This window comes from Ochotona princeps, chromosome 4, assembly GCF_030435755.1.
Source record: "Ochotona princeps isolate mOchPri1 chromosome 4, mOchPri1.hap1, whole genome shotgun sequence".
NCBI lineage: Eukaryota > Metazoa > Chordata > Mammalia > Lagomorpha > Ochotonidae > Ochotona > Ochotona princeps.
Genome location: NC_080835.1, coordinates 10,668,382 through 10,739,133, shown reverse-complemented (window position 1 = coordinate 10,739,133; position 70,752 = coordinate 10,668,382). Strand labels below are relative to the sequence as shown.

The window sequence follows — 70,752 nt, the reverse complement described above, 5'->3', positions numbered from 1 at the left end:
GCCTATGAAACTGTCACATAATGCTAAATAATTAATAATATATATATATATATATAAAATCTAATAAAAATAAAAAAAACAATAAATGTGATACATCACATCAACAAGTTGACTCATAAAAACCATATGATCCTCTCAATAGATGCAGAGAAGGCATTTGATAAAATCCAACACCACTTCATGTTAAAAACCCTAAACAAGACAGGCATAGAAGGAACATTCTACAACATAATCAAAGCAATTTACGATAAACCCAATGCCAGTATCATACTAAATGGGGAAAGACTGGAAGCCTTCCCGCTAAAATCTGGAACTAGACAGGGGTGTCCACTCTCACCGCTACTCTTCAATATAGTTTTGGACGTCCTTGCCAGAGCTATTAGACAAGAAAAAGCAATTAAAGGAATACAAATTGGAAATGAGGAGTTGAAATTATCGCTATTCGCAGATGACATGATTCTCTACATAGGAGAACCAAAAGACTCAGTGAAACGACTATTGGAACTCATAAGAGACTTTGGCAAAGTAGCAGGATACAAAATTAATGAACACAAATCAATGGCACTAATGTATACAAATAATTCCACCGCTGAGAAAGAAATTGTAAATACAGTTCCCTTTAAAATAGAGGAAAGGAATCTTAAATACCTAGGAATTAAGCTAACTAAAGATGTGAAAGACCTCTATGATGAAAACTATAAATCATTTAAAAAAGAAATAGAAGAAGACCTTAAAAAATGGAGAACCTTACCATGTTCTTGGATTGGCAGGACCAACATTATCAAAATGGCCATATTACCGAAAGCAATATATAGATTCAATGCAATCCCAATCAAAATCCCAGCAACATTCTTCTCAGAAATAGAAAAGATGATACAGAAGTTCATCTGGAATCACAAAAGACCACGAATAGCTAAAGCTGTCTTGAAAAATAGAAATCAAACCGGAAGAATCACAATTCCAGACCTCAAGACATACTATAGAGCAGTGGTTATCAAAACAGTCTGGTACTGGTACAGAAACAGAGAAGAAGATCAGTGGAACAGAATACAAATACCAGAAGGGAATCCACACATGTATAGTCAACTAATCTTTGACAAGAAAACAGAAATTAATCCAGGTAAAAAACCTGGTCTATTCAATAAAAGCTGTTGGGACAACTGGATAGCAGCTTGCAGAATAAAGAAGCAGGACCCGCACCTGTCGCACTATACAAAAATCAGCTCTAATTGGCTCAAGAACTTAAACCTACACCCATTAAACTACTAAAGGAAAACATAGGAAGCACACTCCAAGATATAGGAACAGGGAAAGACTTTTTAGAAAAGACGCCTAAAGCAACGGCGATCAAATCCAAAATGAACAAATGGGACTATATCAAACTAAAAAGTTTCTGTACAGCAAAGAAAACAATTAAAAAAGTGAAGAAGCAACCAACAGAATGGGAGAAAATTTTTGCATTCTACACAAGTGACAGGGGACTAATATCTAGGATCTACAAAGAGCTTCAGAAACCCAGGGATAGTGAAAAAACAAACCCTGTAGCAAAATGGGCAAGAGAAATGAACAGACATTTCTCAAAAGAACAGATTCAAATGGCTAACAAACATATGAAAAGATGCTCAGGCTCTCTAGCCATCAGAGAGATACAAATGAAAACCACCTTGAGGTACCACCTAACTCCTGTGAGACTGGCCTACATTCAGAATTCAAAAAACAACACATGCTGGCATGGATGTGGGGAGAAAGTTACCCTCCTTCACTGCTGGTGGGAGTGTAGGCTAGTACAATCATTGTGGAAATCCATATGGAGAGTGCTTGGAAAATTGCAAATAAACCTGCCATATGACCCAGCAATCCCGCTCTTAGGAATATACCCAACAGAAGTAAAATCTGCATATGAGAAGGGAATCTATAATCCTATATTTACAGCAGCACAATCTACAATAGCAATGACATGGAAACAAACCAGATGTGCGTCTAAGGAAGGACGGTTAAAAAAACTGTGGTACATCTATTCAATGGAATATTATTCAGCTGTCAAGAAGAAAGATATTATTCTATTTAAAACCAGGTGGTCCCAACTAGAAACCATTATGCTCAGCGAAATGAGTCAATCACAAAAGAATAAATACCATATATTCTCTCTCATATAAGGAAGCCAACATGGAAAGGGGCCCGAGAGTCAGTATACTAAGATTGCTCAGGAACTTGTGAACATTTGTTACCAGACATTGACTGAGTATGATGAGCACTTGACTCAACTTGAGAAGGATATTTGTATTGCTAAAGAAGCAGCTTTGGAGGAAGCAGAATTAGAAAGCCTGGACCCTATGACTCCTGGGCCCTACACACCTCAGCCTCCTGATTTGTATGATACCAGCACATCCCTCAGTATGTCTCGAGATGCCTCTGTATATCAAGATGAGAGCAATATTTCTGTCCTGGATATTCCCACTGCCACTGCAGAAAAGCCAGTAATTTAGGAATCTGAAAATGGAGATGGCGATCTTGCAGAGGAGAGAACTGTGCAACACTCTCAAGCCAGTGTCCTATGTGAGGATTTGCTTATGTCTGAAGGAGAAGATGATGAGGAAGATGCTGGAAGTGATGAGGAAGGAGATAATCCTTTCTCTGCTATCCAGCTGAGTGAGAGTGGAAGTGACTCTGATGTGGGATCTGGTGGTGTAAGACCTAAACAGCCCCGTGTGCTTCAGGAGAACACAAGAATGGGCATGGAAAATGAAGAAAGCATGATGTCCTATGAGGGAGATGGTGGGGAGGCTTCCCACGGTTTGGGACAGAGAATTGGGATCTGGTAGGCTCTGTGCCACATTTAACAGACCTGCTGGACAAACTACCCATTATTTTGTGATTTATTTGATTATGCAATGCCTTGTTCCTAAATGAATTTGAGATAAGTGACTATAGATTTTTGAAACCAACTATATGTCAGAAGCAATATGTGGTCTTATAATAAATGTGTTCTGTCCCTCCCCCATCCACCCAGGGGAAATAATAGGAAAATGGTAAGTTCCTTAGGACAAAATGGCAAGTTTCTTTTCATGCTTGGGATATGGTTCTGTGCATAGTAGGTACTCAGCAAATGTTCCTAAAGCATTGGTTCCTCAACAGTTAAATTACTGAGTACCTGCTCCAAGATAAACACTCCATCAGATCCTTTGGATGGAAAGGTAACTCAAAACATGTAAATGAATTATTGCAGTACTGTGAGATAAGTACAATTAAGAAGCTAGCTATATATACTCTGCTGGCTCTGTCTTCAGACCAAAAAGGGTATACCTAAGAAGCCGTTGAACTTGACTGGACAATAAGATGCTGGACTCTATGTTTGGTATACGCTTGCAGTGGGGGAATCTCAACTGAACTTGAGCTGTGGTTATGCAACAAGGTGGAGGAATCCACCATGGTGGGAGGGTTTGGGGAGGGGTGGGGAGAACCCAAGTACCTATGAAACTGTGTCACATAATACAATCTAATTAATGAATTAAAAATAATAAATAAAAAAAGAAAATTAAACAAAAAAAAAAGAAGCTAGCTATAAAGTATAGGGGTAAATAGAGAAGTGATTATGTCTTGAAAAAAGTTGGGAAGTCTTGTCTTCTAGAGATCATTTTTAAGCTGATTGTTGGAAGAATTAGGAATTTGCCAGATGGAAAAGTCCAGGCAGAATGTAACACAAAGTGAAAAGGCCAAAATCTAGGAATGACAGAGTGTGTTCCTAATTTGTTTGTTTGTTTGATTGTACTGCCTTTGTTTCAGGAAGAATTAAAGGTAATTTATGTTCCAGTCTTTTCATACTGGAGTGGTTAGAGATGAGACTCAAAGATGGCAGGAAGTATATTATCAAGAGTTTTGTAATTGATGCTTGAATATGAATTTTATATAATGGAAAACGAACCCAAGAGGACTGATACTCAGATTTGTTGTGAATTTTCTGTATATTGAATGAATGAAGATAGAAATTGAAGATTAATATGTACATTTACATGATTTCATTTTTGTAAAAGGCAAAAGTGCATTTATGTGTGTTTATATATACTTGTATATACAAAGGAAAATGTTTCAAAGGATATACTTTAACTTGTTCACAGTGATAACCTCTGGGGAATGGGATTAGAAGGAAGGGGATTTATGTGGCTGTCTGTATACTGGGTGGGATATTGTGCTTTTATTTCTGTATTTGAATTTTTAATAAATATGTATTATTTATATAAAAAAAAAAGAGCCAGAATTGGTACGGGACAGGCTGGGCAAGGTCACAGCGGCTGCAGGCAAGCGCCAGTACCGAGTGCCGAGTCATGTCAGGCAGTAATGCAGCTATGACCTGGCAAGCACAAGAACCAGCACTGGGAGTAGGCTTGTTAGGGAAAATCTGGGCACTCCCCTGCTGAGTTGCAGCTCCCTCCAGTGAGAATGAGAACCACAGCTGGTTGTGAATCAGGCTAGACAAGGCAGCAGCACCCATCAGCATGTGTGTGAGCTGGTTCTGGGGGTAGGTCAAGCTGAGCTAACTTGCAGTACTCATGATAGAGCACCAGATTCAGATGGGATGCAGGATGGACAAGGCTAGGCTATGGCAGAAGCTAGCATGCACAAAAACTGGGGCTGGGGGCAGGGCTGGTGGGAAGCAAGTAGGGGTCATCCCAACTAGGACATGGCAATCTGTGGGGAGCCATGCAGTTGGGTCGGATGGCATGGGTGTGTGATGAACACCGCTCCTTGGTTAGCAAGGCTACGAGGAGTTTCTAGCAGTGAGGCAAGGCCCGGCAGAATGTCTCTGGTCACCTCATTGCTGCCTCACCCTGTTGTATGGACACTCAATTACCTCTCTGATGTTTCATAGAATTCTCCTGAGGGTGTTGTTGTTGTTTTTCTGCTAATGTGAAGTGATTCCTGTAACTGGTATGACACCTCAAATTGATCAATCATGTTATGATAAAAACATCTTTAGCGACGTAAGGCTATGACACACAGCTAAAAGTATACAATAGTACAATTGAGCCCACAATGTCTCCAAACATCCTGTTATGTGCCCACTTTTGTCCTGGAATTTGCCCTAGTATAAGTAATGTTTTCCTTAAGAAATGGCTTGATAATATCTTGCAACTGATGGCAATCATGGAGGTACAAAGACTTTGTTTACCATGCGCCTCGAACTGTTACAACACATGATATGACCCATTCTAGTTTCTCACCACAGAAAGCAAAAGTATATGGGGCATCTTCTAAAGGGAAACAAATGTGAACCCCCTCAAAATGGCTTAAAATCTCTATCTTATATTGGCACTTACGTTTAGGGAAAGAAATCAGTTTATAAAAACTTTTGTTTTATATTGGCACTTTTATTTAGGGAAACAAAACAGTTTATATAGATAAAAGGAAGTTTTTTGTAAAGGCCCTCTGTAGATTGGCTGAGCTGCCTTGATCCCTTTCACTGCCCTTTAACAAAAGAACAAAAAACAATTGAATCAGCACTAGGTGAAGATGACGGTAATTAATGCATGACTTGATTATAAGATTTAGCAAAGAACCTATGTTATATGCTTGTATAAGATCCTTTCATTTATAATCTTTTAATTCTGTATTCTTAATATTTTAATCAATATTAGTTTGTGTTTAGTAAAAATTGATTTTGAGTATAAAATTAATTTTGAGTATAAGTAAACTACTTCTCACTATGTAACTGCATGTGCTGCCAACCGTGGAATTCCTGGCTTCAGCCAGGTCACTGCAGATTTCAATGAGTAATGGCTTGCCAAAAATGTTTTCTTTAAAGTAAATAATATGTTAGGATTGTTTTTTGCATTTTCTTAACAATGATGTAAAAATGAAACAATTGGATATTGTGCAAAAGTTTGTGATGATTTGTGTATAAATAAAGAAGGCAGCTTTTCTGAGTAGTCCATTATGAGCATCAAGCCATAGTGGTCCGTGTCTTATCTCTTCTTCTTATCATCTCGCCGATCCACGCATCCTTTGCAAGCTCTCAGTCAGCCGGAGCAGATCTCTGGCCGCAATTTCTGCAGTATGTGAAGCCTAGGCCTATGGTAGACTGGGCTGTAGTAGGCCACAGCATCCATCAGTTCACATTGGAGACAGGACAGGAACTAGAACTAATCAGGCAACTGCATCCACCTGTATGTGCACTGGCTAGTACACGTGATGGACCAAACCTGACCCTCCACTGGCTGGCACACAAGAGTCAAGTCTGACATCACCCCAGGCAAGGTTTCTTCGGGGATTCCCCAAGAAAACCACTGGCCTCAAACCCCAGCCACAGAAAAAATCACAATATATGTGGCCCAACCTTGGAGTGCATGTACCAGGACTGGACCTCTTCAGTTGCTAATGCCTGTGCAGTGGTCAGCATACCCAGATGCACACAGGGGATGTAGCAGCTCCTCACGTGGGCCAGTGGAGGACACTGAGTGTCTCCTCAGAGGATGGGAAGTAGAACAGGTTGGACAACTCTCCTGGCCAAGCTTTGCAACATGTTCCTGGACCTGTGGATGCACACTGAGGTGGACCTGCTCAGCCAAGGGACTCTTGGACAAATTTTCTTAACCCCAGAGAAACAAAGTTAATGACATCTCAGAACTATCAAAACCACTCAAGTAACACCCTTGTAATACTCTTTTGCACCTTAGGGTCTCTAACATATCATGAGACAACCCTCCACCCCCAGGAGCTGATGTAGTTTGACAATAAGTGACACCCTCCCCATCTCTCCCTGGTGAGGGATGAGATGAGGGAAGCCAGGCACCACTGAGCTATCTGGCCCTCTAGTTCCAGACCTTAGCCTCCTTCCTGCCCTGTCTACCAACAATCCACCTTAGCAGGGATCCACAAATCCAGTTTGTCAGTAATTCCCCCCACACACTCCCAGCAGCTGATTCCTTTGACCCAGAATCCTGCTGGATCAGGACAGCCAGATCACTCCTTACCCTTGCTGTCTCCTCTTAGTAATTTTCCATCCACTGACAGTCCTACACCATCTTCCCCCACCAACTCGTCTCCCTGGACACAAATCCCCAGCTGTCTTCACAACACCTGGAATTTTACCCAGTCCATCTCCCCATTGCCACAATCTTGACACCAAGGGCAATAATTCTGAATAAAATCTTCTGCACTATTTTAACAAATGTCAAAATGATTTTCTGCATAGTAACTAAGAGTGAGAAAGGGTAAGATATAAAGACAAATAGCAAAGTTCCCTACCTCTTAGGTTGAAGGCTTCAAAATTGGATGAGACTAGTAGGGATGACACTGGGGTAGAAGTCAAAAAGGAAGTGGTAACGAAACTACCACAAATGGGGAACAGTTTGGTCTTTAAAGATAACAGCAAGAAGAGCAGAATACTAGAAGTGGAGCCAAGGCCTGGGGCACCAGAGAAGGGGAAAAATGGGGCAAGAGGCAGGCTTAGAGGGAGAGGGAATTTCAGAAAACTTTCCAGAGCAAGAGCCTGGGGGCCACGACATTTAGTTTTCAGAGAAGTCTATCTAGCAACTTCTTGAAGCTCAGGTAAGAGAGGGTCAGGATAAGAGACAGGGTAGCACACGGGGAAAAAAATGGAACAGGCCTGAACAAAGCACAGCACAAAGGACACCTGCTTGCAGGTAGAAGAATTTGCAGCCCTTGATGACTGCATGGTGAGGTACAGAGTGAGACAAAACAAGCAATTGCTTGATGTCTGTCAGAGAATGGTGATAACCATTCACCAAGAAAGAAGTACAGAAGGAACCTATATATGGGGTAAAAGAGCAGGTCATGCATGGGACAACACATACCACTGAAGTTCCCTCAGCGACTGATTAAATCATCTTAAGAATCATGTGAGGACCCAGCATGGTAGCCTAGTGGCTGAAGTCCTGTGGGCATCGGGTCATGTTCCTGGATGCTCCACTTTGCATCCAGCTCTCTGCTTATGGCCTGGGAAAGCAGTCGAGACAGCCCAAAGCCTTGGGACCCTGCATCTGTGTAGGAGACCCAGAGAGGCTCCTGGTACCTGGCTTTGGATTGGTTCAGCTCCAGCCATTGCGGCCACTTGACGGTGAACCAGCGAACAGAAGATCTTTCTCTATGTCTCCTCTTCTCATTAAATATGCTTTCCAACAAAAATAAATAAATCCTTTTAAAAATCATGTGAACTAATGCCCATGAAGCAGTTAAATAGTTACTCCCGAAGTCACATTTGAGCTCACACAACCAAAAGGCAACCAGAAGCTTAAGTCTCCATGTTAACTCCCTACAGCTTATACCACACTGCCTAAAACTGTGAGAAAACAGCTAACCTCTCCTGCGAAACACAGAAAAACCAAAGGAAGAGGGCTTGGTGATCCCAAGGAGTGCAAGCAGGAAGGCCTGGGCTAGCAGAGAGCTAAGGAAAGGACATTATACAGCTTGTGAGAGGCAGGACCAGCTTCGGGTCTACACTCTGTGCGATTTCATCAAACTGGTTGATTCACACACACACTCATACACACTACTCACACACACTCACACACACACTCACTCACAGACCTCCAGAGTGCTTTACTAAATCCCTTTCCAGAAATCTACCTTCTTTAGCTCGCAGCAAGCACATTTTCTAGCCATTTCATAGAAAACAAAGATGTAAATCTTAGCGTTTAGCTACCTCATAGAATACATTACATAAGTTTTGGAACAGAACTTCAAAATGGGAAACTATTTTTCTAAATAAGAAATTGCAAAGACCAGTTCTCCAAACAAATCAATAAAAGGATAACTGATTTAACTATGTAGAAAAATTTTGCTTTCTGCCAACCACCAAATATCAAAGACATAATCAAAAGGAAAATGGCTCCCCTGCTGTAGGCAACGGCCTAGGTTGCCTTAGACAGAGGCAAGTGTTACACAGCTGAGAGACAAGGAGCCAGTGGCTGGCGGGCATCCGGGGCCTGGTGAAGGCCAAATTGCGTTAACTATGCCAATGTGCCAGCATAGTCATCTCCTCCCTTTTTTTATTCTAAGTTTTTTAAAGATGTGTGGGAGGATTTGGCCCTGGAGGCCCCCAGCCTGGCTCGGGCTGGCCTGTGGAAGCACCATTTGGCACCAAGCACCTCATGTCAACCAGGCACAGGGACTGTGGACTGACCAGGGAAAGGGGCAATGGGACGTGTGCAAGGGAGGGCCAATGAGGGAGTGTGTTGCAGGTGAGGCTGACTTCTGAGGGACTTCCACCAACAAGGCCACTGTACTTGCTGACCGAGGAGCACATGGATCAGAACTGGGCCTCCTCAGTGGCTAATACAGAGCGGTGGACGGCATACCCAGATGCACATGGAGGAGATGGCAGGCCATTTGGGGCCTGCACAGGACATCTGGTACCATGGCAGAAGACGGAGGGCAGAACAAATTGTCAACTACCCCAGTAAGGCATTGACAGCAAATATCTGGGCAATTGGAGACTCCAAGGTAAACTATGTCAGCCCAGTTCTAGGCCTTGAAGAATTTCCTCATCCTCGGATTGGCGAGATCAACAGCATTTTCAGAACTACTGAAACCACTTGAGCAGAACCCTTGGAGCATGCTCCACTTTAGAGAGCCTGGGATGACATCGGGTAACTGTTCCCCATCCCCAGGTGCTGGGGTGTTTGGGAGGCAGGGTGCAACTTCTCCTCTTACCTCCCCTCTTCCCCCAGATACAGGAAGAAGAAAAAGCAAATTTGAAAACAATGGTCTCACCCACTTTTCCCTAACCCTCGACCCTTCCCACTTTAACCAACTATGTAAACATCATCAAAATAAAATTAGTATTTAAAAAAAAAAAAGAAAAATGGCAAGGCTGGGAAATAAATTTGCAAAATATGTCCTAAATCTAAGTCTACAAAAAGCACAAAAGAGCCATAAGAAACCACTGGCAATATAACGGGAAACAGACAAGCAGAGTGTACAGAGTTGGAGGGAGGAAAGGAGGAACCGAGCTTATTTTAAGTATTCAACTTCATAAGGCAAGGCCAAAGCTAAAACATTTTTACTTTTCAAGCAGGGACTCCAAAGCCCATTCGTCCTTTTGATGTGAGACTCTCATATCGGCAAGAGTGGAATTGGGCATAAGCTCTTTGGAATTAAAAGTAGCAATGTTTATAAAAACTTCGCATCTAGTATGTATACCCAGGAATTCATTTTCAAATGAACGTGCAGTATTCGGACATATTTATAGAGTTCAGTGGTGATATTCAGTAAAATGAGTCGATACGTAAGGACTCGACCCGGGACAATCAATATTCCCATTTCCTTACCCTTCAGCCATCTGTTCTGGGAAACGTGAACTCCTGCAGTATTTTTCTAAAATAATAATAACCCGATATTCAAATAAAATGAAAAGGTGAACTGCTAACAATTGCTGTAAACCATAGCGGGCGTAAGGAGCGGTGTGACTGACTCCTCCCTCGGAGCTGCCTGTGGGTGCCCTTCCCCAGCTTCCCTTACCACAGCCCTGCCAACCCACACGCCCTCGCCCGAGGCCGCCGGGATCCTACGCCTACTTCTATGAATTCCACGTATGAGCAAGAACAGGATCTTTCTAGACCAGGCGCTTCTCACTTCTATCCTCCAGTTCATACACGCCTACTGCCCCCAATGACAGATTCACGGTATTTACGCTGAACACGGTTCTAACCATTCACCTGTCACTAATGGTCCATCTCGGCTACTGCGAACAACGTTGCAGCAATACACTTGGTGACAGAAACCCTATATTTCGCTGCCCTGGGTAGGAAGCCTGCTGTGTCCCTAAGCAGTGTCTTCTCGCTGGGCGAGGGCATCTGTAAAGTGGCCAGCTAACACGGGTCGCCGCATCCAGAGCGGAGGACAGCAAGGTGGTGCCGACCACGGAAGCAATGCCTCTGCAAGACCTTGTCCTAACTGTGCTTTTTTGAATCCTCCAAACCCCAGGAAGGAAACCCACTACAGAGTTGTCAGTAAAATTGGATTCATTTTAACTGTTCATCAGCTAAAGAACTGAGGTCCACCCCAAAGCTGGCAGAGAACTGATGAGCGAAGATTTGTGAACCAAACAAAAAAAAAAAGGTTTTCAGGGTATTGCTGCGGGGGGACGGGGGGGGTGTACCTTTTGCATTAAAACATGAGACGGCTTGTAAAGGACTCATGAATGGAGTTTTCAGACTGCTGAAGTTACAAACCGTGGCTGGAAAGTCTCCAGAGAAACTTCAAACAATTGGAAGATATCACTAAAGCGTGAGGGTTTTTTTTTTTTTTTTTTTCATTCTTTACCTCGTGACTCGTCAAACTAGGCTTTCACAAAGCTATGAGGGCAGTGGGCTCGGTGCTGCTCAGAAAAGCGCGCCTCAGGGGTCTTCCTCCCCGCAGTGTAGACGTCCACACTGAGCCTGAGGCAAGAGGCGGGCGGCGACCTCGGGAGGGCGCGCACCGACGGCACGCACTGCGCAGGCGCGGGGTGGGCGCGGGCGGAAGACACCGCCCTCCGGCTGAGGAGGCCCGGTCGGCGCCCGGCGATCTGAGGAGAGCGACGCGGGCGGTGAAGCTCCACGCCCGCCCCGGGAGCTACAGATACGGCTTGCTGAAATAAGAAAAGATACACATGGTTCCACTGGGGCTCGAACCCAGGACCTTCTGCGTGTAAAGCAGACGTGATAACCGCTACACTATGGAACCACGTGATAAAAAGGTGCTCCAAAACTGACTAACTAAAGGCAATTGAAAGATATATTCCAGCACAATGGGGCTGTTCTAATGTCATGCACAAAGATTTTTTTTTTCTTTTTTTTACAAGTGATGAAACACTTTATTCAAAAAGCAGGTAATAATTAGTAAAAAAAAAAAAAAAAAAAAAGAACGTACCGGCCACAGCACACAACACTGTATATGCTTCAGGAAGGAAAACTCGGTAACTCCTATAAGGTTGGGAAGAAATCAGACCTGAGAAAAAACAGTAAGGAGGTATCCCTGGTTCCACTGGGGCTCGAACCCAGGACCTTCTGCGTGTAAAGCAGACGTGATAACCACTACACTATGGAACCGCCCGTTTCTGCTTCCTGCAAGGCAGCCCTTAACAAGTTCACGCTAAGACGTTGACAAGTGTGATGGTGTGATATGGACGATTCAGTCCTAAGGCGGAGTGACTGCATGCGAAGAAGCTCTCCGAAGACGCAAGACTTCCTGAACCAGCTCACATCCGCTGCGCTTCCTGGAGACGGAGCTCGGCGGTGGCTGCTAAAGAGAAGGAGCGAGTTCCCGAGTCCACGCCCCCTACGTTGATGTTCGCCGCTGGGAGGAAGTGTCAGTGCTTGGCTCTGTGGCGCAATGGATAGCGCATTGGACTTCTAGACATCTTGGAGGCATTCAAAGGTTGTGGGTTCGAGTCCCACCAGAGTCGTTTTTAGCTTGATGCGATGAAGATCGAAAATTACCCCTTAAAATAAAATACGTAATCTGGAAAGAAAAGGACCTTGGACTTTACAATTTAAAAAGATCTAACGTAAACACCTGGTTTGGAAGACAGTACTAGTATTTGCCTTTTGAGTCCCTCTTGGTTCTAACCGTTCCTCCCTCGTGTTCACGCTTCTCCACTTTCTAATTCTGAGGCAAAGAAGGCAGCAAGATAACTAAAATTCACCCTTTTTCCCTGTATTATTTATCGTATATGGAGAATAAAAATGATTTCATATTGCTCCAAAAGTTTGGCGAGTAATATCTGAATTACCAAAAAATAAGGGACCTTGCATCTGACTACCAGAATGGCCGAGTGGTTAAGGCGTTGGACTTAAGATCCAATGGATTTATATCCGCGTGGGTTCGAACCCCACTTCTGGTAGATATAGGTTTCGCTTTTGGCAAGAACCTCAAATTCTTCCGCATCCTTTATGCAATCGTGGGCATTCGAACAGCTGGAAGCAACACAGCCTGAAGTAAGTGACAGCTGTATTTCAACTCGAAACCTACCTCCTCTGCCAGACACGGGACAGCTGCCAAACCTGAAAGTAGAAAGAAAATGGATGAAAAAATTACTCAAAGAATAAGCGCTGGGCGGGAGCAGAAAGGTACACTCGGTCAACATTTCTTTTTTGCCATCCTGCCGTGTGCCAGGCACTGTTCTAAACGCTGGTGTTACTGGAATGCAGGTATTTAAATGTGTAGAAGGTAAACATAACCACGACGCAATCAAGGTCACAGCTAGCCGATGCGTGAGGAGAGATGCTTCCTGAGGACAAGAGAACAAAGCCAGGGGGCGCCGTAGAACGTCATAGAACTTCTCCAGAAATCCCTTCGCCTCTCTACCGAAGGAAATTTTCCACGGAGCCACTGTGTCCCTCCTCTACCAAAAGCCTTCCCTGACCACGACCGTCACTCTGCCATGCAATCACCCATTCATTCAAGGACAGTGTTTGAGAGCTGGCTTTGCAGCTGGGCATCCTCCAGGCACTGGAGGTGTGAGGAGAGCTCTCCTCCTCACAGCACTGGGAGAAGCAGATGGTGGCAGACACCGCAGCAGGTGCCAGCCCCAAGTCCGCAGCTTCCAACCCTGTCAGGGAAGGACCAACCAGGAACCCGTCTCTGCATCAACCCCTGAGCTCTATCAGCCAGAGAATCCCCCCAAATGAACGGGGATCAGAAAGTGGGAAGATGGGGGTAGGAACAGACAAGCGGGACCTGGAGTATCTTATGAATGAGTGCTTCATGGACTGTTTCCGAACGCCGTCCATACAACATCAGTTGGTGCTGGGGTTAGAGGAAAGCAGGCCTTTGCCGGTCTGTGACCACTGGGTTAGGGCGTCCGCCCTGTTGTGAGAGGCGGAATTGTAGTGCTTGGAAAAGGAGCAAGCTTGGGCTCCCCACTGCCCTGGGAGCCACCTCACGGCTCTGACAACTCCTTCACAAGGGTCGGGCTTCAGTTTTCCTGGTTGAACCGAGGTTGCCGTCTGATGCTCACGGACCCATATTTAACTTTGAGAAAACTACCTAACACATTTGCGATTTTTTTTTTCTCCAACACTGACAACTCTATCCCGCAAAGCAATGATTCAGGGATGCCCAGCTTTAAACCTTCTCTAGCAAGCTGCAGAAAACACGGCATCCGGAAACATGATCTTCTAGAGTGGATTCCAGCAGGACACGCTTGTTTTCAAACACCCAGTGACACAGGCTCACCTCCAGGAATACAGAGGCCCTTCCTGTCGCATCTCACTGTCGTTCCCTGAAGGCAGCAATTGTGGCCCATGGTTTCCTCTCTTACCTGCTATGCAAGCCGCATCTGTGCAACTCCAGGTAATTAAAGATGTGTACATACAGTCCTACTAAAGGAGAGAATCACACATGCACGCTAATTCGTCCCAAATATCATAGGATCCGTACCGTTTGGTACCTTGGGTCCTTTTGGCTTGCCACAACACAGCTGTTGTTTCATGTTTGTTCTCCTGATGTGTGTGTTCTATCTGCCGAAGAGCAGCTTCCCTAGCGCAGTGGAGTGGGTGCGGCCCTTGGCGAGCTGACATGGGTGGGCGCGGGGCTCCGCATCACACCTGATTCCGCTTCACAGGATTTTGTTCAGTCCCGCAAGCAAGGACAGGATGAGGAAGTGGTGGAGGAGTGCGATGCATCCTAAAAGTCACGCATTAGGACACAGCTGTACCAAATGAGATGTCCAGGTCACAGAACCCGAACGAGATACAATCCAGCCAAATCCAGCTCTCTGAATGGGAGCTTTGGGAAGTGGGCAGAGTGCCGAGTAAGGTAAGACGTGTTACGTCCCACTTGCTCTTCCTCTGCTCAGGAGTGTCTTCCCAGTCACACAGCTCAGCGGAGGTCTGGCCATCCCTTGGAAAGCTTAAGGGAATTCACGCCTGGGTCTCTGCCCCGCGCACCTGCTTAGGACCCGGGGCCCCTGTGCGCGCTCCACAAAGGCCCCTGGACGCAATCCCGGCAGACCTCGCCGAATGGCACACCGCAGGCTCCTCCGAACCAGCGCCGACCTTAGAAATCCCGCTGTCCATCCACAGGTCCTGTCCGAAGTCCTTCATCTGCGAACTTCCTCGTGGGAGCTTTGGGAGAGCAGGCAGTTGTGGTTTTTGGTCTTTATGAAATACCTGTGACGGGAGGAAACAGCAAGATTTGATTTCACCCAATGCACACCACCTCGTTTCTTGTTTCTGTTTTTGTTTTTCAAGGTTAAGCGTGAGAAAACTGGCAAAGCCACCCTGGGTTTGAATCCAATTGGGAAAAAAGTGAGGCTACTTGGTGTATTTCACTGCAGATAGTCTGCACAGAAGAATCTCGGTATGGGCCTGGATAGCTCAGTCGGTAGAGCATCAGACTTTTAATCTGAGGGTCCAGGGTTCAAGCCCCTGTTCAGGCGACTCGTTTTTAAAACCTCAAAAATATTAGAAAAGACCATCCGAAACCGAACAAATGACAAGCCAGCACCTCGGCCTTTCCTCGCTGTTCAACCCAAAGTTTTGCCTTATCGTTACCCTGTATTACTTTTACATCCGAAACATCAACCATCAGAACCAGGATAATTTCACACCTGCCATCAGGAATCTTTTTAGCACAAGTTGTACGCTGAACAATGTCTGCTGACGTTTTTAGTAACACTCCAGGACGAGAACACAATTCTAAGAACTGATTCTGTTGAGGGCAAAGATGAGAAATCTTCACCCGCCATGTCTTGGCCACCTAAAACTGAGAAACTAAGACCTATAATTTCCAAACTCTGGATTTTCCTGATACTATTTTTTTTTTTCAAATTTTAAAAACTTTATTTATTAGAACGTAACTAGAAATGAATAATTTAGCATAAGTAGCTCTTTTCTGACATCCAGACTCACACAATCCCTTTTGTTTGCAGGATCAAGTCTGTGCCCGACTGCTGAGGAAGCTGGGTTTTAGCGCCAACAAAACCCTTGCCGAAACCCGGGATTGAACCAGGGACCTTTAGATCTTCAGTCTAACGCTCTCCCAACTGAGCTATTTCGGCGAAGATGAGACATTCAATTACCCTTTAAGGTGAAAAAGACCAGCAATTTCCCACTTTTTTCTCCCAGCATCTCATCTAGTAATTCAAGTTACTTCTTCAACCGTCTACTTTTAGCCCTTCCGTCTCAAGAACCGTAAGAAAGTTAGTGTCGTGTGAGGAAATGTTTGCATTCTGCCTGTCTCAGGCAACCTTTGATTGCCTTCCTAATATTTGTTCTCTCTCGCTCCCTCCCCAGGGCCGTAACAAGGATGAGAACTGCCCCTTCCCTAAGCATCAAGGAGGTGCCCCAGCACTTGACAGCCTTGGCAACACTCAAGCCCCCACGCCTGGCTTTCCCTGACGACGACACAACTTTTCAAATGAACCAATGAACCAAGTATCCAGAACTTGGGCCAGAACCACCTGGAGGCGCCACAGACCATCACGCCTGAGACAGGATTTCCCTGTCATTGTCACCAAAGGATGGCAAGGATGCGGGGGCTGGGAACGAGGCGGAGCGGAGCAGGAGGGACACGGGGGCAGGCAGGGGCAGGCGGCGGACAGGGCTTCCCATAACCTCCACCCTCATTCACCTTGGGCCAGCCAGAAAACAATGACAGCACAGTCTTTGTGCCAGTTGTCCCCCCCGAGCCACGGGTTCTTACCCATTTCTCTCTGTCGGGTGTCTCCTGCGTCCCGGGTTCACCGGCCTCCAGGAGCCGGTCTCGCCCACCCTGCCCACTCTCCCTTGAATTGGTAGCCGTTGCTGTCCCTTCAGCACATACTGGTCAGCACAAGTCACATACGTGAGTGTGGCCTGGTGACTTGGGTAGGTAGTTCTTCAAGAATTTTCCTTCTTCATTGTAAGATATAAATTAGATATAAATTATTTATATACATATATATAATGTCATCACTCCCTTCTAATAGCTAGCATGCATTTATCATGGTAAATACACTATGTGTGCATTTTTGCTGAATTATTACAGGGTGTGAGGTGGAAACTGTCACTGGTACATCCTTCCTTTTGGGACAGCTGGACTCTTGAGGCAACCGTGGGGTCTGTTTGGAGCTCAAGTCAGGCATTCCTGCAGCAGGGTGAAGACCCTGGCTCACACTCACGCGGGGTCCCTCCTGTGCTGAGCGAGCCCACGTGCCCAGCCCCTCCGTGAGGAAGCCCAGCTCAGCCTTCTGTTGTCCAGTCCTTAGCTAAGCCGAGGGCTGCACCGGACCCTTCCCCCTCACGGCAGACCCTCTTCACCTGGGCCCCCTCACCCCTGAACGCCGGGGCTCCCAAACCAATTTGCTTTATAAACACCTGCAGGTGCCAGATTTCCCCCTGATTAGCTAGCAGTGGGGTGGGCGCTTTTTTCAGTCTGTTTTGTCCCAGTCCAGTCCCCTGACTGCACTCACCATACTGCACCCCCATCCCAACAGAGCTGCTCTCTGGACCCCAACGTCCACATGCAGAAGTTTGGGGTGGGGGAGATGGGGCCTGCAGTTCCTTCCTGGCAGAATCTCTTCCTTTTTCAGAGTTTGGGGCGGGGGTGGCCTGGGAAACATGCAGGACCCAGTCCCCACACACTTAACAGAAGGAAGCCCAAGAAAGCCCGGAAGCAACGGATTGATAGAGCAGGGGCTTGTCTGTTTCCCCTAAGTGATTGCTCACAGCTACCCCACCGGATGAGTGCAAAATACACCTACCTAACAGCAAAGTACATCACTCTCCAGGTAGCCTACGTTCAAAAGCCCACCTGGCTTACATTTGCAGGCAACTAGCATTCTTTAGAGGTTAGGGTCGCAGCTTACACATTCCAAGATTTTTCTTAGTAAAACTGGTTCTCTTTCTTCCCTTATCGTGAGGGAGGGAAAAAAAAAAAAAACGAACCCGCCCGAACGGGGACTTGAACCCTGGACCCTCAGATTAAAAGTCTGATGCTCTACCGACTGAGCTATCCGGGCCTGGAGCTGGGGCGTTGTTTAATAGAGTAAAGACTGTGTTGCGATTTCCCCTCCACATTAAAGAACAGGTGAGTTTTTTGTAGTCTCTTGCTCGTTTCAAATCCTGTATTTGTACAAATCCTGCAGGACGGAGACGCAGGCGATGTGGGAAGGAAGGAAAGAGGGAAACCTGGTTGTCTTCCGGCAGCCATCTACGGATTTCTCAAATGAAACAAGGACGTTCGCTTTTAACGTGGAGCGTCTTCAGCTCACGTGGACCCCAAGTCCTGCAAGTGGGGTTCGAGCGGTGAGAAGGCGCCGACTAAAGCCGAAACCCGCGGGGTCAGAGGCCCCTGCTTCCGAAAGGACATCACGCGGCAACTCCGCGTCTCCATCCCAAGCACCTCGCTCGAAAACAAGCTCCCAGCTGACCCGCTGCAAAGAAGCGACCCTCCCGGCCGGACGCCCACCTGTCCATCACGCCGGCCTCTGCGCACGCGCAGTCCCGTCCCGCCCCAGCTCCCCTCTGGCTGCTCAGGTTCACTTTGCGTTTTTCTTTCTTTCCTAGGCGTTAAAGAGTCGATCAGATTTAATACACGCGTAACGTAGCAGCTTTAAAATGATCTCCCTTTATGCTCTCAGTTGTCGTGTGGCTGTAAAACCAAAGACCCAATTTCAAATGACCACACCGTTTAGGTCCAAATCCCCGTATCCCTGTATTTTTAATCCTGTGTCTACCCAAAAGACGGCTGTCAGCAAGAAGCAGTCCTCTGTTTTGACGCAGGTTCCAGGGAACCTGCGCTAGGATTTCTCCATCAAGTAGTTCATTTTGTGGATGGTTCATTAAGAATCTCATCAGTATCCCCTTCAAAATATCAAGAGAGGAGTTTGAACCCCAAAGAAACAAAAACCCTAACCTTGCCGCACTGCCTTGAATTCCATTTATAAACTTAGTGGAGCAAATAAGTCCCAGATATTCCCTAATAACCTTTTATTTTGGTTGAGCTGCGATTTTTTTGTTGTTGTTGTTGTTAATTCAGGGAGATGACTGAGCAAAAGTTCATTTTCCTGAATTAACATGTGCATTGTATAGATACACAGGAATGGGGACATCTCAAAGGTGGACCAAAATTCTGGTTTACAGGGCGTCTTCCACAAAGACAGTACCTTTTTGGACAAGGGACAAGACAGGGGAAGAGGACCCTGAGTCTCCAGGGGTAGCCGACTATGGGAAAGTAAATATGTGAGAAATCAGTCGTAGATAAAGGCTGGTAAAGTTTGTGATATCGATTCCCCGCGCTGTCTCCCAGCTGATAAGGGCCTAAAGTCGCAGTGGGTCATCAGCCTCTGTTCTTCCTGATGCAGAAAGGAGAAGGGACAGCTCTGTATGTCTGTCCTGCTTTTAGACACACAGGGAGAGGGAGAGAGGGTTTCGTGTATTTGCAGCTTCGTTACTTGCTGCTCAAAACTTTTTCGCTAGAGCGATGTGTTTGACGGCGGCATAACACACGACTTTGGGGAGTGCCGTGCACCTGCCTGCCACCTGCTCTGGGGGCCTCCCTGGGCCCCCACCCCCACACCCCACACCCCCGCTCTTTGCCATCCCCACTGCGGCCAGCATCATGCCAGCTCTTCGCCATCCCGCCCCTCAGCCCTGTGACGTAGTGACAGTTGATCCAGAGCATATGCACGGACAGCGGAGAGCCACTCAATCAGTGCTTCAACAGAGGTGCGTGCGAAGACTCGGATGTCAGAACATGGACTTAAAAGCAGACAGGAAAAAAAAAAGCCTGGCACCCCGGAGTAAGAATGTTCTGGAAAGAGTTCCGTGGGGGACTCCCAGCTTTTGCCTTGGAGCATCTAGTGAGGATTCCAAGAGCTGCTCGCAGTATTTCCTTGTCTCATCCTCAGGCTGAAAATCAGGCCGTGTCTCAGATCCATCCTTTGCTTTCCTAGCATCGTGGATTCCAGCTTTATGGAATGTCGACACCTAAGGCGTCGGCCTCGGCTCAGAGCAATAGCGACCATCTCAAGTGTGCCCCACCTGCGTGTAGGTGACATTTTAAAACATGCCACCGTTCCTTCTTAGCTCTGTGGTTAAGATCAGGGATGGAGTACTCTGTGAGGACTCTTCCATGGAAGCAGAGGCAAAGTTCAGCTCTACAAGGTCACCCTTAAACTGGCAGAACAACTGATATTTCTGGAAATCTCAAATTTCCCAATAGAGACTGTTAGAAACAGCTACGGATCCTTTGTTGCAATCACACAAAGAATTTATGACCTAAGCAAGGACAAATTTTCTGGAAGCTTACCAGAATCTATATGAAGGCGACAACCTCTGCCCTGGGTAAGATTAGCTACTTTTTCAACTATTTTTAATCTGTTTCAATGGTGCAACTTTTATTTTAACCTGCTGGTTTGCATCATACCGCCATTTCAGGACCGCTTGTTCACCCGTAGCAGTGTAGCTACAAGGAAAATACGTGTGAGTTCCATTTTTGATACAGTTGTGTCTGGATGGGCAGGAGTAGAAGCAGGTCAGACTCTGTCCACTCCTCGGCTCCTTGCTTGGATGATCAGAGCATTTCTCTTTCCCACAACCAGACATATTGTTGGTTTCCTTCTACAACCTGTCTGTTTCTCAAGGGCTCATTAGACAGTCTTTTTTTGGGTTTTTTTGGAGGTTTTTTTTCCCTTTTTTAAATTTTTTTTTATTGGAAAGTCAGATACAGAGCGAGGAGGAGAGATAGAGAGGAAGATCTTCTCTCTGGCCCCAACAGCCAGAGCCGTGCTGATCCGAAGCCAGGAGCCAGGAGCCTCTTTCAGGTCTCCCACACAGGATCCCAAGGCTTTAGGCCATCCTCGACGGCTTTCACAGGCCACAAGCAGGGAGGGAGCTGGATGGGAAGTGGGGCCATCAGGACAGAAACCTGTCCCCACATGGGATCCCAGTGCATGCAAAGCGAGGATGTTAGCTGCTAGGCCACTGCCGGGCCCTAGTCAGCCTTTTAACCAGCTCTTCCGCGTCCAGTACAAGCCTCTTCTCATGCATGTTCTAGCCTAACCCTCCCCTCCGACACCATGAAACCGAAGGCCGGGATTTTGGGGCTGAGCAGAAGTGACCGCAGTAGCCTGCCAAAGCCGAGCAGACGCTCCATCCAAGAATGGCTGCAGTACGGAGTCTGCACGCAAGGTCAGCATCTGCCCCAAAGGTCAGCATCTGCCCTGATGATCTTTCCACCACCACAGAGGCAGCCCCAAGAAGCTCCTCATCAAAGCCAACGTGTGCAGACTACGCACTCCTGCGAGCCTCGGGAAGAACTCGAGCTACTTTTTCCAAAAGGATTTCTGATAAGTAACCTCTCCCTCCATTCCTGTATCATCCACACTCAGATGCAAAACATTTGTTCTAATCGAACTCTTACTCAGCTTCTTCTGCAGGGATACCAGCCTCTTCAAGCTGCTCCCTCCACTGCCGTGAGACCAATGCCTAGAAGACACTGCGCCCAAACTCAGCTCGAAGGAGCAATGGAAGAGAACGACGCACCTTCTCCTTTATATATAACAAAAGGGAGGAACGTGGAGAGTGACTCGAGCCTGAAGACTCCCGCAATGGTGGACTTGGTACCATTTTAAAAATCTGTTCCCTCTAAATCTCAGCTTCCTTGAGACTGGCATGCCCTTCAAGTTCTTTGCCAATCCGCTGTAACCTCATGGCACCAGAGCTGACTGGCCCTATCCACCGACCCCTTGCTGCCCCTCCCCGTAGTCCTGCCCACCAATCCGCTGCGCCCCTGACAGTCCTATGCACCAATCCCCCGTGGCCCACGGCCATATGCACTAATCCTTCAGACCCGGTGACACCAGCCCCTACCACAAAAAGGTGCATTCCGTGTAAATCCGCCCTCCTTCCTCCTGCTCTCCCTCTTCCGTTGGAGCCCGCTCGTGCCACAGCGGCAGGCTCTCTGTCCGGTTCTCCCTCTCTCTGCCTCCACTCCCACCTCAGCGGCCACGATCCCTGCTGCAATACAACCTGCAAGGCTCGCTGTCTGGTGTTATGGTTTGTGATGACAAACCGAAAAGAGCTTGCACCGAACAGAGCTAACAATCTGCCAGTACAAACCGAAGTTCAAAAACAAAAGGGAACATTGTAAAGTAACAAGTCTTGGTATTACATGCTTCAGACAATCCAGGCTAGCCTAAGGGCGGCTCTGTCGGGTTGAACAGAGCAGGATGCTGGCCTGAGGCGGAGTGAGCCCGTAGTAAATCGTCCTGGAATGTCTGGAATGCCCTGCAGGAGCCATGCAGAGCTTGTCTCAGCCCACCAGAAACAGTACTCTGCCCTACGGGTCGCCTGAATAGACAAATCAATTCAGTCTGGCCTTCATGTTTCCAAGATTGCATTGCATGACGATGTACTTCAAGATCTTAGGTTAGAAATACAAATGTCAATTCTTTACGCTCCACGGGGCTTCCTGTTCCCTTCCAGCCTAGTGATTTGTAGATATCCTCTCTCACCTAGCATGCAGCAGATGGCCTGTCAATCCTACTTGACAGATACCTTCACAGTAACTTCAGGGCCAGTATTTGACCCAACAGCTGGGGAACGCAGGTTCCCAGACACACAGGTAAAAATGAGCCATCACAGGAAGCCCCATGTATCTTGTAGATCACCGCTTTGATTTCCTTCATTTGGATCACAATTAGATCCATCCCTTACTGAATGTTTTGTTTTGTTTTGTTGCTTTTAAGAATTATTTATTTTTCTTGGAAAGGCAGATTCACAGAGAGAAGCAGAGACAGAGAGGAAGATTTTCCATCCACTGGTTCACTCTCCAAAATGAGCCCAACAGCTAGAACTGAGCTGATCCAAAGTCAGCAGCCACTTCCTGGTCTCCCACGCGGGTGCAGGGTCCCAAGGCTTTGGGCCGTCCTCTGCTGCTTTCCCAGGCCACAAGGAGGGAGCTGGATGGGAAGTGGGACTGCTGGGATTAGAACCGTCACCCATATGGGATCCCAGTGCACTCAAGATTAGGACTTCAGCCACTAGGCTACTGCACTGGACCCTATACCATTTTTCCTTTGGTTTCTCTACACTGGTTTATCTAAATGCCTTGTTGCAATACTTTTTTTTTCTTTTACTACCTTCTTTAGCTCTACTGCTCCTGAAGGCCAATGTAGGTATTTTTCCCTTTTCCTGTGTATTCCCAAGTCCAATGTCCAAATGCCAAGCATTTCTGATGTGTACCATGATGTTTATTTGCTTTATAGCTTGTCTCCAGACCCTACCTAGTAGCTAGATCATGTCTTAACAAGGCGTGTCCCTTTGTGTCTGTGTGTCCTGATCCAGTCTGAGGCTCCCCCGTTCCATCCCCCACCAGCACCTGCCGCACCCTGGGGGTAACCGGCATGGAATTCCTGGCTTCCGCGTGCAGCCTGGCTGGCAATGAGCCAGCAGAGGGGAGATTTTTTTTAAGATGGATGATTTCTCTCCTCTCTCCTCCTCTCATTGCCTTTCAAATTTAAAAATCTCAACATAGATTGAAATCAGTGACTTGTGATTTACCAAGCAAAAATACAGGTTACACCCGGAGTTTCACAGAAGAAATAATATGTGCTTTGCTCCATACAATGCAATTTGTGGCCTACTCAACTTAAAAAACAATTTTTTTTCCTCTCTGAAATTCAAATGTAATGGGGAGCCCTGTAATTTCACTGGAAGCCCCTAGAATGGACTTAAGCCACAAATGGGCTCAGATCCCAAAACCAAGAGTTGTCTTGGCCACTGTGTTTGCACTGACTCAACCGGATAAGGCCGATGGAGGCCTTATCCCCACCTCAGATGACAAGTCCTCATCGGCCCCAGGGTTGGGGGCAGCTCAGACCCGACAGCCACCACCACAAGCCAGAAAGTGCTGTTCTCTAATCCTCGCAGACCCGTTTCGGATTGAAACAGAAGAAATGAGATGAGCTTTGGTTCTGGAGGACTCATGACACAACTAGACTAGAATAGTGACTACTTAAATGCAAGCAAATCCTTCCCAGGATCAAGATTCCTCCCTCCCAGAGGGGGAGTGTTCAAAAGCTGTTGCGGGAACCGGGGACTGAACCAGGGACCTTTAGATCTTCAGTCTAACGCTCTCCCAACTGAGATATTCCAGCCACACCCATGTGTAGCTCTTTAGTCTCTACATAATTATAGATGAAAATAATTCCATTCTAATAAAATGACAAGTTCTGTTGAAGGCAAGCACTGTACAAATATTACAAGACTGATAATACAGGGTCCTGGCTTGTAAGCTAAAGATAACACCCACTTTTCTCAGATTTTTTTTTTAGTTTTAAAATGTCTACTTTTTTCCATATAACACTAGGCCAAATATTTAATCTGAGCAACAGATGGCCTTGAATTTGACCTTTTAGTCCAATTCAATGCATTTCTAAGCATCCCTAGACAAGTGTGTCACAATGCAGAAATATGAATATCACTGCCACATTTGACTGAAGAGGAAGGTATCGGCAAGCTTCAGAGAGTGCAAATTTACCTGTCCCTTAAAATACAGGTATGGAGTGGTTCCAACGCCATCGTGAATGGCTTATAAAATGTAATTGTACTTTTTGTTGCTCTGTTGTGACATCAGGTTCTTTAATAACACGCAGTGATCCAACTGTCCCAACCACTACACAAACTGGACAGCCCCTCCCATGTGCGAGAATCCGCGTGGAAAAGTACCAAAGTTTTCAGCTTAGACACGTGCGCTTTATTTCTCCTTTTTAGTCTCTTTAAGACATGGCCTGCACTTTAATTTGCTGACGCAATGTTTTTATTCTGGCAGCCACGTGCAACTTCTACTACACAGTACAGTGAACATCAGAGCTACAAAGGCGAGGCGTGTAAGCGAATTTTTATTCAGAGGGAAACTGTCTGCTTCAACAGCAGCAAAGAGTGGAGAAGGAAAGTCCCCGTTATCGCCCACCCGTGACCTCCGTAATGAGATGCAGGAGGTCACGGGATTTGTGAAATACCCCCTTGCCTCCATCTACATGGCAGTCCAGCATTGCCAAGTACTTTTCCGTTTAATCTCATGCTTCTGAGTTCCTACTGGAAAGGAAGGCTTGGAAAAGTCGGTTACTTCTAGGACACCGCTAAAGGAGAGTAAGGGAGGGGGAAAGCAGAGACTCAGAACTCTTCTCAGTGGAGCAAGTTTCACAGCAACACACACCACAGTCACTTCCACCTGGATCAGACTAACGCCAGGTGCTTTGCAAGTCCCTTGGGTGAATGTGTGGACGTCACTTGTGTTCAGATGAAATGAAACGAGCGATGCTTTTCCACAGCAGTGACCGCACCAGAAGGCCAAGACAAATACCAGGCAGGAAGTGAAGTTTTCTGGAAGCTGCCGCATGAAAGGACTGTAAACGGTTGATTCCACACACAGGGATGATCGTCTTTGCTCAAGGAAATCCAGGCTTCGGGAGGACACTTAGGGAGGACCTGCGGCTCCCCTACCTACGTTCCTGCAGGCGCTCAGAGCAGGTGGTATGCCTTGCTGGGCAGGTTGGCATCCTCTTGGTCCCTGCCTTCTGACAGGTCGTTACGTTGTTTTTTCGCTTGCCTTCTGGGCCAGCGCGGTCCTGTTCTTGGCAAGCAAAGCGATTTGAGAGTTTCCCACCAGAGCCTTTCGGGCCTGTGGCAGCAGCAGGTCCACTGGCCTCCCCCAGGGCTAAACTGCCATCAATTTTTTTAAATTGCCCGGCAATTGGTCTTTCTTATTAAAAAATGTCAGGGACATTTCTCTTGGCAGTTATTTAGGCCATTTATGCTTATTATTATTATTATTATTATTTTGATAATCTTAACATGGTTGATTAGTCTGCAAAGGGTCAAGGGCTACAGGAAAGTGGGTAAGACCATTGTTTCCACAGTTCCTTTTCCCCTTCCTGTATTTGGGGGAAGGGGAGGGACAAAGGAAGAAGCCACACCCCGACTCCCAAACATCCCAGAGTCTCCGATGTGGGGCATGCGCCGAGGACACTGCTCAAGTGGTTTTGAAGGCTCAGCAGTTCTGAATTGCTGCCAATCTCCCCATTCCAAGTTCGATAAGATCTGCCCAGAATCCTTTGGCTGACGTAGTCCACCTTAGTGTCTTGGTTTGCCCAGGTATTCACTGCTAACATTTGGCTGGGGTAGCTGATCAGTTTGTTCTGTCCTCTGTCATGGTACCAAGTGTCCTCTGCAGCATCCAGTGTACTGCCATATCCTTCCTGTGCGCCTGGATGTGCTGTCCACTGCTTCGTCTGAGCCTCTGAGGAGGCTCAGCTTTGACACAATTACTCCGCGGTCAGACCATGGAACCTGTAATTCTCTCCATGGTTGTGGTTCTGAGTCCCGCAGTTCAGTTGGGGGGAATCCACAAATGGGGATCCCTGTTTTATGCTTCTTAATCCATGCATCACTTTGGACTACACGACTAAAGCAACTTCTTTAATCAAATTCTTGATAATGGACCTTTTAACATTCTTTCTAGATTTAGTTATTTAATGACAACACCGCAATCAATATTCTTTTATGTGTTTGTCATTCTTGCAGGTAGGCAGATTTTGCAAGGTCAGAAGATAGGATAGCTTTGGTTTTTTTTGTTGTTTGTTTGTTTGCAAATAGCGTCATGGAGCTACCAGAAACCCATAGAAGTGGGCAAAAGGACAGTTGTGAAGGTTTCAATGAAAACTTTGACTGTTACCTTTACACAAGGTATTAATAGAATTATTGAGTTTGTTTAAAGCATTAACTTTGGTAGACTTAGCATTAAAGATGTACATCAAGGGGCTGACACTGTGGCATTAGTGTTAAACCTCCACCTGTGGTGCTGGCATCTCCTGTGGGCACTGGCTGGAGTCCTACCTGTTGCTCCTCCAATCCAACTCCCTGCTAATGTGCCTGGGACAGCAGAGAAAGATGGCTCAAGTCCCTGGACCCCTATACCCATGTGGGAGAGGCAGAAGAAGCTCTGGGCTGCTGACCAGACCCGCTATGGTTATTGTGGCCATTTGAGGAGCCAGAGGATGGAGGATCTCTGTAAATTTGCCTTTCAGATAAAAGTAAAGAGCAAGTTGTGGTTTGATAACATCCCTAATATGCTCATGTATTTCACCCTTGCTTCCCATTTCATTATTTCACATCCCTTGCCTTCACTGCATTTAAAGTGTTTTAAATAAACGACATAGCCTTTTCAAAATCGGCCTTTTCAAGAGAGTATGAGGTCATCAAACTTAAATCAGGTGGCTTCAAGTTTTCTCAAAGTTTAGAGCCTCAGTTTCACCTTTTCCTTTCCCTAGGTGGTTGTAATCACAAAACCGCTGCAATGGCCCTGAGACACCCTCCAGTGCTGCTGTGCTTTACACAGTCCCTGGGCCTGTGAATATGATCAATTTCACTCGCTGATCAGGTTATATTTCTTTTTTTTTTTTTTTTTGACAATGACTAACATTTTATTTATTTATTTATTTATTTAGTTAGTTAGTTAGTTAGTTATTACATTGCATTATGTGACACAGTTTTATAGGTACTGGGATTCCCCTCCCCCCTCCCCAAACCCTCCCCCATGTGGATTCCTCCATGGTGCATTACCACAGTTCAAGTTCAGTTGAGATTCTTTCATTGCAAGCATATACCAAGCATAGAGTCCAGCATCTTATTGTCCAGATAAGTTCAATGGCTTGTTGGGGAGACCTTCTCTGGTTAGATCAGGTTATATTTCACAGCACAGTTGACTCAAACATGTGGCTCTCTAGATGGGCCTGACCTAATTCCAAGAGTTATAGAAGGCAGCCAGAGATTCTTCTCTTGCTCTTTTTTTAAGATCTATTTCTTTTTACTGGAAAGGCAGATTTACAGTGAGAAAGAGAGACAGAGAAAGGTTTTTCATCTACTGGTTCACTCCCCAAATGGCTGCAATGGCCAGAATTAAGCCAATCTGGAGCCAGGAGCTTCTTCCGGGTCTCCTGATGGGTGCAGAGTCCCAAGGACTTGGGCCATCTTTCATTGCTTTTCCAGACCAAGCAGGGAGCTGGATGGGAAGTGGAGTGACTGGTACATGAACTGGCACCCATAGCTGGTGCTTAGAGGTGAAGGATTAGCCAGTTGTATCCATGCTCCAGCTTGTATACTCCTAACCTTTATCTAACCTGCATGTTGCAGCTCACATATTTTCTAGATGGGTCTCTCTCACTTCTACCCAGGCTAGATGGCCCCATCACTGCTTTTGTAACATTTATCAAACTAGATCTTACCAATGTGTTACATTAGTAGGCACGGTAAATATGGACTGAACAAAGGATGGGTGAATAAAACATTTTTAGACTTACCTTAGGACCGACTAATTCTTTAGTAACTTGCCTGATTAGGGCAGGCTACTTGGGATGCCCCCTCTCCACGGGAGAGTGCCAGGCTCAGGTCCTGTGTGTCCTTTTTGGACCTAGCTTCCCACTGGCATGGGGAGGCACAGGTGACAACTCAAGCCCTTGGGTCACTTCCAATTCACATGTGACACCCAGGATCCAAGGGCTTGACCTGGTCCGATCATGCTACGAGTACCTGAGGAGGAAACCAAAGGATGAAGACTCTCTTTCTGTTGCCTTCCCTTTCAAATAGCTGCAGAATAAGTGCTATAAAAATAAACCACCTGTTCCAACTCAGAGGTTGTGGCCTCTCTGTTCACAGAAGATCCTGAGCACTTTGGTTTCTTACATTTATCTCTCTCTGTTTTAAAATAAAGATTTATTTATGTTTACTACAAAAACAGATATACAGAGAGAAGGAGAGACAGAGAGGAAGATCTTCTTCTGTCCAATGATTCACACCCTAAGTGGGGGGAACCAGGAGCCAGGAACTTCTTCCAGGTCTCCCACACAGGTGCAGGATCCCAAAGCATTGGGCTGTCCTCAACTGCTTTCCCAGGCCACAAGCAGGGAGCTGGATGGAAAGTGGGGCTGCCCGGACTAGAACTGGAACCCATATGGGATCCTGGTGCATTCAAGGTAAGGACGTTAGCCTCTAGGCCACACTCCCGGGCCCCTTAACTTTATCTCATTTGATCACTGTGCTTCCTCTCCACAGGGCCCAGTGTGAGCAGAAGGAGCATGTCATTTGAAAAGAATGGGGAGAAAAGCCTAAGGACAACATAACCAACGGCCACTTCACAAGTTTTAGAAGCAAAAGTCAAAAAAAGTTCCGAATGCTTCTCATTGGGCAGGGCAGTACTCTTACTAGGCAAAAGGTTGACAACTTTTAGAAGCAAAGCATAATTTAAAAATACTGACATGTGAAAATTGTATATTTATGAGGTCCCATACACATACACACAACATACACATACACACACTCACACACACATTGTGTAACGTCCTATCAGGGTAAATGTACCTTCCAAACATTCAACATTTCTTCATGGTGAGCTCACTCAAAATTCTCTCCTAGGTATGTGCTACATCCATTAGAACCCCACTGTGCATTATCCCATTGTACGTTAGAACCCCAAAACTCCTTACTCCCAACTACCTATTGCTTAGTTTGTCAACCTTTCGCCACCCCTCCTTTCTTCCGCAGACTCTGGAAACCACCATCATACTTTTACGTTGTAGGACATCATTCTAATTTGAGACTCTGAGTGGGATCACGTGTGCTTGGCTCATTTCACCGATCAGAATAACCTCAGGTTTCTTCCATGTTGTTGCAAATGGCAACCTCTATGTTTCAGTAATCGTAAGTTTTACAAGGTATACAGCTGTAATGAATAGATACCAAAGGTGTTTCTATGCTTCATTTTAGCACTGTACTGTGGGTTGGTTGTCATGTTGCAGAAAGTGGACCTTGAAATGCATGGGACAAGCTTAACATTTGTGTGAGACTTCAGAGGTCCCTGAAAAGTGTAATTATTCTTTTTTTCCTCTTCCAGGTGTAGTAATTCATAATTTTCCAGTCAAAACTTTGACTCTTGACCAGGCATGCTTGATAACCTAGTATCTATGTTCCTACTCTTGCTACATTAAAGGAATCAAGAAGGGAATCATTAGTTATTTCCCTGACATTCGACTATTCTGAATGCAGGAAATTACATGCCATGGTAGCATTCAAGATTGCATTGCAGTGTTTTTTAGCTTGCCCCCGAGAAACCTCAGCTGAAACATCACATCAAATTCAGCAGCAGGAGGCAGGCAAATGGTTTAAACAGGCATGTGGCCCTCATGACAACCTTGCTAGAAAAATATTCCCTGACAAAACCGCTGATTCTGTGGCCCTGAGAGCCTTGAGTAATCAAAGGGCTTGGATGCTGAATTTCTCCAAGAGGAGACTCCAGAGATATGATACTGCAGTGCCTTTGGGAAGGGAAATGTGCCTTTCAGCAGGCTGAGTGCTAACACAGCCCGGCTGCCTCCCAATTCAGCCTCTCCCAGAACAGAGAGGGCACAAACCCTGAGGTTAAACAAACTGAGTTTTGAATTCCAACAGTGTTAGTAACTGATCAGCTATTTGACCTCAAGATCATTTAAATTAGGTTATGAGCGCTTTGCATTTTCAAAATAGTATTCGTTAGCATTCTCTTCTTAAAACTGCTTATACATGTAAGTCAGAGAACGAAGACTTCTAGCACCTATACAGAGCAGCAGATGCTGAGGGGCTACCATGATCCCATCCCACCCTGGGCAGGAATAGTGCTTGCTGAGTATTCTCCGGGCTTCTTCGTGATCTTTCCCATCTTAGGATCCGTGAACCTGAATTTTGCAGGTCAAATCTAAACAAGGGTGCTCACTTGTGTTTATTTTTCCCAAGCTCTTCAAATCAAACACCAACTGCTGCAGCTGGTATGTTGTGAAGAGCGATCGCAGCACCTCACATCCAGTTCAAGCCCTGGCTGCTCCACTACCAGTCGGACTCCAGGCTAGGGGACTGGGAAAAGCAGTGGAATATGCCTGAGTGTCATCCCAGGCAGGAGACCTAGAGGAAGTTCTTGGCTCCTGGTTTTGGCCTTGCGCAGCCAGCTACAGCTGTTGCAATCATCTGGGGAGTAACCCAGTGAAACTCTTTCAAATAAATAAATAAATAAATAAATTCAATTGCTTCTTTTCATACAACAGAATAAAAATTTGAATTTCAGGGTGGAGGTGGAGACAAGGGAGGTTGAAAAACAGGTACTAAGCCACAGACTTGTTAGAACACAGTGGAATGACTGTAGCGAACAACCTGTATTTTCTGAGAAAATAGGGGGTACTAACACATAATGACCAAAAGAGGGAAATGCTATCTTAATAATATTGTTCACATGGGTTGAAATGTCCCACTGTACTTCACAAATAAGTACGAATATTGCTAATAACTTTTTAAATGCTTTGAAAGTATAAATATATGAAAATGTGAAAACTGATATTTTAAAATTCGGAACTCCTGCTTGAAATAGCTAAGAAAGCGAGAACCTAAGTGAGCAAGAGAAATTCTAGAAAATGTTTATTTTTTGGGTCTTGTGTGATACCTTAGTGGCTAAATCCTCACCATGCATGTGCCAGGATCCCATTGGGTACCAGTTCATGTCCTGGTTGCTGCACTTGCATTCAACTCCCTGCTTGTGGCCTGGGAAAGCAGTGGAGGATGGCCTGTTACTGTTGTGGGAAACCAGGAAGAAGCTCCTGGCTTTGGATTAGTTTAGCTCTGGCCATTGCGGTCATTTGGGTCATTTGGGTCATTTGGGGGAGTGACCCAGTGGATGGAAAATCTGTCTGTCTCTCTAAATTTGACTTTCCAATAAAAAAAAAATAGGTTTTTTTTAAAAAAAATTTATTTGAAATGAAGCAGGCCCTGTATCAAAAACACCAGCAACTATTCCTGGCAGGCTAGTCAGGTTATTCTTCTGTTCATTGGCCCTGCAGATGGAGAGCAAACATTTGGAACATCAGCTTTGCTCTGAGTTTGTTTTGAAGACCATGGTTCCTGGGCATCCAGACTCCTAAGCAAAACAAATCACTATTGGATCAGTTCTCACCCCACCTCCTCAGTGCCACTTCCTGTCCAGCAGGAGTAGATGCGAATCAGACAAACAATATGACTTTTTAAAAATTATTTAATTTAGTAAATTTTTTTTTGGAAAAAACAATAAGGCAAAAAAACTGAAAATATATATATATATTTATATAGTTTTGTTTTGTTTCCATGTGACTTTATTCCACCTGAAGGACTCTAAGCTTCTCCCAATGAGCGAGGATCTGGTAGGGGATCAGGTCAGAGAGTAGTGCAGATGGCAGAGGAAGGAGAGGAGGGAAGCTCATCGTAGTCGGGGAATTTTCACTCGATCCGAAGCCCCTGGATGAAGTCAGTGCTCTCGCTGGCTTCCTTCAAAGCAGCCCGGCATATTCTCGTTTCTGCTGGGAATATGGTCCTTAGGAGGAAATTCCCCGCAGTTACTCCTCTCATATTTACAATAGTGAGAAAGGGAGGGCTCCTGGGGAAGGAATAAAAAGTACTCATGTCTCCAGTTCAAATCCAATTTCCCTAGAGGGATGGCTTCCTCTGGAATGATATTTCCCCCCAGGACCCACACTGGCTGAGGCTCAGCAGTTAAGGAACGGAAACAGAAAACACTAACTAATGCATACAAGAAAGGCACCTCAATTTGTGATCCTCAACCAAGGGTGGGTGGTACAGGGGTTAGACTTCTGAAAAAGACAACTAAAACGATACAGAACAAGGAAGGAAGCCAAGACCCGACAGGAGCGGTCCTCTCCTCTAGTCCACCAGACGGTACTTTAAGCCCCTCACCCTAGGGTGGTACCCTAGGGGGACAGTTCTTTGGGGGGTTAACCTGCATGCTGGACAAAGGCAGAATTAAACTGGTAATTACCCTCCTGAATTTCAACCCATTCTGTTCCTAACCAAAGAAAGAAAAGAGGCAGAAAAGAGGTTAGGATTTCTTTTTGAAGAATCAGGTAATCAGGAAAGCAGAGTTTAGACAGCAGTGGGCACCCCATTGATACAAAGCACGGACAAGGTCCCCCATTCAGTAACTGCCAGGCGTGCTCCTCCTCAGGCTGTGAACCTGCCTGCCCCTTAAAAGATGAAAAGCAGAGGAGTGCCAATCCACACGAATGCATCCAAGAGCGAGTCCCAGGGAGACGGAATATCAAAAACCAAGATCCTTAATGGGAAAGAGGAAAATCAAACCCCCAAAATTAGATTTTTCTCTACATATATATATATAATATACAGATATTTAACACATTATTCCAGAGGTGGCTCCAGACCATGGGGCTTGAGAGATGGTGAAAACTTTCGTTCACAGATTAACTTCTCTCACATTCTCAGGTGTATCAGCATGGGACAGGCACAGACCTAAGCAGGTGTTATGCCAAGAGAGAAAAGGGAAACTAGAAAGGCAATGAAGGCTGGAGGTGCAGAGGAATTGGGAAAGCTAAAGTGGCAAGCAGTCTTTTCTGTCCTGCCTGTTCTCAAAGTCCTCTGCCTGAGGAAGTCCACATAAAATCCCAAATCCCCTCGTGTGGACAATGCAATTCTCTTAGGAACTACCAAGTGGTCTCCAGTTGCCGTCAAGGAAGTCGAAGAACAGCAGAGGGGTGTTTCACGCAGGTGAAGAAGGAAACTTTCAAGAATGTGAATCTGAATATCCAGCCCCAAAGAATAATCTTCCTTGCAGGTGTTCCAATACTTTTGTTCTATACACGCAGAAAACTCTTAAAATGACCCAAGTGTGAGCACATCCCATACTGTTTTAGCTAAGCTCCAATGCAACCATTCAGAATGCCTCCAGTGGTTAAGTCTTACGTGTGTCTTTTTAAAGGAACTCTGAAACCAATTTTTGCTCTGAACAGCACCAAAAATGCCCCTGAATTACACTCTTGTGCAGATCTTGGCGAAGCGGACTATTACAGGGAGGGTGAATGATGATATTTTAAATGGCAGCAGGGGGAGAAAGAAGAGTCAAGAAACTTGACTTTGCAGATGTAGAATAACATTCAGTTTTCAGCCACCAAACCTCTCCTTTACATAGGTATCTAGAAGCTTGATATCAGTTTCAATCAGCTAAGGCAACCAGCCAATCACCCCACTGGTGTTTGCTTCTGGTGATTGATTTGGACAAAAAATGATTGGTTAAGACAGACAAACTCGAGGAAAGCACTTGGTCAGAGAGTCACAAATGCCAGCCTTCCCACACATCCTCCGTGGTCTTCTGTCAGATCCTCCTCATTTCCGTTCCTGCCACTTCAGAAAATGTCTGGGCATGAGCTCCAGTCCTGTTTTTCTTTACATTCCCAGTATTCCCCCCTATAAATATGGGTTAACTCCTTGGTAACAGGGTCTTTCTTCCGCTCAAACCATAGTGCCTTATAAGGATCGTAAGGTGTGCCTAAAAGGGAATAAGAGAACAGAAAAACATACTTAGAGTTGGCATTTTCCCAGTCATCAAGAAATAAGCGGGAGGCAAGTTTATTACCATCTTCGGTGGCTTTCATAGCTTCTGCTTCTCGCTTCTTTCTGGAAAGCCTTTGTTTTTCCTCCAGGCGCTGCTTCTCAGCGTTCGCCTCATCCCAGCGCCCATTTTCCATCAGTCTCTGGTCAGGCCGTAACCGGCTGTCTGTGGGGGCAGTGCCCGCTTCCCAGGCGTTGAGGGTTAGAGCAAGCTCTGAGAAATAGTACATGTTTTCTGCATTCTTCCTAAAAGGAAAGAATGAGAGACAGAAAGGGTAAGGCAACAGCCAAGACCCTAGTTAAGGAGAAACAACTAAATACACTCCAAGACTACATCACTAAGGTACCAGGAATGTAAGACAGACCACGCCTAATTAAGACATGTCTTTAACAGCCAACTTGGAACACTTTCCATCCCCTTGCCACCATCACTGAATCAATGATATTCTGGGATTTTTATTACTCTCAGCTGAACTCACCTACACTCATTAGAAAAGATGAAACTACGTACTACAGACAGAATTACCAGATCATTGTAGGAGATAAATGGCTCTGTTAAGTTTTTTCAGTGACTTTTAAGTTGCTGTTAGGTTTAAATCGTTAATAGGCGGTGAGTACCTTTCTGCTTTAGCTTCCTTCTGAATCACAATCCAAATGATTTTTAGAAACACTTCTTGGGTGGGATGGCACAATGGCTCAACTGGCTAATCCTCAGCCTTTAAGCATTGGCGTCCCATTTGGCATCAGTTTGTGTCCTAGCTACCCCACTTCCCATCCAGCTCCCTGCCTGTGCCCTGGGAAAGCAGCAGAAGATGGGGAAGCTGCAAAGCCTTGGGACCCTGCACCCATGCGGGAGACGTGGAGGAGGTTCCTGGCTCTTGGTTTTGGATGAACATAGCTCCAGGTGTTGCAGCCATTTTGTGAGCAAAACAGCAGATGAAAAACCTTTCTGTCTCTCCTCCCTGTAAATTCGCCTTTCCAATAAAATAATCTTAAAAAAAAAAAAATGGAAAAAAGAAACACTTCTTGGCAGAAGTGGTTTGACGACCTTGAACTCTATTCTGACAAAGCATGTTAAATTAAATCTCGCAGGGTGATCTGGTGATCTAGCCACAGGTCCTATTCCTTGTGTTCGAGCCCTCAAGCAAACGGAAGGCCACTCAGAAACCCTTCAGTCCTGCCCGGCAGACTGACACTCACGGCAGAGGATTCCTTTTCCACAGCAGGACCCTGCTCTCCTCTGGGTCGTGGCCTCTCTGCCGAGCATCGCCCCCGTTTTCCCCGGCGGCAGGCTGTACTTTGAAGCAGTCCATCTTCTCATCCCATGTTCCCAGTAGGGCAAAGTGAACTCTTCCTGAGGGGTCTGTCACCTCCCCTGTCACCTACACGGTAGAGAAACAGGGCTTTGAGAACAGCCTTCACTACGGGGTGGCTCACCTCACTGCTCTGAAAACCAAGTCCTAGGGTAAAAACTGCCCAAATACCTGCTATGACAGACACTGGGAGTCATCCAAGCTGTTGGACGCTTTGTTGTATTTGCAGTAACTGAGTCACGACTTGGCGCGTTATCATTTTTTGTTGGGATTTTTGATACAAGGATGAATGTGAGAAAGGCATCTGACTGATATTCAGAATTAACTTCCTCTTCTCCAGAAATCAGAGACCCCAGGTTGATGCCCCAGCTATTCTTCACCCTCTCACAGAAAGTGTTGGCACAATCCCAATGTAGCATAACGCATAACTCTTCCTTGAATTCCACGAGGGGCAAGCTGTGCACAGCTTCTTCTTGCAAATTTTTCGTTAGTATTTCCTCTGTGTTTCCCATATTCAGCCCTCATTGTTCTTTAACTTTTACTTCCTCGTTTGTCTTTCTCAGAAAAGAGAAGGAATTGGTTTATTAATATAATACTATCCTTTCTCTTTCTCCACCTATAACTTTTTGGAATCACCTTATTTAGGATATGTTGTGCCTGTATATATACCCACACACTTGGATCTTCAAGGATTAGACTTTTCTAAGGGATACACAAAGTGGAAGAAATTTAAATTTCCAATTTTTCTTACCTTTCTTGCTACATCCCGAGAAAAGTAGCTATAAGGAACAAATTTAAGATTACATTTGTCTCCTGTTTTGTGATTCACAATATCAATTTCACCAGACTGTAAAACAAAACAAAACAAAAAAATCATGCATTAGTTTTATTAAGACTGGATAACTTAAATATCTGTCAAATTTCATGTATCATAATTCTTCACTTTTCAATCTTACTTTCTAACATTTCCTTGCTTAAAATTCAGGTATTATTAGTCATGTGGATGGTCTGAATTCCTTTTGTAACTCTGGTATCAAAAAGGCGAAGTTCAAATGAAATTTTGTTTTGTTTTGAATTGTGTGGCAGAACAATTAGATCTCTACTACATACACTGAAATTTATATAATAATTTATCTTTCCAAACCAATCCCTTGCTAGTACCCTTCAGGAACACTTCTGTTAAAATACTCATAGCTTAAGCTTACATAAAGTGGGCTTGTCCGGAGCTTACTCATTTCATTTCACTTCATTTCATTTTTTTCTTCTTTTTTTATCTTTTAAGTCCCAAACCAACCTGCAAGACTTCCCGGAAGACGCAATTTGTATTATTTCCAAGTTTACTGTAACCACTGTCTTCAGGACAAATTGATAATTATTAATTAGATCCTGTTTTATAATATCTCTTATTTTTCAATCCACGTATGTTGGTCATGTATCTCTAACAACAAAATAACTCCTTAAGGAATATCTTATTTGAAGTAGTTTCCACAGAACCTATTATACTTTCTAGCAAAAAATGTCTGATGAATAATTAAAAGCGGCATGGCCTAGTGGCTAAAGTCCTCGCCTTGAACGCCCCGGGATCCCATATGGGCGCCGGTTCTAATCCCGGCAGCTCCGCTTCCCATCCAGCTCTCTGCTTGTGGCCTGGGAAAGCAGTCGAGGATGGCCCAATGCTTTGGGACCCTGCACCCGTGTGGGAGACCTGGAAGAGGTCCCAGGTTCCCGGCATCGGATCGGCGCGCACCGGCCGTTGCGGCTCACTTGGGGAGTGAATCATCGGACGGAAGATCTTCCTCTCTGTCTCTCCTTCTCTCTGTATATCTGACTTTGTAATAAAATAAATTAAAAAAAAATAAATAAAATAAAAATGGATTAAAGTGTGAGCTATGTTTATTAATTTCTTATATACCTTATAGTGCTCAATAAAATCCTAGTTTGGTAGTTACAGGTGGGCATTATAATTGGGTCATTTAATCAGTGGCATATGATTTGTGGCATAAATACTTGGGAAGGAAGCAGTAAAAACATTCTGAGCAGATCACACATTTACTGTAAAGATGTACCTATGTGGGTATTCTTCTAAACTGCAGGAGCACACTGGGTCCTTCTGCTCACCTGATCTATCCACAACTTGCCCACAATAATGTTGTGCACAGTTGTGGTAACTTTTTTCCAAGTGTAGTGGTGCCCAGTAGCATGGAAAATACAGTGGATGGTACCTGGAAGGACAGAGAAGCACACAAACATGTGAAAAGCTGCAGCAATAATGTTAATGGTTTGATTTCTGTCTACTGATAGTCCTAACTTTTGAGAAGAAACTACTTAAAAATAGAGTAAGGGCTTTGGAATCAGAACAGATTCAATCCTAGCGCTACTTGTTATGGCTATGTGACCCTCCTGTTGTATATTAAAGATTTTGTAGGTCTAGGTCCATGGTTCCTGAAGAGAACCTTTAAACCTTGGTAATTTCCCAAGTGACAAAGAGTATTTTTGTTATTCATGGTGACCCTGCGGTTCATGCTAATGAGGTGACTCACCGGGGCTAATGCTTATGAGATAACTCAGGATGAGGACAAGTCAAGCCAGAAAGATCAACCATGTGACTACCGAGTAGGAGCTTTGGGCCATCTGAGACAGGTCCAATTTTCTGACCCTAGACGGTGAATGGAGCTGGCTATTAAATTCAATCACACATACACACTCAAATCAATCAAATCACACCTACATAACTTAGTCCCAATAAAATCTCTGGACGCCAAAACTGGATGCAGCTTCTTGGCTGGTGAAGTTCCTTGACTAGACAGGGAGAACGCACAGAACCCTGTGTTAAGGACCTTCACAGATATCACCTTATGTATGCGTTTCTTCATTTGGCTATGTCTGTCTTGTACTGTGAGGGACAAAATCGTAATGCGAAATATGGAACTTCCCTGACTACGAATTGTTGTAATGGATCACAGAAGAAGAGGCAACTGTGGAAACCCCTAACTTTCTGGCCAGTTAGTCAGAAGCAAGGGTGGTCCAGGGACCTCCAAACTTGCGGCAGGTGGTAGAATCAATGGCAGCCCTGTAAGGAATTTGCCTTGACTTGCAGCCTGTGCTACATTCTTAGTGGTTGGAGTAACAACCACTTTACAGTAGTGAACCTTGAATGTTTTCAACCTCCCCACACTTCAGTCTTATGACTCGCTGACTTGGAATAACTGCATCTTGCTGTGCAATAAATGTTTATTTGCCCAATAAAATGTTTAAAATTTAGTAAGTACTCAGAAGCTATAGTTGATTCCTGTTCTTGTGAGTGGCTCAAATGAATACCAAACTAGAATTAGTAGACTGAACAACAAAAACAGAAACTACACCGTTATTAGTAGTGAGACAAATATCCTCAACAAAATACAGGGAAACCAAATTAAGAAACATTATTTAAAGAATTATATACCATTGTCAAAAAGGATTTATTCCTGGAACTCAAAAATGATATAACATAGGAAAAACGGATCAAGGTACTATATCACATTAACAAAATAAAGGAAAAATACCCACACCATCATAACAATTGATACAGAAAAACCTTTCAACAAAATTTAATGTCTTTTCATGATTAAAAACACTCAACAAACTAGAAAGAGAAGGAAAATATCGCTACAAAATAAAAGCTGTATGTGACAACCCTCTTGCCAAACATCATACTCAATGATGAAAAATCTAAGGTCAGAAAAAATGCAAAGATACCTGCTTTTTGCCAGTCTTAGCCAAAACAAGCAGGTAAGAATAAGAAGAAATCCAAAATGGAAAAAAAGAGGTATAATTATTTATGTTCACAGATAATTTGATTTCATATGTAGAAAACACTAAATACCTCACTCACACACACACGAAGTAAATAAATTCAGCAAAGCAGCAGCATGGTATAAACTTAACATGAAAACATCAAGTGAATTTCTGGATACTCTGAAAGGATATTAAGAACCCACTTACAAGAGCGTTAAAAGCAAATATTTAAGAGTTAACTAAACCAAGTAGATAGTACCTACAAAACACTGCTGAAAGAAATTTAGAGAAGACACAAATAAATGAGAATATATCTCATATTCACAGACTGGAAGACCTAAAGTTGCAGGAATGTTATTACCACACAAAATAATCCAGATTCAACAGTCTCTGCCAAGGGTGAGTTAACAGCACTATGCTTAAGACACTTAGAATGCTCCGTGAAATATCAGAGTGCAATGTGCTCACATACCCTGGGACAGAGCAAGTGAGGGCTAAGTTCCCGACACCCACACGGCTGACCCAGAGTCAGTGCTGGGTTCTGGTCTCAGGCTGGGACCCTGACTCTTTTTTTTTTTTTTAAGATTTATTTATTTTTATTACAAAGTCAGATATACAGAGAGGAGGAGAGATAGAGAGGAAGATCTTCCGTCCGATGATTCACTCCCCAAGTGACTTCAACGGCTGGCGCTCTGCCAATCCGAAGCCGGGAACCTGGAACCTTTTCCAGGTCTCCCACATGGCTGCAGGGTCCCAAATCTTTGCCACCAAGCAGGGAGCTGGATGGGAAGCAGGGCCGCTGGGATTAGAACCGGCGCCCATATGGGATCCTGGTGCGTTTAAGGCGAGGACTTTAGCCGCCAGGCCACTCCGCTGGGCCCTGCAACCCTGACTCTTACAGGCATCTGGGAAGTAAATCAGTGGATGGGCTCTCTTCTGGATTATTCTCTGCCTTTCAATAAAGGAATACATAAATAAGTATATAATTTCAAAAGATGACTAGCCATGTCAACTACAAGATACATTTTGCAGAAAAGAAAAACTCACATTGAAATTCATTTGGAATGAAAAAGAACCTTAAATAACTAAAACAATCAATGGGGTAGGCATTGCGGTACAAAGGGTGAAGCTGATGCCTGTGGTATGGGGCCACTAACTCAGGCTGCTCCACTTGTGCTTTAGCTGCCTGCAAATGAGCCTGGGAAAGCAAGAGCAAATGGCCCAAGTCCTTGGCTCCTTGTATCCCCATAGAAGGCTTAGCTGAAGTTCCTGGCTCATGCTTTGGCCTGGCCTAGCTCTCGCTGATATGGTCACTTGGGGAGTCAACCAGTAGATGGAAGATTTCTATTTCTCCTTTTCTAATTCTTCCTTTCAAATACATAAAATCTTTTAAAAACAATAATAACAACACTAAGAAAGGATAAAGCTAGATGACATATGCTTCCTAATTTTAAAACTTACTAAAAGTGATTAAAACAGATATATAAACCTATGGAAAAGGACAGCCCAGAAATAAGCTCCCAAATCTACACTCAAACAATTTTTGCTAAGAGTGCTGATACTACTGAATGGGATAAAGGACAGCGTCTTCAACAAATGGCACTGGGAAAACTGGATATCCACCAGCAGGAGAACGGAAACTCAATCTTTGCCTAGTACTACATGCAAAAATCAACTTCAAACGAATTAACAACCAAAAGCCATAAGAGTCTTAGCAGAAGACACAGGAAAAAGTTTCACAATGCTTGATCTGGCAATTATTTCTTTGACATAACAACAAAGGCAAACCAATAAAAAATAAACAAAATGAAGCTACTGAATATTAAAAAAAAACATTGTATAGCAAAGGACAGAATCAACAGAATAAAACTCAAAGAATGGAAGAATATTTACAAGCCACATACAGGATAAAGGGTTAATATTCAGAATGTATATAGCACTACTAAAACTAAATATCAAAAATAAAACAACTCAGTTAAAAAAAAAATGGCCCAAGAATTTAAATAGTACTTTACTTACAAAGATATTTGCTAATAAAGATGGCATATGACATCATCATTAATTATTTGGGAAATGACACCAAAGCCACAAGGAGATACTAACTCAACACCCATTAGGATAGCCATTATCAAAACCAAACACCCACAACAGAACCAAACAACAAAAATAACAAGCATTGGGAAGAATGTGGAATAATTACAGCATTTTGTATCTTGTAGGTGGGACTGTAAAATGGTATAAGCACTGCAGAAAACATTATGGCAATTACTTAAGAAATTTAAAACCAGAATTACCATGTGATCTACTTCTGGGTATACACCCAATGAAAGCAGGGTCTCAAGGAAAAATCTGCACATTCCTGTGCATAGCAGAACTTGCACAATAGCAGAGAAGCAACCCAAGTGTCCACTGACAGATGAACAGACATGCAAAATGTACTATATACATACAAAGAAACATCACTTCACATTACATATGGATGAACCTTGAAAACATTACACTAAGTGACACGTCGGTCACAAAAAGACAAATACTTTATGATTCTACTTACAGGAGGCACTTAGCTAAAACCACAAAACAAAATAAACAAAAAACACAATAGCAGTTTCCAGGGGCTGGGGTGAAGGACAATAGGGAGTTGTTTAGTAGGTATACAGATCCAGTTTTTCAAGATGAAGAATTCTAGAAATGGTTGGTGGTTTAATGAATGTATTTAACATCAGTGAACTAAATACTCAAAATGGTTACAATGCTAAACGCTCTATGTGTCTTAACCACAATAAAAAGAAAATCAGAAAAAGAAAAATCACCCAGACCAGAAGGCAGTGGAATGACACTTTCAGAAGGAAGCCTATCACAGCAAGAATTCTATAATTTGCAAAACAATCCCATGAAAACATAGAACTTGAGATATTTCCAGATAAGCAAAAACTAAGAGTTCATAGGTAGCAGTGTTATCTTCTAAAAAATACTAAGTGGGAGTCACCTAGGCTGCAACCAAAGGACGTTAGGCAGTAACTTCAATCCACATTAAGAAAGTAAGCCACCTGGTCAGGCACTGGTTGTAGCAGTTAAGATTCTGCTTTGGATGCCTGCAGCTGGATTGGAGTGCCTGGATTAGAGTTCCCATTCCATTTCCTATTCTAGCTTCCTCTTAATGTGTAATTTGGAAGTCAGCCTATTTGAGTTGCTTCACTTCCTATTTGCTACCTGCTAATGTGCCTGGAAAGCCAGTAGAAGCTGCCCAAATACTTGGGCCCCAGTCACCCATGTGGAAGACCAGAGTGCAGTCCCTGGCCTGGAGAACTGGTTATTTAAGTCATCTGGAGTGAGGTTTTCTCTCTCTCTCTCTCTCTCTCTCTCTGTTGCTCCACCTTTCAAGTAAGCAAGCAAGCAAATAAATAAATAAATAAACAAATAAAAACTTGCTGATCACATCTGGTGCTGTGGCACAACAGGTTAAGCCACTGTCTACAATATCAGCATGTCACATGGGCACCTGTTTGAATCGCAGATGTTCCACTCTGGACACCCCGATCCCTGCTATTGAGCCTGGGAAAGTAGCAGAGACTGGGCCAGTGACCTCTGCCACCCACGTGGAAGACCCAGAAGCAACTCTGTCCCCTGGCTTCTGATTTCAGTGTGCCCGGCCTGGTTGTTGCAGCCATGTGGGGAGGGAACCAGTACATAGAAGATCTCTCTCGTTCTCTACCTTTCCTTGTGTAAGTCTGCCTTCCAAATAAATAAATACATCTTTTGAAAAATAGCTATTGATCAGATAATTATAACAATATAATTTTTATGAGAATAAAAGCACAAAATAGGAGAAAATTAATGGTGCAGTTCTTAATGTGACATTCTAACACTGCATATTAAGATTCCTAGTCCCTGGCCTGACAGTTAATCCTTACACAAAATTACCTTGTAATCCAATGAGACGTTTTAAAGTTTCATCTTACAAGGAACTCGGCCATTATATAAATGACACCTAATCCATCATGTACAGGAAGGAGGAGGAGGAGAGGAGAAGGCTCAGGAACTAGCCAGGTTACCCTCACAATGAGACTTCTCATGTGCACAGAAAACCTGACGATAGCATAATGGGGTAAACAGAATCAATTACGAGTTTCTTCAAACTGCATGCTAGAATTCACATTTTAAACTAGTGTGAGTATTGTTCGGCTAAGATTTGTTCATCTGAAAGAGTTAAAAAGAGACTGAGTGGGGACTGAGGGGAAGAGGGAGAGAGAAAAAGTGGGAGGGGAGAGGAAGAAAATGAAGGAGTAGGGAAAAGGGAGGGAAGAGGGGAGGGAAGAAAGAGAGGGAGAGAGAAGGAGGAAGAGATTTTCAATCAGCTGGTTGATTCCCCAAATGGGTACAAAGGCTGGGGCTGGGCCAGACTGAAGCCAGTAGCCAGGAATTCCATCCTGGTATCCCACATGGGTAGCAGGGGCCTAAGTACTTGGCCATCTTTCACTACCTTCCCAACACATTAGCAGGGAACTGGATTGGAAATCGAGCAACCAGAAGTCAAACTGGTACTTTAGGGAATGCTGGCACTGGAGGTAGTGGCTCATTGCACTGCGTCATAATGCCAGCCCTTAAACTAGTGTTAAAGACGCACTAAATAAAGCTTAGAAGACAAAGAATGTATGATTTTTATGATTGGATAAGTCCTTAAAATGTCTCTGGTCTTGCCACTCATTTGGTAGCAGAGAAGTTAAATGGCTCACCCAAAGTGAGCCAGCGAGGTTCTGTGCCTTCAACAGACCTCCAGTCTCCTAACTCTCGACCAGGGACTTCCTCCATCACACCAGGAAAGTTCCAGTCCTGGCATGCTAATTCTTGCAAAGATGACAGCCTTACCGAGGGGCATAATGGAGAGGTATTTGCCTCGAAACTTGCTGGTGATTTTGATTTCCTGACGCAACGTCCAGCCATTTTTGGACTCAGCATGGTGTGCTGCAGCAGGGGGATGGTGGCTCACCTTGAAGAAATCAAGTTCAAATTAAAAGGCAGAAGGTAGAAGGGAAAGATACTACTTTTTAGTTGGTGACAAATGCTCAAAATTCACACTTTGCATTTTCACATCCACAACAGTAGGTCTCCAATGTTGCAGTGCTGAAGAGAAAGAAGACTGGGCTGACATGGACTGGAATTCTGCAGATACAGCACCCAGAGAGATTAAAAAAAAATCATCCCTTTCTTTACAAAGGACAGGTATCATGGTTCTGAAACCCGTTTACCTGCTCACAGAGGGATCGGTACCCATTCTCCTCTAACCGGTCCAGCTCGAAGGTTTCCCCAAGGAGGGGGTTAAATGGCTTGCTGGTGCGGAAGACAGTGGTGGAGTAGGAGGACACGGTGAAAGCTGCAACATAGCAGAGCTGTTCAAGAGAGTTTTCGCATTTTGCAGCTCGGTCTAACAGCTCGTGGTATTCCAGGTCTTCAGTAAGGCGCTGAAGCATGGATAAGGGCTCATTAAAATTCACCTGTAAGAAAAACAGGCATAAAAGCTCTAGCCATATGCCTAAAAAGAAATGGTTTCAGTTTTTCCAGGTAGACAGACACTGAGATGCTGAGGTGAAAAAGAAAATCACTAGGAAAAGAGGTCTTAGCTCAGACAGCAGCTCCAAGATCTAACTTGTAAGCAACTCACTCAGCTTAGTCAACTGTTCATGTCAGAAAGTGGTAGAAAGAACCATTTTCATTTGTTTCAAAAACTACAGGATCTTTGGAATGAGAACCACATCTCTCTCTCTCTTTTCAAACTTATTTTCTTTTTAATATTATTTACATAATTGAGAGTGATACACACTCACGTGGGCCTCTGATTAGAATGGGGAAGGTCAGCTATGAAGGAAGGTGAATGGGGCAAATGTTGCAGCTGCTTATTTATTCACCTCAAGTAATAATTAACCTCCTGTGTCTGCAGGGGAGGGGGCACTTCTTGTCAAACTACATAAGCATCCACGGATGGAGGACAGTCATTTGACACCCTGAGACCCCATTGTGGGGTAAGAGGGTTCTGAGGGTGTTACTTGAGTTGTTGTGATAACTCTGAGTTGATGGTTTTGTTGCTCCAAGCTTGAGAAAATTTTCTCAAGGTCTTTTGTTCACAAAGCCCACCTTAGTCTACCCAGGAACACGCAACCACACATCTTAAGTTGAGCACCACACAACCAAGAACCATCAGTCAGTACCTAGCCCAGAGGAGATCATCAGACAGGCATTAACAGAAAAAAAAAATTTCAAAAAGAAATATAATGCTTCTTGCACAAGTATGCCCAGAAAGGAAAGGAAGTATAAATCTGTAAGGTAGAACAGGTAGCAAATTATAAGTACAGATGTGTCCTGATTAGTAAAAGATTACATTACAAAAGTTGGCAGCCACCCTGAGCTAGACAACTGCCAAGTCTTGGTTTAACTGAGTGTTGGGCCAGGAATCTGATTTCTTCTTCAAGGTGGTGTTATTTCCTGGGCCCGAGAGCAAATTGTGCAGACTCTTCCTTCCTGGCTTTAGAGCCAGCTATGGGGCTCTGCACTGGATGAGGCAGGCAGAGAAATGTAGGGTGCTTTTATAGGGAAAAAAATATGTCATTCATTCATTTACTCACTTACTCATTCTACAAATATTTACTGAGGCCTCATGTGTACCAAGCCCTATGCTGCTGACTGCGTGTGAGGAAGTGAACAAAGGCAATACCGTTTACATTTCCTACCCTCAAAAGTTAAAGATTCAAAATTAACTGAAATGGTAAATGATTTTACTACATCAAAACTTGCTGGATCCCAAGCTAGCCCATAAAGCTTACGTACTCAACAGTACAGCTGAACAAGCCTAAGCATTACCAGCCTGACAGAGGACAAACCAAAAAGAAAATTCTTATTAGAAAACAGTTCTGGCCTTAAGCAACTTTTTCATTAAAAAAACTTTTTTTCTTTATATCCCATCTTTCTGTATTTTTGTCTAACCTCCTACCCATTAATCTCTGAGCTACTTACTATCCTAATATTTTCTATTCCCACTGATTATGAAACAGCTCGAAATTTTCTCAGTGAAAAACTCTGAAGGCAAAATACAGGGCTGGTGCTGTGGCACAGTAGCCTAAGCCTCCACTCGCAGCACCGTGAGCTTGTATAGGCACCAGGTTGGGATCCCAGCTGCTCCATTTCCAGTCCTGCAGACAAATCAATGTAAGATCTCTGTCTGCCCTCTCTGTACCTCTGCCTTTCAAATAAAGTAAACAGACAAAAGCAAAATCCAGAGGAAAAATGCACTTGAATGCTGTCATCCAGATAACCACTATTAATAAACCATTACTAATATTTTCATATTTACGCCTATGCTTTTACATACCTTACAGTAGCAGAATTTAAGGCAGTATGACGGATAACTGCCATTCACTCTCAGTAAAACTGGAGATGAATGGTGTACTCTACAAATGGCAACTAGACATTAGCCGTGCTAAGAACCAGGATTACAGTATCTTCAAGCTACCACTACGCCCCCGCCCCAGGACATACAACCCTGGCCTGACAGCTGTTCCATCAACCAGCTTCTCTAAAAATGCCAAGCCTTTTATAATGGTCATTTTGTTACTCAGAGGGCAAACAGGGAACCCAATGAATCTGAGTGTTTAAAGTAGAAGGAAGAAGGGAATTCATTACACTGTTGCTGGAGTGTTAGGCAGCCAAAAGAGATAACCCAGAGATAAAGCAACTGCAGGAAGCCATAACCAGAGAAACAAAAAGGAGTATTATTGTGGCCCAGAGGCCAAGAGGAGCTGGCAAAAGCTAAAATCTCTAGTGGGGTGTGGGGAAAGCCTGTCCAGCAAAAACTAGAGCCACACAGCTGCTGCGAGAGCACTGCGCCAAAGGGAACAGAATGGGAGAAATGTCCTTCCCCCTGGCTGCAGTCTCCTACTGTTATCTTGTATTGATGGAGCCTAGCCAGAATGCAGCCTGACACACACAGCCTGGAGAGATCAGGGCAAGGACTTGAGCTACAGGTAAACAGGTACAGGATTGCACATTCCTAAGGGCAATGTCAACAAGAAACAAACAGTAAGGGAGGGCAGGGCAGTCACCTGGACTCAGAAGCTATGTCTGATCAGACTACACCTGGGAGAGTTCAGCGATCTTCCTTGGCTGCCTACCTGCCTACTACTTCCTTCAGGGCACCTAACGCCCTAGGTGAGAGGAGCTTCCTTTCAGGGCCCCAATAAACCCATTCTGGGTTTCTGCTAGTGAACTTACTGATGTCTTTCTCTTTGTTGGAAGCCAGTAATTTTTATCTTTCTCACAAAAATTCTACATATGTATATAAACTTGTTTTCTAGGACCCAGCAGCAACCACACACTGCTCGATAAGTTCTGGTTTCTGTATTTCTGTATGCCAAGTATCTGATCGCGGATAGTTTGCAGACAGAACTTGCAACCAACCCACCTCTGCTACCCATTCATTTTCCCCTTCATCTACAAGTAGATCTCCCATTTTTTGTATAGACCATGCTAACCAGAAAAGAAATCTGCATCTTCAGCCTCCACTCATGCTAACTGTGGACACAAAGCTAAGTTTTATACACAGAAATGTGAGAACAGTTCATACAATTTGCAAGAAGCACTCGGAAAAGGCTGAGCCTGCTCACCCTCTTTATCCACCTTGCCACTGATGGGGACAAGATCCTGGGGGCAAGGTGGAGCCACTGTCAGTCTTGGGAACTGAGGCCAAGGCAGCAGTGCCATGGGAGAGAAGCAAGCCTGGGCCTAACACTGTGGGACATGGTGCAGTACTAGACCACCCACTTTGGACTTGAACACAAAAAGGGGTTCAGCCAGTAGTATTTACTTACAGAAGGAGCTGCTGGCTTTTTCTACAGAGTGAGAAAGCAAACATTCATACTTTGAGGGTCATGTAAATTTCGTCCCAACTACTTAATGCTGTTGCTGCAACATGAGTGAATGAGGACAGCTGTGTTCCAATAAAACTTTACGAATTTGAATTTTTTCCTTCTGATTTTTTTTAAATGAAAAAAGCATTCTTGGCTTGTAGGCTGAAGATATGGCAACAAAATTTGACCTGAAAACCTTTGCAGGTACCAGCCTCTTCTTTCTGTTATTATTAAAAATGTATTTATTTACTTGAAAGGCAGAGTTAGAAAGAGAGGAAGAGATAGGGAGAGATTATCTATCTTCAATCTGCTGGTTTGCTACACAAATTGCCCGGCGGCGTGGCCTAGCGGCTAAAGTCCTCGCCTTGAAAGCCCCGGGATCCCATATGGGCGCCGGTTCTAATCCCGGCGGCTCCACTTCCCACCCAGCTCCCTGCTTGTGGCCTGGAAAAGGCTTTGGGACACTGCACCCGCGTGGGAGACCCGGAAGAGGTTCCTGGTTCCCGGCTTCGGATTGGCGCAGCACCAGCCGTTGCAGTCACTTGGGGAGTGAATCATCAGACGGAAGATCCTTGGGTTATCTTCTCCAGCTTTCCCAGGAGTACCAGAAGGGAGATAAGAGTCCTGGGTTAAACCATATATCTGGATTTGTTCCTTCAAATTGAATTTGATTTTTGAATTGAATTTCCTAATATACAGAAAAATAGTAGGCATTCAGTAAATGTTTGTGAAATGAACAAGCAAGTGATACGATGCCCAGACGTAACAGCACAAAAGACAGACATCTCAGGAGTACCGGATGTGCTGGAGAAGGTGTGCTTAAAGAGACAACACTAGAACTGGGCTGGGGGAGAGCCAGGCTGGGTTAACCAACTAAACACACTGCTGCAGGCCACAGCATCAGCTGGCAAACGCAGGGACTGGGAGTGGGTCCAGTAGGGAAATTGTGGGCACTTCTCTGATGGGCTATAACTCCCACTGGTAAGCATGAGAACCAGGGATGAAAAGTGGGCCTGACTAGACAGAGTAGCACCCACCAGCATGAGGGTGGGCTGGATAGTAGGGTTGGTTGCATTGAGCTAGGCTCGAATGCCTATTGTATACAAAAGCTGAATGGGAGGAGGGGCAGACTGGATCAGTCTGCTGCACATACTTGCATGCACAGGAACCAGGGCTGGGGGTGGGCCTAGGGAGGTTATTGGAGGGCACTCTGACTAGGCTGTAGTTCCTGCTCGTGGACATGAGCGCCAAGAGTGTGGTGGGCAGGGTTGGGCTGGGCCATAGTATCTATTGGTTTATGTAAGATGGGGCTGGAGATAGAATTGACCCAGTGATTGCAACTACCAGTTTGTGCATAAGCTGATGTGGATGATGGAGTGAGCCAGACCCCGTACTAGCACACACAAGAGTTAGGTCTTGGATCACCTCAGATGGGTTTCTTTGGGGGATCCCCCCAACTGAACTGCTGGACTCAGAACTCTAACCATGGGGACAACCATAGAATCTGTGGTTTGATCGTGGAGTGCATGTGTCAGAACTGGGCCTCCTCAATGGCTTAGACAGAGCAGTGGACAGCATGCCCAGATACACATGGAGGATATGGCAGGCCACTGGGGCCTGCACAGGACATCTGGTACCATAGCAAAGAAGAACAGAACAAATTAGTTAAGTGTCCCAGCCAGCCACAAGTTGACAGCAAATATCTGGGTGAATGGAGACTGTAAGGTGAAATATGACAGCCAATGGACCTTGGAAGGATTTCCTCAACCCTGGATCAGCAAGAGCAACAGCATTTCATACTTTTAAAACCACTTAAGCAGAACCCTTGGAGCATGCTCCACATCGGGGATCCTGGGATGACATCAGATGGCCATTCCCCATCCCTGGGTACTGAGGCGCTTGGGAGGCTGGGTGCAGCTTCTCCCCTAAACTCCTCGGTTCCCCTGGATACAGGAAAAAGAAAAATTTGCAAACAATTGTCTCAGCCACTTTCTCCTAACCCTTGACCATTCCTATTTTAATCAACTATGTAAATATCATAAACAATTTTTTTTTAAAGAGACAATACTGTAACCAAATTATAAAGAAAAGGCTATTAAGTACATCAAAGGAAAACTAGCTTGGGTTAGAAGGGAACTGATCTAAGTTCAGGTAGAAAGAAGAATGTGTGCAAAATCACGAGACATCTTTGAGCATCTGAAGGTAATCCTAACAACCAGAACCTCGGACAGGTAAGGCAGAGCCTTGCCTACGGGGAGGAAATAACAGGTGAGCCCACTGTGCTAAAGCAATGAAGATTACGGGCTGGCACTGTGGCAGAGTGGGCTGAACTACCACCACCATCAAACAGGGACACTGACTCAAGTCCTGGCTACTTTACTTCCAACCCAGCTTCTTGCAGATGCGCCTGAGAAAGCAGCAGAGAATGGTTCAAGGACTTGGAGCCCTGCACCCATGTGGAGACCCGGATGAAGGTCCTCGCTTCAGCCTGGCACGATGATTCCGATGATTCACTCCCCAAGTGAGCCGCAACGGGCCGGTGCGCGCCGATCCGAAGCCAGGAACCAGGAACCTCTTCCAGGTCTCCCACGCGGGTGCAGGGTCCCAATGCATTGGGCCGTCCTCAACTGCTTTCCCAGGCCACAAGCAGAGAGCTGGATGGGAAGTGGAGCCGCCGGGATTAGAACCGGTGCCCATATGGGATCCCGGGGCTTTCAAGGCAAGGACTCTAGCTGCTAGGCCACGCCGCCAGGCCACGCCGCCGGGTCCACAAATAATTTTTTTTAAAGAAAAAGTGAGGATCTTTTAAAAAGATCTTTAAAAAAAAAAAGTTTTAAGCTGAAGAGTAGTAACATGACTACATTTGAGATTTTAAAAAGCTCATTGGCAACAACGTGGGCACGACAGAGCCAGGGAAGTCAGCTTATATCCCATCTAGAGATGGTCCTCTCTTCCTGGCTGCAATATGCTGGCTTTGTTTCCGAGTTCCCTAAACCTGCGCATGTACAGTACTTCTCACAACACCACAGGATAATAACAAATTGAATTTTCTGTTTTAATGTCTTCATTTTTTTTTAAGGTAGAGTGACAAAGAGAAAGAAAAACAGAGATTTTCTATCCATTTATTTACTCCCCAGGTGCCTCCAACACCAAAGCCTAGAATGCCATCCAGGTCTCTCAGGCACCTTAGCAGGAAGCTGCACTGGAAGCGGAGGAGCTAGTACTTGAACCAATACTCTAATATGGAATCCAGGCAGCCCAAATCACAGTTTACCCTGTTGCACAACACTCACACCCAGGTCCGCTTGTTTTAAACTTCATACACCTTGGAAACAGCATGCTGTTTTTATTTTTGTGTGTCTCCAGTATAAGAATTTGCTTACAAATAACTGTTACTGAAATACTTGATTCATATATGTGATCTGAAAACATACCAGATTCATGGCCAAAATTAAAGCAGCTAATTTTAAGGGATAATTTATAACTGTAAGGGTGAAAAGAAAGCATATCAGAAACTGCCACCTACAGCTGGGATGTCACATCAGCAGTCTTCCCACCAGGCTGAGAAGGCACCCGAACCGCCCCGGGTGTGCAAGAAGCTCACCGGCATGGGGATCTTGGAGAGTTCTTTCCCAATGCAGTTCTTCATGATGCTCCATAGATTCAGGCTATAGTTTGGCTTGTATGGTATTCTGGTTCTCTTTTCCTTCTTGGTCTCCTCCAGCTGATGCTTGTACTGAGAGCAAACACAAAGCCATTCAATCGCTCACAAAGAACAGAAAATCTGCTATTTATAACCTGCCCCTCCCCCATGTTAAAAAACAAAACAAAACAAAACAGTATTTTCTGCTGTTCTTAGTACTTCAAAAATAAATTCTTGGGACTCAGATCTCAATTCCCTTACCTCTGCTAACTCCCATGTAAGCATTACCTGTTCATCAAGGCTGATGTCACTGCTGGCTCCACTGATGTTGCTGCCAGTACGTCTGTATGGGTGGGAAACGTAGGAGAACAGGAGCAAAAATCAGAACCAGAGTTTGGTCTGACATTTCGTTATAAAGCAGAATGCCAAGTACACTGTACAAACTTACTGATGGGCGTTCAAGTGATGACACTTAGAACAGGTATGCATTCAAATATCTGTACAGAAGTTCCTCATGTAAAAATAGCTGACAGTTTTCCAGTAAACACTGACAATGATGATACTCCCCACCCCTCTTCCCTATACCTCACACACACACACACACAAAAAGTTTCTAAACTTCTGATGACCAGCTATGTTAATGTTCTTTGCTAGTCAAGAATAACTTACTTATGGCCCAAATTTTCGGGCATGGTGATGATCTCAGGTGCATCAAAAAATTCATTTTCATCATCCTCGTCACTCATGTCCCCTTTGCCTGAGCAGCATTGATCTATACAGAGAAAAAGCTCTATTTGTTTACTTTGGTTATGGTGACCATATGCCTGGTATAACAGGTTCTTTCAAAGCAATGGAAAAAAAAAAATCAAAAGAAAAATAGACAGCTCTACTTCTGTTACATCTGAGTCCTTGAGTCTTCTAGCAATTACAGACAAGCGCCAGGCTCAGTCTAACCAAGAATCTAACCTTACCTTTACCAGAACCGGCACTGCCAGGAGTGTTTGCTGGCAGGACTGTGGCTCCCCGGAAGGCCCTCTCTAGGTGATTATGCTGCTTTGCCAGCTGCTCGAGGGTCTCTTCCAGCCGAATGCGCTGATCTCTTTCATACTGCAGTGACTTCTGCCATTTTTTACTATGGGTCTGAGCTAACATGAGGAAATCTCTGCAGGCCTGGAGGGAGAAAGTGTTGATTGTGTCATCTCAATTAGGTTTCTCTCGGGTCTCTGTAAGCCCATTAAGCAACTGTATTCTAGCAACTTCAGTTAGTAAATTACATGGAAGGTCTTGCCTGTTAGTATACTACAGTATCAGGGACAGCTGCAATGAAACTCAAATCCAGAAGAAGTTTTTCATGTTTCTTAAAGCGTTCTAGAATTGTGAAAGGCATACAGAGAAAATTCAGAGTCTAAAAGGCAAAAAGACAGAGTTGTTCTCCACTGGTTCACTCCATAATTGCCTACAATGGCCAGAGCTATGTCAAGCCAGGCCAAAGCCAGGAGTCAGAAATGACACCGAAGTCTCAAGTGGCTAGCTTAAACCCAACTGTCAGAGCCATCACTTTGCTTTCCAAGGTGAATATGAGCTGGAAGCTGCAGAGAGGAACAGAACTGGCACCTGACAAGTACACCAACTTGGAATTCAGCACTCTAAGTGGCATCTTTTCCTTTTTTATAACAAAGGCAGATATACAGAGAGAAGGAGAGGCAAGCGAAAAAGATCTTCCGTCCGCTGGTTCATTCCCCAATAGCTGCAAGGGCCAGAGCTGAGCTGATCTGAAGCCAGGAGCAAGGATCCTTTTCCAGGTCTCCCACACGGGTTCAGAGTTTGAAGGCTCTGGGCCATCCTCTACTGCTTTCCTAGACCACAAGCAGGGAGCTGGATGGGAAGTGGATTGGCCAGGTTACAAACTGGCACCCATATGGGATCCTGGGGCATCCAAGGCAAGGATTTAGCCACAAGGCTATTGTGCCGAGCCTCCCAAGTGGCTTCTTAACCGTTATGCCACATCCCTACCTGGTAAGCTTCTCTTATATTTTCCTAGTGACGAGAACCAAATGCCACGTGAGTACAGGTATGTGAACTGCACCAAAGACGAGCTCTACCAACTGAACAAAAGATGAGACTAGCATAGGATTTTTTTCTCTCTTTTTCTTTCTAAAATATTCACTTATTTCCATTGAAAAGTCAGATATAGAGAGGAGGAGAGACAGAATATGATCATCTGTCTGCTGGTTCACTCCCCTGGTGGCCACAATGGCCAGAGCTCAGCCAATCTGAAGCCAGAAGCCAGGAGCTTCTTCCGGGTCTCTCCTATGTGGTGCAGGGTCCCATGTCTTTGGGCCATTCTCGGCTGCTTTCCCAGGCCACAAGCAGGGAGCTGCATTAGAACTAGTGCCCACATGGGATCCCAGCATGTACAAGGCAAAGACTCTAGGCACTAGGCTACCACACTGGGCCCAGGATAATGTTTTCAACAAGTACTTGAATAAACTCAAGCAATCTAAAACTAAGAAATTGATACTCTAAAAGCATAGAATCTGCCCTGAACTTGACCAAGTATGGGGGAAGCAATTTTGTTCTTGCTTTGCTCACTAGAGCCACAACTGACCTTAAAAATCAGAAGCCTACTTGAGGAATGAAAGAACGAACCTGCAGAAAAATAGTCTAACCACATTAGTCTCTCATTGGCTCCCCAGTAAAATCAGGACCCAAAGTTAATTCCTGATTGCGAATATAGAGTGTTTCACATTAAGCAGCACCCACTTGTGATGTATCCTCCACTCCAAGCAGGAGTAAGGTATCCCTGACCCGCACAACAGCCACTCCGAGCTATGCACCACTTCTTAGAGACAGATCCTTTCAGGCCAGCTTGCTTCAGTACGGCATCCATTCTGCCCAGAACGCTGTTCCTCATTTTTTAAGAACTATGGCAAACGTTCTTTCCTTTGTGACACCTCCCCTCAGTGTCATCATCAGCTAGTTTCCTCCCCACATTTGCTTTAACACTTTGCACATACTTCCCTTTTGCAAACATGCACGGCAGCATAGTGTCGTGACTGATTTTATACCACTCCATATGGATCATGAGCAACTTCAAAACGCAATTCGTATCTTCTTCACACACTGATCTATAGTTATTAACTTAGCTGATTTGCAAATAACTGGCAGCAGGGTGAGCTTAAAAATTTTCCTCAGGCCCTGCTGGCAACCTACTGGCTAGTCTTTGCCTTCCCTGTGCCAGGATCCCATGTGGGTGATGGTTCATGTCTTGGCAGCTCCACTTCCCATCCGGCTCCCTGCTTGTGCCCTGGGAAATTAATAAAGAATGGCTCAACGCCTTAGTACCCTGCACCCATGTGGAAGACCCAGAAAGGGCTCCTGGCTCCTCGCTTTGGATCAGCTCAGCTCCAACTGTTGCAGCCATTTAGGGAGTGAATCAGCAGATGAAAGATCTTCCTCTCTGTCTCTCCTCTGTATATCTGACTTTATAATAAAAATAAATAAATAATTTTTAAAAAGTTTCCCTCTGCTTCAGAGAAACTCAAAAGTAAAAATATAATATGTGCTCTCCAAATTTCAACCATTGCCTATAAGCTAATGGCTACTAAATTGGAAAATCTTGCTCAGCATCGAGTTTCAATCTAGACTATTCAACTGCCTATTTAATGGTCAAAAATAACTTCAAAATCAGTGGGTTTCATACTGTGCTCGGCTTTTCCCTTCAACATCCCCCAACCAAGAACAGCTTCCGGATTCTCTCGGCTGTCTAAGCAAGAACCCTAACGGACTTTTTCTTTCTTTCTTTTGGTTCTACTGATTATTCTTCCATATTTTTTGGGATGTGTACCCGTTTTTCCATCCTTCGCACTTATAGGCAATATAGAATACACACTCGTGGGATGGATAGTTGGAGTTTGATTTAGAGCCCCATAATACTAACATATTATGAAAAATAATGATATCATTCTGTACCTATAAACAGAGAACAACAGTAGTAGCTATATCAAATATTTGTTTCCTTGCATACAAAGCAATTTGAATCATATCGTGCCAATAGAAAGCATCCAATAAAGTGCTAGCAGGTATAATTATGCCTGCATCCAATCCGAGCTCATCCTTCAATACACAACTACCAGCCCACTTAACATTATCAGCATGCTTCCCCCTCTCTCACAGTTAACTCCTCTCCAGGCTCTAGCTACTTTCTTTCTCTATTAATATTTGATTCCAGCAGTTCCTACACTTTGGGGGAGAGGGCAGAACCCATACCATGTCCTTACTCCTCATTAAGAACACTGATCACAACTAAAAGTTAACAGAAGACAATTCTGTGTCAGGCATTTTGCTGAGCACCTTACCTCAATTACCTAGAAACCTCCAGCTTCAGGCTATGGCCAGGGTGCCTTGAACCCAGGTAAGTGTCACACTGCGTGGACAAAGGCAGCCAATAGCTGGTGGGCATTCTGGGCCTGGTTAATGCCAAATTTGTGTTAATTATTCCAGTGTGCCAGCACAGTTAACTTTTTTTTAAAAAAGATATGTGGGGAAGGCAGGGAACATCAGGCTGGGACATCCTGGCCCCCAAGTTGGTGGGGGTTGGGTGTGCATTGCCTGGAGAGCGCAGTCAGGAGGCATATTGGAGTGGGAGCAGCTAAAGGCATGTTTGACAAGAGAGGAAGGACTTCTGGGGTTTTCCACAGACCAGGCTACTTCACACTCATAGGTAGGTAAGGGAGCTGAGACCAGATGGTTTACATGGGGGAACTGGAGGGCATGTGTGGGTCAGACAAGGCATCCACTCATGTTGGAAACCTAGGCTGGGCTAAGCAGCATTGCCCACTGCCCACTGGCTCACACAAAAGCTGGGGCTGGTACATACGCCTGGCTGGGCTAGACTAGGCCACAGTACCTGCTGGTGAGCATTGGAGCATGGGGTGGGCCACAAGAGGCTGAGCCACAGCACCTACCAGAATGCAAAAGAACCAGATCGGGGGGCAGGCTCTTCTTTTTTAAGATTCATTTATTTTTATTGGAAAGGCAGACTTACAGAAAGAAGGAGAGACAGGAAGATCTTCCCTCTGCTGGTTCACTCCCTAAGTGGCCAGAACAGCTAAAACTGAGTCAGTCCAAAGCTAGAAGCCAAGGGAACTTCCTCCGGGTCTTACACATGGGTGCAGGATCCCAAAGTTTTGGGCCATCTTCTATTGCTTTCCCAGGCCGCAAGCAGAGAGCCGGATGGAAAGTGGAGCAGCCAAGACACTAACTGGCATCCATATGGCATCCTGGTCCTTGCAAAGCGAAGATCCAGCCAGTACGCCATTGCGCTGGGCCCAAAGGAGGCAGATTCTGTACAGGACTTACAGGCTCGCCTCTGTGGTGATGCAGCATCCGCTGGTTTATACATACAGCTGTGGGTGGTGAAGGGCCAAGCCATACTGGACCACAGAAGTCACCTTATAGGAATCCAACTGATACTTGCAGGCAGCCAGAGCTGGGAGCAGGCAGAACTGGGTTAGGCTTCAGCACCCAGCTGGCAGCACAAGCGCCAGGCTGGGCTAGGCTGTAATACCCACCAGGAAGAGTTGAGACTGCAGATGGGTCAAGCCAGGCTGGGCTGAAGCATCTACCAGCATGTGCAAGATTTGGGACTGGGAACATGCCTGGTAGAATTATGGGGACCCCCGCTGCTAGGCTATGGCTCATATTCAGGAGTGCATGAGCCAGGGCTGGGGGGTGAAGCAGGCTGGGCAAGGCTCGGGAGCACAATAGCTGGGGCTGGAGCTGGGGGCAGGGCAGATCAATTAAGCCTGGTGCATTCGTCAGTATTTGTATGGGCTGGATCTGTCAGGCTGAGCTGGGCCAGGACGCAGCACCCATTGGCATGTATGAGAGCCATCACAGGGTGATGGCTGTGCCCATTTGAGCTTAGCTGCAACACCTTTCAGCGATAGCTGAGACGGTGGGTGGGTTCTTGCCATGCTGGGTTTGAGCACCCACCAGCACATCCAAGATCTGGGGCTAGAAATAGGGTTGGCAGGAAAACTCTAGGGACTCCCCTGCTGGCCTGCAGCTCCCACAGGTCCCACAGCAAACACTGGCTGAGGACAGGTTTGGTGGGCATTATTGAGGGTTGTTCCAACCACGCTGTGGCAGTCGCTGCTGTGTGTGAGAACCGGATAACTGGGCTGTGCGAGGCTTCAGGGTCCATTAGTTTGCATGAGCGATGGGCCTGGGGACAGAACTGACCAGGCAGCTGCATCCACCTGTATGTACATTGGCTAATACACGTGATGGACCAAACCTGACCCTCCACTGGCTGGCACACAAGAGTCAAATCTGACATCACCCCAGGCAAGGTTTCTTTGGGAATTCCCCAAGAAAACCACTGACCTCAAACCCCAGCCACAGAAAAAATCACAATATATGTGGCCCAACCTTGGAGTGCATGCGCCAGGACTGGACCTCTTCAGTTGCTAACGCCTGTGCAGTGGTCAGCATACCCAGATGCACACAGGGGATGTAGCAGCCCCTCATGTGGGCCAGTGGAGGACACTGAGTGCCTCCTCAGAGCATGGAAAGTAGAACAGGTTGGACAACTCTCCTGGCCAAGCTTAACAACATGTTCCTGGACCTGTGGATGCACACTGAGGTGGACCTGCTCAGCCAAGGGACTTTTGGAAAGATTTTCTCAACCCCAGAGAAACAAAGTTAATAACGTCGCATCAAAACCACTCAAGTAACACCCTTGGAATACTCTTTTGCACCTATTCCCTAATGTAGGCATCATGAAATGTCCCTCCCTCCAATCTCCCCCATCCCCAGGTGCTGAAGTAGTTTGACAGCAACTAGCGGCTCTCCCCTTCGCCACCCCTGAGGACACAGGAAGAAAATGAATTGAAACATTTGTCCCACCCACCTTCTTCCATACCTCAACCCTCCCCATCCTAACACAAGAGCCAAATGGGCAAGCATCTTTCTCAACTCTGTAAACAATATTAAAAATTTTTTAAAAATTATGTAATAAAGACTTTCAACAATCCTGTGAATGGTCTACTAATATTATCATTGTTTATAGGTAAGGAAGTGAGGTCACAGGAGACATAGGCTGCACTAGGTTATACAAATGGGGAATAGAGATGGCTGGATTCCAGATCCCAAGCTCCACATTCTCTTTCTTTATAAGAAGACTCTCTGAATGCAGCTGTGCGGGCACCTTCTGGAATCCTCTCCGTCTCAGCTGAGCGTCTCCATTGCGCTCCACCATAGCAGCCTGTGCTGACAGTATTCTGTGTGCTACCTAATGATCCTCCTTTGTCCTCTTTCTAGACTCTCTGACTGCAGGGACCGCACACCTTGCCCCCCCAGAGAACCCAGAGCACAGTGCCCTAAAAATAGCAGGGGTCAGCAGAGAGCAAATGATTGTACTAACAGGGGCAAATTGACTCCCCTGGCTAGATTCACTTCGGCAGAAAGAAACTATACATGGGAGCCTGGCAGCGTGGCCTAGCGGCTAAAGTCCTCGCCTTGAAAGCCCCGGGATCCCATATGGGCGCTGGTTCTAATCCCGGCAGCCCCACTTCCCATCCAGCTCCCTGCTTGTGGCCTGGGAAAGCAGTCGAGGACGGCCCAAGGCTTTGGGACCCTGAACCTGCATGGGAGACCCGGAAGAGGTTCCAGGTTCCCGGCATCGGATTGGCGCGCACCGGCCCGTTGCGGCTCACTTGGGGAGCGAATCATCGGACAGAAGATCTTCCTCTCTGTTTCTCCTCCTCTCTGTATATCTGACTTTGTAATAAAATAAATAAATCTTTTAAAAAAAAAAAGAAACTATACATGGTCCTGGTGCGATAGCCTAGTAACTAAATCCTTGCTTTGCATGTGCCAGAATGACATACGGGCATTAGTTCATGTCCTAGCGCCCCCACTTCTCACCCAGCTCCCTGCTTGTGGCCTGGAAAGCAGTGGAGAATGGGCCAAGTACCTGGACCTTTGCCACCATGTGCGAGACTCAGAGGAAGCTCCTGACTCGTGGCTTCAGATCGGCTCAGCTCTGGCCATTGCAGCCACTTGGGAAATGAACGAGCAGATGGAAGATCTTTTTCTCTGTCTTTCCTCCTTTCTGTAAGATCTGACTTTCCAATAAAAATAAATCTTTTTTTTAAAAAAAGATGTATCATCACTTAAAAAGGTATGAGGGAAATAACACAGGAATTAAAAAAAATGTATTTCACACATGAAATGGCTACCAGTCGTGCACCAAGGCACAGAATGAGAAAGCAGAACTTACTGACTTCCAACAGACTGTTCCTTTTAACAAAAACTGTGGATGCTCGGACCTTTGGGAAGAAGAATTTACCCGAGGAACAAAGGGAAGCACATTTTCAAGAGAAAAATCCAATCAACTGAAGTTTCCGTTTCCTGAAGGGGTATTTTACTTAGCAACACTGTCACGTCACAGTAGGAAGCAAGAGTCCCGGCCTTGGCTGTGGACCTGACGGGTAAGAAAGGCTACACCCACTCTCAGCAGATCTTCATGTCCTGGGTCGGGCTATCTAAAAAATCTACTCAAGTTGGGAGTAAAGCCACCGTATGTGACACCCCCTCTCGTATTGGGGTGCCTGGCTTAGAGTCCTAGCTCTGTCACCAATCCTGCTTCCTGCTCTCGAGCGCCCCGAGAGGCAGCAGGTGACTGCCGAGGCACCGCAGTCCTGGGGAGGTCTAGAAGGAAGTCCCGGGCTCCTGGACGGCAGACACGTGGAGGGTAAGCCAGCAGACGGGAGGATTCTTCCTCTCATATAAATGAATACAGAAATCAACATTTTGAAAAGCGCATTTATCTATTACTGACTGATTGACTTGCATACTTAATGAGGTTTGCCTGATTGCAAGAGGATCCAAAACACAAGCCAACAGTTGCTAAAAAGGAACACAGACCAGACGACAGAAATGAGCACACAAGCATCAGTGCTGACTTCCTCAGCGCTCCTAGGAGATACTGAATCCTCCTGCAGTTCCAAATCGAGGAAATAATTTGTGCTTTATACTTTTTGTGAATAGGAGCTGTATTCAATACTTCAGCAAATGTCACTAAAATAAAGGTTATCAAGCTTCTCATTAAGTAACAAGAGTCATATGAGGAAAACCAGTCTTTTCCTTTGGTCACAAAAGCAGGTCTTTGATCCTTAGAAGTCATGGGAACGAAGCAGCACCAAGCAGACGTCTTTCTGTCACTCGCTATCCAAAGGGAAACTTGACCCTGGTGAGGTAATTTCATCCCATTTAATTAGACAAAACAAAAACAAGCCAACAACAAAAAAAGGAAAACCAATACCACCCTGCATAAACCCTTTCTCATGGACTTTTCTTCTCACTTATGAAACATGATGAAGTATTTGCATGTGGATGGTAACTAAAACAACCTACCAGGTGAGGACCAGCATAGGACACACCTCATTGCTAAAGCCATGTACTCATTTCATAACTACCAATGCATCAGCAATGCTGGGGGCGCCTAGTGTTTACCTAATGTCTTATGCCCATACAGCTAACATCTTGTGCAAACCAACTAAAGCTCTCTAAGGAGAGACACATGAGGATACAGAGGAACTGACCTTTCTTTTCAAAAGAAAGGTGCCCAAAGTTGAGTATTTGTCTTATCAACAAATTACCTGATACCAAAGTCTAAACACAAGACAAACTGACAAACTGGTATTTTAAGATTCTCACCAGTACTTCAGTCATAGCCTATGTATTATTCTGTATGTCAGAGTATTTTGTTAAAGCAGAAATACAATTCACACTTGAAGCTAAAATGCACCTCAGCAGGCCTAGCATGGTGGTATAGCATCCTAATCCTCCGCCTTCAGTGCCGACATCTCATATAGCCACTTGGTTCGAGTCCCAGCTGCTCCACTTCTGAACCAGCTCCTTGCTTATGATTTGGGAAATCAGCGGAGGAGAAAAGCTCAAACTCTCGGGACCCTGCACCCACCCACGTGTGAGACCCAGAAAGAAGCTCTAGACTCCTAGCTTCAGATGAGCTCAGCTCTGGTCATGGTGGCCATTTGGGGGAATGAACCAGCAGATGAAGAAATTTCTCCTTCTCTCTGTAAATCTGCCTTGGAAAAAAAAAAGCATCATAATGGAAAGACCCCAGGGAGATCTTTTAATATCAACAGATTAATTTAGATGACAAGAAAGAAATGACCGCAACCCAGAGAAGTTAAAAGACATCACTGTCACATGTCCTGCTGGCTGCAGAAGTAGTTATGGAACTCACTCCGAGGCTGCAGCAATGAAATCCTGACCAACTGAGCATCGAAGTGAGTCCATCTGTGCAGTCTGTTTTGGTTTATGCAATGAACAGCGTGACTGAAAGCCCTTGGATAGGGAAGCAGTACGTGACGTCCTCTGCCTTATCCACTACAGTTTCCTAGCACCTGGGAAGAACCACCTGTGACAGAGGGGGAGACTCCAGCAGGGACACGGGCAGCACAGCACTCACGTTGATCATGGCATTGGACGTTATCCTGAAGAGGGTGGCGCGCTCGTTGACCTGTTTGATCTTCTCGTTGCTCTCGGCAGGCAGCCTCAGGGACTCCAGCTCGCTGAGGGAGCGCTGCAGAGCAGTGCCGTGCTTGGCTATCAGGTCATTGCAGGTGCTCAGGTCCTCCACTTTGCTGGAGAGCGTCCGCAGGGTGTTCTGCAGCTCGGTCTTGTCAGTTTGCGAGACAGACTCCTCATCTCCGGATTCATCTTTAGGGAAGAAAAGCTTAGCTACATGAGCAGAGGCAGGACTAAGACTCAGCCCACACCACGCTAATGCTACTCATGCCCTGCCACCTCATTCCCTGGGCACCTGACATCACCAGATGGCTTCCTTCCACCGGTCCACAGCCCACCTGCACCAGAACGCGGGGGTGCTTCCTAAGTGTGTGAACCTCTGGCCCCGTGCCCAGAGCCTTTCAATTTAGCCAGTGTGAGGGAAGGCTCTGGAATCTGCATTTCTGCTGCTAGGTATTCCTGATGCACAGTGAGAATAAACACTGACATGAAGCAAGGACTGACAAAGGTAAAAGATTCTTGGAATCACTAACATATTACTGCTTGTTTGAGGGTTTGAATATAACCAACACCGATGATTACGGCAAATCCACAGTCATGGATCGGTGGTCAGTAGACCTTACATCAAAATAAATAAGAATTATAGTCTAGCTCTCATAGACCGAGTCATCAAAAGGCCTATTCATTATTATTTTTTTTTTCTAAAAGCAAGTTAAACAACTGCACGATCAACTCACTTGACACTAAAGCCACTATGAAAGTAATTCACGGGCCCGGCGGCGAGGCCTAGCGGCTAAAGTCCTCGCCTTGAAAGCCCCGGGATCCCATATGGGTGCTGCCTCTAATCCCGGCAGCTCCACTTCCCATCCAGCTCCCTGCTTGTGGCCTGGGAAAGCAGTCAAGGACGGCCCAAAGCCTTGGCACTCTGCACCCACATGGGAGACCCAGGAGAGGTTCCAGGTTCCCAGCTTCGGATCGGCGCAGCACCAGCTGTTGCGCTCATTTGGGGAGTGAATCATCGGACGGAAGATCTTCCTGTCTCTCCTCGCTGTATATCTGCCTTTCCAATAAAAATAAATCAATCTTGGGGCTCGGCAGCGTGGCCTAGTGGCTGAGGTCCTCGCCTTGATCCCATATGGCCGCTGGTTCTAATCCCGGCAGCTCCACTTCCTCTCTATCTCTCCTCCTCTCAGTATATCTGACTTTGTAATAAAAATAAAATAAATCTTTAAAAAAAAAAAAATGTCATTAAAAAAAAAAAAAAATAAATAAATCAATCTTAAAAAAAAAAAAAAAAAAAAAAGAAAGAAAAATATCACTTAAACAATTTTTGGCTATTGTCTTAGGCCCAGCCGGCTCAATGGCTATATCCTCACCTTGCAACCACCAGGATCTCACATGGGTGTCGGTTTGTGACCTGGTTGCTCCACTGCCAACCCAGCTCCCTGCTTAATAGGTCTGGGAAAGCAGCAGAGGCTAGCCCAAGGTTTTGGGACCCTGCACTTGTGTGGGAGACCTGGAGGAAGTTCCTGGCTCCTTCTGGCTTTGCACTGGCTTAGCTCCGGCCGTTGCAGCCATTTGGAGAATGAACTAGCAGATGGGAGATTTTTGTCACTGTCTCCTTCTCTCTGTAAACCTGATCTATCTTCCCAATAAAAATAAATAAATCTTAAAAAAGAGAGATGGTCTCAACAATTTCAACAATTAAGAAGATGTCAGGAGAAGGAAATTTGGGTAGACGCAATTTATAATAATCCTAAGACTGATCTTACAACAGAATAATCATTTCTCAAGATTTTCAGGTAGTCAACTGTCATTACAATGGCCACCAGCACAGCCATATGCCAGTAGGACAGCAGTTTTCAGCCATGGCCAGAGAACCACTGACTAGAGAGGGTGTGCGTGTAGGACGAGGCAGCATCCTGGCCTGAGCTCTCCAGACGCCAGTAGTATATACGCCCTTCAGCTGTGACAACCAACAATGTCTCCAGGCAGGGGACAGAACTGACCCCCACTGAGAACCACCACTCCAGGAGAAATACTGTTGCACGTGAAGAAACTTGAGACATCTAGGAAGCAGATAATCATCCAATGACACAGCACACGAGGGACAAAAGATCTGTGCATGCAAGTGGCCAACAGAGAGCTCTTTAGGCACAGTGTTTTTGCTTCGTACCTGATTCTGCCAACATCTTCACAGCCTTGGCCTTGGCCAGTTCCAGGGCTGTCACCCAGCGCTGCCGCTCTACCTCTGAGCTGGCTTTCAGGTGGTAGGTCTGGGCACCCCCATTGGAAATGATGAAATTACAGGAATCCTCAACAGTGATGTTGGCTGTGGCAAGGTTGATGGTTCCACGGCAAGTATGTCTCATTTCTGCTTTTGACCTGCAATAGCAAGACAACAGTAAGCTAAACAAAAATCAGGTGAGACTTATCCTTTTGCATATTCCATTTTCTTTCAAACTTTTGAGTCTTTTGGAAAATATTGGTAGCCTAGGAATTAAGCAAGCTCCAGTCATATTTCTCTCAGGAAGGTGCTGGCTTTGGGTGGGCTCAACTCCGGGTGCCCGTTCAACCATTCGGGGAGTGAGCCAGAAGATGGAAGATGGCTCCCTCCCACACCATCTCTATGCCCGACTCTCCTTCTCTGTGGGTCTGCCTATCCAATAAAATTAAATAAATCTTTAAAAATAAATAAATAAGACACATGTTATTAAAGTATAACTACATACAAAACTAACTCAGTAATTTTCAGTGTACAACTCAGTTTTGACAAACATGTAGCACTGCCTAATCCACACTGCAATCAAGAGGTAAAAATACTTTTATCGGGCCTGGCACGATAACACAGTGGTTGAGGTCCTTGCCTTGAACCTGCCAGGATCCCATACGGGCGCCGGTTCTAATCCCGGCAGCCCCACTTCCCATCCAGCTCCCTGCTTGTGGCCTGGGAAAGCAGTGGAGGACGGCCCAAAGCCTGGGGACCCTGCACCCGCGTGGAAGACCCGGAGCAGCTCCTGGCTCCTGGCTCCTGGCTCCTGGCTCCGGATTGGCTCAGCTCCAGCTGTTGCGGCCGCTTGGGGAGCGAACCATTGGAGGGAAGATATTTCTCTGTCTCTGCCTCCTCTCTGTATATCTGCCTTTCCAATAAAAATAAATAAATCTTTAAAAAAAATTACTTTTATCACCTCAAAGAGTTCCCTTCTGTCCTTCTGCAATCAGGAATCAAGTTTTGGCTTAGAAAATTATCAAGTGGTCTCTGACCTCAGGCAACAAACACAGCTTCACACTATGTTCCCATTCCTTAAGTACAGCTTCGTCACATGGATACACTGAACCATCCCCAGCAGTGTAACTCAGCCTACCTGAAGAATGTCACAGCACGCTCGGAATTATGCTGCAGAAGTGAACGAAGCACAGGGAAACAGTGAGAATATTCAAAGCTGGCTATGGGTCAAATGATATGAGAAAAAAACAACTTTCTGGGAGAGGGGGAAGAAAGACTGTTCATGAAAGAATCGTCAGCTGTTTAACTCTGCCTGGAATGGGCTCTTCCTAAGGCCCACCCACCTCTATCGGTGGGAACTCCTAAGCCATCCTATTAATAGCTAGGAAAGATCCAGCAGATCTGCCCTCAGAGGACTGGGTGTAAAAGTTTTCTCCATTTCTACTGACTGACAGTTCTATTAATACACTAACTTTTGAACTTTATAGCACTGCTGGGTGACAAGCTACAAGACACTTTGTATTTTTAAAAAGCCAAACTCTTAGCATAACAGAATGTAACAGAAGCTGTGCTAACTTTCCCAGTGTCTTCTGGCTATGCCCAGGCACCTGCATGTTGAGACTGCAGCCTTTCGTGTCTGACTTGGAACATAAACAGGTCAAAGTCCTTTGCCACCTGTCATGGTACCAACCAGTGCAGAGCCATTTCCTTTTCAGGGAGCCAAGTGTCCAAATACACCTGGCACAACCAGAATTCCTGCATGGCAGAAATGCCACAAACCCCACCTCTGCACACTAAAATCATGCGCATTTGAGAATGTTTGTTTGCTGTGCTCAGGATGACAGATTTGCTGTTGTTGGTTCTGTCATAGGAACCTGGCATTTCTTCCTCAAATGCACAAATGAGCAGCATGTGACAGCCAGGGGTCCCCATGGATTGGCCTATTTCCCAGCCCCTGCACCTGCCACACTGTAACGTGACTCCCCGTTTTCTCTATTCTTACCTCCCCGCCCCAAGCTTCAGCTACATCATGAATAATTCAGGCTGAGTTACAGACACACAGCTGACAGGTCAGCTCACCCCTGCTTTCTATTCCAAGGGTGCAACTTGCACCCTCTATGCCATTCCTCCTTACCGGCTTCACAAACCACTTCCTAACACTCTGTCCTGCCTGGGTCATCTTCATGAGTCTGTAGTAGTCTTAAAAAAAAAAAAATAGCCAGGAACTCTGGGAGTAAGACAGACCTGATCTCAAGCATGCAGGCTTGGGCAGATCCACCTGTGGTTCTAAATGATCAGTGCGGAAGCTGCAAGGACATGATTATCAGGGTGTAAGGGAAGTTCCTGGGGCACTGCAGTGACAGGAGGTGCTGTTTTCTGGCAAGAAAGATCTTGCCTGAAAAGGCCTGTTGAAATAGTAATCCAATCTCCAGAAGCCAGCCAGAACAACCAATGCTATGACCGGATATGGTGTTGCTGGAGCAGCTGGGCGTCGGGACATCTGTGTGACTAGGTATGTGAGGCAGTACAAACAGGGAAAAGGGAAGCAGCAGTTTCCCCGGGCACACGAGCTCAGTCAAGAAGGGCCAGGATTTTGGAAATAGCACATAGAAAGGAGTGCAGGTTTCAGAAACATGAAAAGCAGGAGGGTTGACCCAGGGCTAAGCAATTCTAGGAAGGAGATGGGGACCAAAGAACTGCTAGGCAGTGTAAGCGGCCAGCCTAGTTGTTAGGAACCACTCCAGTGGGATTTTGAGAGTAGTGCTTACAGTTGACAACTCTGGGTCCTGCTGCCTGGCTCGTCCGAGGCTCGGGACCATCTTGGTTGGCAAAGACAGGCCTGTGGCATATTTCCTAATAAGTGGCTTGGAATGTTTTACAAGAAGTTTTACCTGTAGTTGGACACGTACCACTAGCTCTTGCAAGACAGAAGCTAGTAGTTCAAGAGACCGAACATTTAAGTTATTGATGGCCACAATGAATACTCGCCAAGACTCACACTAATCTAAGAACAAACTGGCCTACAAAGTGAATCTCGGAAGAACCTGGCTGAGGAGAAGAGACAATGCAGCCAAGCCCTCGGCTGATACACATTTTTCTCTTTTCCATGGGGAAACGCGTTGCCGGTGAGTTTACGCTGCAAGTGAGGACAGAAGTTGACTGATCCTTGGCACCGTGGGTCCGCGGGTCAGGGCCACCCGGGAGACAATGCCCTTGAGTAGGAGTGAGAAGTGTGGAATCAACGAAAATGTTCTGCTACATAATTTCAAACTGACAATCCTGGATGAGTGGTTACAGAGGGTAATAATTAAAATAAACTCGGACTATGGGGACGCAAATGATGCCTACAACTATTTACAGCATTGCTTCAGCAGATAGCCTGAGTTAGCCTAAGGCATTTTTCATTGCTTTAAAGGACGGATAAAAATCGTGCTCTTATCAATCACCTCCAATTCCCATCATAAATTTCCCCTCAAAATTTTTTTGAAAGTCAATCCAGAGCAGTTCATAAAGAGACCTGTTCGCCCTTTCTTGCCTGGACTACTTGTAAAGGACAAAGAACACAACGGGAAGAACTCGTCAGCATCAGTGTTTCAGGACCGAGAACAAGTGATTGAATGAGAAAAGCAAAGTCCTTGCAGAAGTCTTTTATACTTTCCCTATAAAATATACAAGTAACCAGGACCTGTAAGCTTACCGTGCTGCAGATATGCAGATCCCACTGGATAGGACCAATTCATACAAAAGCAATCCGGGTCTTAGGCTGTGTTGGTGTGAACAGAACTAGCTTCCAATCCCAACTCCTCCAAGACCTTGGGAAGGCTGCCCAAGCTATGTCTCAATTTCCCCATCGGCAGGATGGTAATATCTCCTAACTCCCAGGATTGCTAATGGGGGCCCAGCCATGCAGCCACCTTGCACAACCTTCAGAAAACGTGTCTGTGCTGTCTGCACAATGTCTAACTTCACTCTTCCAGCTAAAGCCCAAAGCACACCAAACATTCCAAAATAAATACTGCTGAACAGAAGTAACACCAAAGACACGGATTCTTCCTTTAATAAAACTGAATCCTAACTGACCAAAAAGATGGGGGGGCGGGGGAGGTAAAGCACTCAACCATTCCCACGGGAGGGGGTGGGGCAAGAAAACTAAAAGCAGTGCTGATGTGCACATCTGGATCCTGGGTTGTGCAGGCGCACGTCTCGGAGAGATAAGCAATAACGGGGGGAGGGGGGACTGAAGCCACCCTGTGCCTGACTGTGGCTGGGGCAAGAGTGGGCACACCGAGGGCTACACATAGCCTTGAGTCTGTGAGCCGAGGCACGGACAGCTAAGACCCGAGACTTTGACAGTTCCTGGAGAGGAGTGTCTCTCGCTTGCACAATTACTAACTGCACCCATGTGCTGGCGGAAATACAATGGACGAGCAGCAGATGCTCTCCAAACAGCTGCCGGATGGGAAGGCCAGGCGCCGAGGAGGAGGACGTGGCACCGAGGGCGAGCAGCGGAGCTCTGGGCCTTTTAACTTTCACGGTGCTGGGCTGTCAACCCGCGTCGGCGGCGGAAGGGGGGACCTGGGGCGACCTTGGCAGCGGGGGACGCCCGGACAGTGGGCTGCGGTGGGGGAGGCAAGGTGAGTGCGGCGCCCCGGAAGCAGTTACCTGTAGTAGCTCAGGAGCCCGTTGCTCAGCACGAACCACCGCCGCTGGTAGCCTTTGATGTAATTGGTCCATTTGAAGAGCCAGCCTTCACGGGCAGAGCCCGAACCCCCCGCGCCCGAGCTCCCCGAGCCTCCGGCCGGCGGCGTAGGGGCCGAGCCCGCCGCCGCCACTCCCCCGGCCCCGGGCCCCGGGCCTCCCGCAGCCGCCGCGGCCACCGGCCCTGACGCGGCCCCAGAGCCCGGCCCCGCGTCGCCGCGGCCGCCGCCGCCTCCTCCCACCACTGGGGGACCGGCGCCGCCGCCGCCAGGAGCTGCAATGGCTGCCGGGCCCGGTCCCACGACTCCTCTCAGCTCCGTCGCCGCCATGAGCCGCCGCCGCCGCCCGGAGATACAGCACCGGAACCGCCTCCGAGAGGAGCAGCCGCCGCCGCCCCGACCGCCCCACACCGCTAGCGCCTCAGCCGCCGCCGCGCAGCGTCCCCGCCCCGCCAGGCCCGCCGCGGGGAGGAGGGCTCGGCCGCCGGGAAGGAGGGCGGCTATTGGTGCTACCGAGTGTCACTCGAGGAAGATCCCTCGGACATTGCAGTTCTCTCGGGCCTGTCATTTTACACCGCCCAGTGAGAGGTCTGGGAGGGAACGCGTCCGCCAGCCTCTGCGTTGATTGGCTCCAAGGAAGGCCAATCAAGCGAGTGTGGAAGCGAATTGGTCCTTTTCTCAAGTCTCTAGTGCTCCGGCAGGACGACAGAATGGGACGACAGAATGCGGAGTGCCTGACCAATTTGATCGCTCTATTGGCCAATGGTCCTGCCACTCTTTTCAGTTTATGCGCCTGTCATTGACACGTCACCACCTCCCGTCACTCTATTCCTCATCCTCTTCCGCCCTTACGGATTGGTGTTGGTATCAGCTGCTCAATCTGCTCTACCATTTACTAAGCGAGTTGAAAGGAAAAGGGAGGTATCTTGTCTTCAAAACCCCACGTCCGTTTCTTACTGGGTAGCGACTGTGTCAGTCACCTGGAGTTGGGGCTCGACAGCGCTGACCAATAAAAGCCCCCCCCGGGGAGAGAGAGGCTGGAGGAAACAACCAATAGAATTCTAGAAGGAGGCTGGGGGCGTGCCCGCCTGTTCCTAGCTTCAGGGAAGTTGGTGGTTGGCCAAAGTGTCTCTACGATGTTGTAGGTTTTTTGTTTTTATTTTTGTTTTTATGCGTGGGTGGGAAACCGAATTAAGACCTCGATAATGGCTTGTGAGGAAGAGCCTGGCCAGCAAAGCCTCTCTCGCCAT

General features: G+C 45.7%; 1 protein-coding gene and 7 non-coding genes across 9 annotated transcripts; 3 read left to right on the top strand and 5 right to left on the bottom strand.

Annotated features, from left to right (window-relative positions):
* Window positions 1–11,609: 11,609 nt before the first annotated feature.
* On the bottom strand, window positions 11,610–11,682 carry TRNAV-UAC (transfer RNA valine (anticodon UAC)). Its single transcript has one exon. It is a non-coding gene; the product is annotated as a tRNA-Val (tRNA).
* Window positions 11,683–11,974: 292 nt separating this feature from the next.
* On the bottom strand, window positions 11,975–12,047 carry TRNAV-UAC (transfer RNA valine (anticodon UAC)). The gene has a single exon. It is a non-coding gene; the product is annotated as a tRNA-Val (tRNA).
* A 269-nt stretch (window positions 12,048–12,316) lies between these two features.
* On the top strand, window positions 12,317–12,403 carry TRNAR-UCU (transfer RNA arginine (anticodon UCU)). The gene is given in 2 exon segments: window positions 12,317–12,353; window positions 12,368–12,403. It is a non-coding gene; the product is annotated as a tRNA-Arg (tRNA).
* Window positions 12,404–12,758: 355 nt separating this feature from the next.
* On the top strand, window positions 12,759–12,841 carry TRNAL-UAA (transfer RNA leucine (anticodon UAA)). Its single transcript has one exon. It is a non-coding gene; the product is annotated as a tRNA-Leu (tRNA).
* Window positions 12,842–15,306: 2,465 nt separating this feature from the next.
* TRNAK-UUU (transfer RNA lysine (anticodon UUU)) lies at window positions 15,307–15,379 on the top strand. Its single transcript has one exon. It is a non-coding gene; the product is annotated as a tRNA-Lys (tRNA).
* A 548-nt stretch (window positions 15,380–15,927) lies between these two features.
* On the bottom strand, window positions 15,928–16,000 carry TRNAF-GAA (transfer RNA phenylalanine (anticodon GAA)). Its single transcript has one exon. It is a non-coding gene; the product is annotated as a tRNA-Phe (tRNA).
* Window positions 16,001–17,868: 1,868 nt separating this feature from the next.
* Window positions 17,869–17,941, bottom strand: TRNAK-UUU (transfer RNA lysine (anticodon UUU)). The gene has a single exon. It is a non-coding gene; the product is annotated as a tRNA-Lys (tRNA).
* A 15,144-nt stretch (window positions 17,942–33,085) lies between these two features.
* On the bottom strand, window positions 33,086–70,524 carry OSBP (oxysterol binding protein). Of its 2 annotated transcripts, XM_058662992.1 has the most exons (14): window positions 69,468–70,524; window positions 64,755–64,963; window positions 62,520–62,770; window positions 52,987–53,185; window positions 52,685–52,787; window positions 52,304–52,358; window positions 51,977–52,108; window positions 44,725–44,970; window positions 44,345–44,465; window positions 37,823–37,926; window positions 36,456–36,551; window positions 35,592–35,773; window positions 34,417–34,637; window positions 33,086–34,329 (listed from the first exon to the last, which is right to left on the bottom strand). In XM_058662992.1, the coding sequence occupies exons 1-14, from the start codon at window positions 69,830–69,832 to the stop codon at window positions 34,187–34,189; spliced, it is 2,427 nt and encodes an 808-aa protein (XP_058518975.1). In that variant the 5' UTR covers window positions 69,833–70,524; the 3' UTR covers window positions 33,086–34,186. The 2 variants fall into 2 exon arrangements, with proteins under 2 accessions (XP_058518975.1, XP_058518974.1); XM_058662991.1 differs by having other exon boundaries at window positions 33,086–34,637; window positions 69,468–70,212.
* Window positions 70,525–70,752: the final 228 nt, after the last annotated feature.

What these genes read in the sequence shown, in the direction of transcription:
- OSBP (XM_058662991.1), bottom strand. Translation starts at nt 69,832, where the DNA reads ATGGCGGCGACGGAGCTGAGAGGAGTCGTGGGACCGGGCCCGGCAGCC. An exon ending in GAAGATGTTGGCAGAATCAG is followed by an intron (nt 62,771 to 64,754) that starts GTACGAAGCAAA and finishes TCTTCCCTAAAG; the next exon opens with ATGAATCCGGAGATGAGGAG. An exon ending in GCAAGTTGTGGATAGATCAG is followed by an intron (nt 36,552 to 37,822) that starts GTGAGCAGAAGG and finishes TTTGTTTTACAG; the next exon opens with TCTGGTGAAATTGATATTGT.